This window comes from Dipteris shenzhenensis, chromosome 20 (genome assembly GCF_047967505.1).
Source record: "Dipteris shenzhenensis isolate YYH24624 ecotype China chromosome 20, Dip_SZ_1.0, whole genome shotgun sequence".
Classification (NCBI taxonomy): domain Eukaryota; kingdom Viridiplantae; phylum Streptophyta; class Polypodiopsida; order Gleicheniales; family Dipteridaceae; genus Dipteris; species Dipteris shenzhenensis.
The window spans coordinates 37042964-37115052 of record NC_141615.1 but is presented as its reverse complement, the minus strand read 5'-3'; the positions used below and the strand labels follow the sequence as shown (position 1 = coordinate 37115052).

Sequence of the window (72089 nt, the reverse complement as noted above, 5' to 3'; positions counted from 1 at the left end):
TCCAAGTTACAAATTGTGCGTGTACAATTATGCTTCTCCATAATTGATGTCATTTTATAGACGGTGATGGGCTTGATTATTTGTTTGCATTCTTTTGAAAATAAAACTGCACATCATCAACAAGAGCGCCAAGATGCAATAGCTTGGAAAAGTGGCCATTGACACTCTTTGAAGAGAAGTCTCCCATAATTATGTTTATGTTTTATGTGCGAGTCAGGTTCTCTGCTTGGATTTCCCTTAAATGATTGTAACACCTTGAGCAAAGGGGGTTTTTTTTTAGGTTAGTCTTTCATTTTTGTGCAGACAAACTGTCGTTTGGAGTTGAAGTCTCTTTGTGAGAATCCCCTCTCTTTGTGTTTGTGAGGGAGATCTCTTTTGTGAGAACTCATACTCTTAAATTGGGCTTTTACACCAACTTTGTTTTGTGAAGCTCTTTTTGTTTTGAGCATTCACTATTTTGTCAGGGATAAAGCTATTTGGACAGTACATCAGTTTATGTTGAAGAAGAAAGGCAAGGCAAATCTGGTTGAAGAAAGAACTCCATCAGCAAATGAAGAAACAAATCTTGTGGTAGAAAAGGAAAGATCCAACATCTTTGAAATGTTATCACCAGTTGATCAATTTTTAGGTTCTCTGCCTGGAGTAGTACTCCAAAAAGAATGTTATGTGTTTTGTCTTTTGTAAATCACCTCTGGTCACCATATGATGTAGGCCATGTGATATGGTACCTCTTGCAGACATGAGAAAGTAGGTCCACACAAAGGCCTAAGATTAATCCTTGTACATGCAAGGGAGATAACCATGTAAACCTTGACCCTTGGGCACCTTTGTTAGCATGAGGATCCTAGCCATAGATTTATCCTTGGCCACCACGAGATGGCTTGTGAAACTATGTGACTAGATGTATCCTTAACATAGCAAGAGGCAAACCCTTGAGGGGGGATATGTTGGGAATTGTGTGATCAAGGGCTTGTCCTATGATCATGTATGTGTACACAATAAGTGCTATGATGTGTCATAGTCTATGGCATAAGTGATGATGTAATGCAAAGGCCCCCACATAGGGAGATGCCTTTGATTTAGGAGTCCCTATGATATAGGGATTGATTTCCTTTGATGTAGGAGAGGTGCCTATGATTTAGGCCACCCTCTCTCTCTTTCTATAAAATGAGAGGCTTTCCTCTCAAATGAATAGAACGCACAATCTTTTGCATTCAGTCAGTTCTCTTCATCTCTCCAGCTATGTTTATCTACGAGCCACCATAGCTTCCTATTCCAACACAAGTGTGGGGTAAATGATAGTTTCTGGAACAGATGGAAGAAGGCAGAGTTTGAGATACTGCCCGAATAGAGGTAGTGGGGGCATAGCAGTTTTGGTGCAAACATCCTTGAGGTCCTTTGAAATTTTCAGAGATAAGGCAAGTAATATGGTTGATGTAGGTGTCGAGGTGGATGGTGCCCAATTTAGTGTGGCATCTGTGTACAATCCTAATTCCACTCATGATCGAGCGATGTGCTAGATGCCAAGCTTACTAATCCATGTTGGATTTTAGCAGGAGAGTGGAACTTTACTTAGGTGACTTTGATAGAATGCATGCTAATGTTTCTCAATCAATGGAAGAAAGGAATGCCTGGGATGATTAACAGAGACCTAGTGGAGTGCATTGAGTTTGATTGAAAGGGGTTAGTTGGGTTTACATGGTGCACCTGTAGGGTGGGGGAAGACTTTTGCGTAGCGATGCTGGATCAACTCTATCTGCCCGATGGAGGCCGGTGGGTGAGAGGCCTGTTTAAGGGTGCGGGTGTAGTGAACTCTAGAGCATCTCAAAACACTATCTAGTGTTGTGGAGCTTTGGGATCCTGATGGTTTGCCATAGATCAGTAGACATCCTTTACAAGTTTAACAAGTGGATGCTCAACTCTAAGAGCATAAATTGTGCTGAAATCAGCTAGTTATAGAGGACGGCGGGGGTAGGCATAGATGATTCGTGTGTAAAATAGGACATGACAGTAAGGAGATTTCACTCCAAATTGAAGGAGATTGACCGTGACCACAGAGCAGATAAGAGGGAAGCCATGTTGATGCTAGCTCAGATTAAAAGGTTTGTTCCGAGCGGCTCTTGAAGTCTCCCCGCAAGATCCTTATGCAGCTACCTTGATGGGCGAGGTGGACTAGGCTCTGCAGATCATTGAGCTCAAGAAAGTTGAGCTAGCCAAGATAAAGTCCAGGCAGTTACATGGCTAAAGGTGGGTGGCTGCCCTTCGCATGTCTTGTTTCAATCACTAAAGAAAAAATATGATAGGGAATTTAGTGATGATTGAGTGATGGATTCGTATGGGAATATGGTCCAAGGCTACTAGCATGTAGCTAACGTTTTCCTAAAAGAGATTAGTGCTATCGCGGGAGAGGGGCGTGCACAAGATGAGGAGTGGAAAGGTAGTCTAAAGATGCTTTTGGATGGGTTGGAGGCCAGGGTATTGGACTACAACAGATTGCATTTGGGCAGACATTTCACGAAAAAGGAATTTGAGGAGGCTTTAGAAACTCTTGTTGAAGACAAGGTTGGATGGTCTAACTGCTGAATTTTTCAAAATGTTTTGGACTGAAATCGGGGATTATCTGACAAATAAGGCAAATGCCTCTGTGGTGGCGAATGGTTCCCTCTCGATGGATGTTAATGCTGGAGATTGGAGATTTTTCCAAAAAGGACCAGTAGAGTTAAAGTTGGAGATTGGAAACCGATCTCCATGATCAATCTCATATAAGCTAATCGTGAAATCACATCAATGACCTCTTCTCTAAGGTGGTGGACAGAGAACAATGTAGTTTTATCAAGGGGTAGGATATTTTTTATAATATCCTCAATGACACAACAGGGTTGGGGATCATGCTTATGCTCAAGGAAGAAGATTCTCTTACTGGGGTTGATTTGGATAAGGCTTATGATCGCATTCGTTGGGATTATTTGGTGGCAGTATGATAAAATATGAAGAGGGGAGAGGAGAAGAGTGGAGATGAGGAGAGAGGGCACAGTTAGAGAGCACACCACAAATGACTAACTGTACACTAGATTTAGTTGAAAAAATAGAATATATACAAACCCTTTTAGGGTTAGGGTTAGGGGATCTAACCCTTTCCTTTATAGCACTCTATAAAGTTAGTGCTATGCACATATGATCACGTGATGGTGCTATGCACACATGATCACATGATGTTGAGCGTGAACTCTCAACACCTTCCCTCAAGATCAACATCATGAAGTAGGCCTTCCCTCAAGATGATGATTCTGGGGAATCGAAGAAGGACTGAGCATTACATTCCATCACACCCCTTTAATGGGAATTTCCTTCCTCTACGTCAAACCAAGAGCTAGTCGGTGTTTCTCGAATAGCTCTTTACCGAGTGGTTTGGTAAAGATGTCTGCAACATTTTCTTTGCTATCACAATGCTGCAGTGTGATGTCACCAAGTAACACTCTTTCTCTGATGAAGTGCTCTCTGACATCAATGTGCTTTGTCCTAGAGTGATATACTGGATTTTTGGCCAATGCTTGAGCCAATTGATTATCACAGTATATTGTTGTTGGCTTTGACTCATCAAAGTAATCTGTTTCTGACAATAGTCTTCTGAGCCATATAGCCTCACATGCACCTGTAGTGAGTGCCCTATATTCTGCTTCAATCGAAGACAAAGAAATAGTTGGCTGTTTGTTTGACAACCATGATATAGCACCTTGACCAAGGAAAAATGCATATCCCTGTGTCGATCTCCTAGTCTCATGATCTCCGGCATAGTCACTGTCACAGTATCCATGCAACTGTGGATGACTTCCTCTGTATTCTATCCCAAACTGTCTTGTACCTCTTATGTATCTCAAGACTCTTTTGGCTGCATTCCAGTGAGACTGTTTTGGATTTGCCATAAACTGTGCTAGTGAGCTTACTGCATAACAAATATCTGGCCATGTGATTGTCAGATATATGAGAGATCCAATGAGCTGCCGTAGTATCTGTCATTGACTGTAGGCTTTTCTGAATCTTTAGTAAGTTTCAAACTCTGTTCCATGGGAGTGGCTGCAATCTTGCAATCTGCCATATGAAACTTCTTCAGGAGACTATCAACATACTTGAGCTGACTCATGAATGTGCTATTTGAATCTCTCCAGAACTCAATTCCAAGACAATAGTGCAGAAGTCCAAGATCTTTCATGTCGAACTCTGCAGATAAGTCTTGTTTTAATTTTCTGATGAAGCGATCCTTGCTTCCTGTCACAATCAGATCATCTACGTACAAAAGTGCAATAGTAATGTCTTCCCCTTGAACTTTGTAGTAGAGAGTATGATCTGCATTGGACTTCATGTATCCCAGATCAGCAAAATACTTGTCAATTCTGCTGTACCAACTTCTGGGGGCTTGCTTTAAGCCGTAGAAACTTTTCTTGAGATGGCAAACCTTTTTCTCCTGTCCTGGTTCAACATAACCTGCGGGTTGTTGCATGTAGACTTCCTCGTCTAGATAACCATTGAGAAATGCATTCTTGACATCGAGCTGATACACATTCCATTTGCTGAGTGTCGCTAGTGATATCAAGAACCATATGGAATCCATCTTTGCTACTGGAGCATAAGCCTCATCATAATCTTGACCATATTGTTGTGCAAATCCTTTTGCAGCTAATCTGGCTTTGTATCTCTGAATACTGCCATCTGGATTGTACTTCACTTTGTATACCCATTTGTTGGCTATGGCCTTCTTTCCTGGTGGAAGGTCGCATAATTCCCAAGTGTTATTTTTATACAAAGCATCCATTTCTTCATTCATAGCAGTTTGCCATTCTGGCTTGTCTACTGCATCCTCGAAGTACACTGGCTCTTCTGTAGCCATGATGGTAGTCATAAGAGCATAGTTGGTGGTTTCCACCTGAATTGCTTTGCCTTTCTGAGCATATGTCAATCTGGCTGATGGTCTGCTTTCCCTAGTAGACCGTCTGAGCTGCTGTGGCTCTGCTTGGGGTGTTGCTGGCAATTCTTGCTCTTCTTCATCAACCTGTGCTGTAGATGACTGTGAAGTCGATGCTTCTATCTCCTGTGTAGGTGAGGTTTTCCATTCTGATTCCTCATCAAAGATTACATCTCTGGAGATAATGACTTTGCAGTTGATGGGATCATACAATTTGTATGCTTTGCTTTCTTCACTATAGCCAACCATGATGCATTTGCATGACTTCGCATCCAATTTCCTGCGATGATCATCATGTATGTGGGCATATGCTATGCAACCAAATATGCGGAGATGCCCAATGCGTGGCTTGTGTCCAGTGAATGCTTCATAAGGAGTCATACCTTGTATCGGTTTGGTAGGAAGCCGATTAAGCAAGTAGTTAGCTGTAGCTATTGCTTCTGCCCAATACTGATTTGGAAGATGCTTTTCACTAAGCATTGCTCTAGCATTGTCTGCTAAAGTACCATTCTTCCTTTCAGCTCTTGCATTTTGCTGAGGAGTATTTGCACATGTGAACTGTCTTCGAATGCCGTGATTTTTGCAAAAGTTCATGAATGCTGAAGACATGTATTCACCTCCTCTGTCTGATCTCATGACCTTGATCTTTTTGCCTGTTTGGTTTTCTACCATGGCTTTGAATTCTTGAAATCTGGAAAACACTTCAAATTTCTCTTTCAGAAAGTAGACCCAACAATATCTGCTGCAGTCGTCGACGATGAAGGTCAAGTAGTAAAAGAAACCATTGATGCTGCGGGTCTGGGCATAACCCCATACATCTGTATGAATCAAATCAAGAATACCTCGTGCACGAGAGGTAATTCTGACAAAGTTGGTTCGCTTTTGTTTGCCGAAGCAGCATGCTTCACAAACTTTTCCAAGAAACTGTAGCTTCGGAATCCCAATTGCCATATTCTGATTCCTGAGATCTAACAAGTACTTGAAGTTGACATGACCATATCTCTTGTGCCATTCTGCAGATAGTGGCATTTGTTGCATTTGAGCTGACATGGCATGCTTATCTGGTACTGTAGCTAGCATTCTGTATAAGTGTCCTTCCTTGACACCTTTTGCTACTAGCTGACATCTTTTGGATTTGTCTCTGATAGTGCATTCATCACCGTCGAAGATGACTTTGTAGTTGTGTTCTGTCATTTGACATACTGACAAAAGGTTCTTGCTGAGCTTCGGAACATAGAGCACATCTTTGACTAATCCTTTTGTACCAGTGAAATTGTTCATAGGGATAACACCTGTCCCTTGAACCGGATTTGGTGTATTGTCTACTGTGTAGATGACATTCTTTTGACCTTCTAATGGCTTCATTTCTGTGAACCATTCCTGATGATTTGTCATATGAGATGATGCACCGCTGTCGATGTACCAAGGATCCTATTCCACTTGGTCGACTTGATAGCTGAAATCCTCTTTGGGATTGAAATCAGTGTCTAGGTGCATTGTCTAGGTGCATTGTATCAGTCCGATGCAATTCTTCACTTGCAAGAAACATATTTCCATGTTCATTTGCAAAATGACTGTGACTAGAATGTCCACCATGATGATTTCCTCTTCCTCGAGAATTCCCTCGATTACTGTTGGATTGACCGCCTTGGTCGTACTGCTTCTTGCAGCAATCTCTTTCATAGTGTCCAAACTTGTGATAGTAGTTGCATTGAATGTTTGACACATTGGTGGATGCATTCCCTCGTCCTTGAAATCTTCCTCGGTTGGAATGATTTCCTCTTTGCTAATTCTGATGTTGCTGAGGATGATGCTGATGCTGATTCTGACTTTGATTTTGTTGATGATGACCACTTTTCTGATATGATCTACCTCTATTTCTGCCTTTGCCTCTGCTTCTGTCTGAAGCTGTGAATGCCTGATCATGAGAATGACCTTTACGTGCTTGAATGGCCTGAGCCCTGAGTTCTTCACCAAGTAGAACTGACTGAAGTTCTTCCAGTGTTGGAATTTACCGTTGGATGGCAATACTCTGGACTAGATTCTCATATCCTTCTCCTAGTCCATTCAGGATTACTTGAACCATTTCTGCGGGATTCATAGTCTCTCCTGCTGCTGCAAGTTGATTGTTGTAGTCTTTGATGCGGAGTACATAAGCATGACCGGTTTCACTGCTGTTGCGGAAACTTTGGTTGATCTGGTTTCTCAGGATGAGAATCCTGGATGTGTTCTTGGACTCGTAGAGAGCTGCGAACATATCCCATGCTTCTTTTGATGTCTTGACTGTGTTGAGCTGTCCTAGTATGACATCTTTCACATTCTGCTTGATCAGGTGATAGGCATACTTGTCTTTCTTATCCCATTCTGCTTGAGCTCGAGCAATGGCAGGATCTGCTACTGGTGCGGAAACTGTTTGTGTAGATGTAGATCCCGATGTAGATCCCGTTGCTAGTGCTGTGACAACAGATGGAGTAGAGCTACTGGTGGCTAGATCGGCCAATGGTCTAGGTATAGATCCATCGACATACTCCCATTTGTCTTGAAGCACAAGAATGGTCTCCATTCGGTATTTCCATGTACCGTAATTGGAGTTGTCTAACTTAGCAGATGCCTCCAGATTGAGGTTGCTAGTCGACATGGTGCAAACAATGTACTCAAAAAAGTGTCATGAAAAACTCTGTATGAATCAACTGCAAATACACTGAAGATGCCGAGTGAAATCTCTGTACCGTCAGTGAAGATAGAAATTAACTAGACTAGATTGGTTGAGTTAACCAGTTTGGTTCAATCAGTGGCCAAGTTACAGACTAACTAGTCTGTCAATGAGACCAGACCAGAATAGGACTGATCTGGTTAGTGTAGCCAGCAGTTACCCATCTAGTTACTGTAAAAAAAAAAGACAGTTTTGCAGAAATTGTTTCTACTAGTAGTTTTAACCTACCAGAGAGAGTATTTACTATCAGAAAAAGTAGAAATCAGGGAAAATCGGAGATTTGCAAAAAAAGAGTATGCATGCCTTTGAGCAGTGAAAAGAGGGAAAAACATATGTTTTTTTGAAGTCATTTACAGCAGCCAGAAAAGGGACACACAGCTTCGAGTTTATGCCTTGAGTTGACAGCCTGGCACTGGCATAAGTTGTGAATGCAAGACACCTCTTGTTGAGGTAATTTTCTCTTTGAAAAGCAAAGGTTGCGTGCATCAATTGCATACAAAGTGTATCAGAAACTTGTAGATCTCAGACAAGTTGTACGAGAATGGCTCAATCACCTATCCAGTGGGATTCACAAGATAGGGATGCACATCCAAGATAGAGAACTGTGCAGCAAACTCAGCAAGAGTTTGAGCAGATGGTACGCATTCATATGCAGGAGATGGAAAATTTGAGAGGGGATCCAAGAGCTCAGCATTTGTTTCAAGTAGAAACTATACCTAATGCAGCTTATGATGTGCTAATGCTAGAGGCATACTCTCGTGTACTTCTCGAGAGAGGGATCTCATAGGGGATATTCTCATAGCAAGAAGAGATCAAGGCATCATCACCGATCTCCAAGCCCTTCATCGTCTACCTCGAGCTCAACTTCTGTATCTTCTTCTTCATCAAATAAACCATCCAAGAAAGGAAGGAAACACAAGAAGTCTAGTCTTCCAAGACTAAGGAATTCAAAGATGGAGGTAAATCTGTCAGGTTTATGACCTATAATGGACAGTATGGTCATCCAAACAAAGCACTGCAGTTCATTAGAAAGTTTGATGCTGCATTTGGTACAGAAAAATTTTCAGAATCCTCCAAGTTGAGAAATGGTCAGTTTGCACTTGACAGCGACAGCTAGTGCATGGTGGAGTGCACAGACCACAGATGGGTCAGTCCCAAAGAGGTGGAAGGGCTTCAAAAAATCCTTCTACCAACAATTCATGCTTAAACAGTTTAGAGATCATGTTCTTCAAGATTGGGACAGTTTGCATATGGATGCAGGAGATACAGTGGATGTGTACAACCAAAAGTTTTAGGATGCTTATTTGCAGGTTGCAACTTTCAAAAAGGTCTCCAAAAGAACCCAAATGAGAAAGTACAGAGCAAGTCTCAGTCCAAAAATTCAGGCAGTGGTGAATGCTTTGGGGACAAAGAACATTCAAGACATTATGCATTCAGCTTCAGTAGCTAGTCTCATGCCGTTACAAGATCCAGCGACAGTGCTGTCCTTGCATCCACGAGGTGCTGAAAGGAAGAAAACTGATTTTTCAAAATAAAAAAAGAAAGAGTATCCCAAGGTTGAAAAGAAAGGGTTTCAGCCTCAGAAGCCGAGGGGTTCTCAGCTTTCAAATTCATATAAAGGCAAATCCCCATTCACTCCTGAATAGATAGCTGAATTTCACAGAGATGGGAAATGCTTTAGATGTGGGAAAGAGGGGCATATGGCTGCCCAGTGCCCTGAGAAGCCTTCGGGTTCAAAAGCCACAAGTACCACCGAGACCAATGGCGGGAGCAATCCCGAAGGTTTTGGGTAGTACCTCAGACTCAAAAGAAAAAGAGCTTTTGCTATCATGGGGAAAGGTAAGAGATCAGCAAGCATTAATCCTATTTGAACCAGGGAATTTCATATCTGCAGATGTAGCCCTGAGATTGGGGATTAAAATTGAAGAGCTTAGCGGAGCTCTTGATGCTGATCAAATGTTCCAAGAGAATCCAATGCAAGTTACTCCTTTGATTGGAAAGCTTCGTGTCCATGTGCAAAGTTACGTAGATTAGGAGGACTTCTTAATTTCTCCTCTCAAGCAGTATGATGTCGTACTTGGTACACCATGGTTCCATCAAAAGGAAGTAATGATAGAATACCCTGAGAGAGTGCTGAGTTTTATCCATAGGGAAAAAAACCAATGTTTAGTTGCTAGGAATAAAGGGGAAACTATCCCCATTGTATCTGATGTTACTTGTGGTAAAGCAATAAAATCTGCGATTTCTCCGTACATGGTTTTTGTAAAAGAAAAAGAGAATGATATGCATGCTGAAATAAATGATGCAGACAAAGATAAATTTCAGTTTTTCATATGCTTTCCGAGGGATTTACCCCCAGAGAGACCAGAGGATCCTCGTTTGAGAGCTTCACGTCAACCTCCATAGGGGTGCCAACTGTCTTGCACTCAGCCATGCCAAATGCCTTCAATATCTCTCCAGCATACTTCAGCTATGAGATGAAGATCTATTTTAGCTCTTGTCAAACTTCAATCCCCAAACATAAATGCATCAGTCCGAGGTCTGTCATTTCAAACTCTCTTCCTAGCAAACTGCTTTGTCTATGAGATCTTTTCTTCATGGTTTCCTGTTATGACAAGGTTGTCCACATAAAGGACCACGATCATAAGCCTGCCTCCTTCCCTGTAGATATACAAATTTGCATCAGATGGACTCCTCCTGAACCCGTTTTGCAAAAAGTAGGCATCAATCTGCTGGTACCACGCTCGTGGGACCTGTTTCAGCCCGTAAAGTGTCTTCTTCAATTTACATACTTTACCTTCTGAACCGGAGATCACAAAACCTGGTGGTTGTTCCATGTATACCTCCTCCTTGAGATCGCCATTCAGAAAGGCGAATTTTACATCCATCTGAAATACGGGCTAACTTCCATGTGCTGCTAAAGACAAAACACTATGAATTGTGGTTAGTCGAGCTATGGGAGAAAAAGTATCTTGATAATCAAAACTATGTACCTGTGCGAATCCTTTTGCCACGAGCCGAGCCACGTGCCGTCGGACTTGTACTTGGTCTTGTACACCCACTTGGTGCATCCAGCTATTATTCATGGGCAGTGTATTAACCGCATCTGCAGCTAACAAGTCGGTGACATAAATGCACAACGGTCACCCTGGCATATCACGAGTTGAGCTCGATATCTAAACACTCCCCCTCGAGCTCAATCCCAATTCCTGTTCACTAAGGTCTCTGACCTTGCGTAGCTTGTCTACGCCCAATGCCTTTGTGAATATGTCAGCTACCTGATCCTCTATGCTGACATAAACTAGATCAATAAGACCTAGTAAAATCTTCTCCCGCACATAGTGATAATGCACCTCAATGTGCTTTGTTCTAGCATGATAGACTGGGTTATTTGCCAAGTGTATACTACTCATGTTATCACAATAAATGACAATTGGCCCATCTGTAGATGGATGCATATCATAAAGTAGCTTATGCAACCAAGCTACCTCACATGAAGCCATCGCTGCACCCCTGTACTCAGCCTCTGTGCTCGACAAGGTAACTGTAGGCTGTTTCTTGCTACTCCAAGCGACTACAACACTCCTAAAAGAGAACACATATCCACTAGAAGATCGTTTATCAGAAATACTACCAGCCCAATCAGCATCAGTGTATCCATGCAACTGTATCTGAACCATAAACTGACTTACCAATCCAACTGCATAGATCAAATCGGGCCTGGTAATAGTCATATAAATTAAACTTCCTACTATGCACCTGTACATAGTAGGGTCTTACAGAAGCTCACCTGTATCTGTGCTTAGCTTCACATTTTGCTCCAAAGGAGCTGAAATAGGCTTACAGCTTGTCATCCCATATTTGGACAGCATGTCCAATCCATACTGCCTCTGCAAGAGCTATATCCCACTTGGTGATCTAATCACCTCAATGCCCAAGAAATAACGCAGCTCTCCCAAATCCTTCATCTCAAACTTCTGCTTCAATAGCATTTTCACATGAAGGATATCTTCATCACTATCACCTGTGATGATCAAATCATCAACATAAATGACAAGCAGCATAATACCTTTCTTTGTTTTTCTCACATAAAGTAAGAAATCTGCCTTGGAAATCTGAAAGCCAATAGTGACAAGATATTGTCCTATCTTGTCAGACCATGCTCTAGGTGCTTGCTTCAAGCCATACAAGGCTTTCTTCAACCTGCAAACAAGATGAACAGCATGAACATAACCTAGTGGCTGCTCCATAAAGACGTCTTCTTGCAAAGCACCATGCAAGAGAAGGCATTCTTTACATCCATCTGATGTAAAGACCATCCCTTTGATGCAGCCATAGCAATGACTACTCTTATGGTTGCCATCCTTGCAACTGGACTAAATATTTCTTCATAATCAATGCCATATGTCTGTGCATACCCCTTGACGACTAATCCATCCTTGTATCTATTCACAGAACCATCTGCATTGTGCTTAACCTTATAAACCCACTTACAGCCAACTGCATTCTTGTCTTTAGGCAAAGGCACCAATTCCCATGTGGCATTTGCTTCCAAGGAATCCATTTCTTCATCCATCGCTTTCTCCCATTTTTCTTTTTCCATGGCTTGCTCAAAAGAAGTGGGTTCTGGTTCCTGTATCAATTTGACCATATAGGCATAGTAAATGGCTGTAAATCCATAATATTTCAGCCTATCCACCGGATATCTAGCTCTAGTAGACCTACGCAAAATAGGCTCAGTTCCAGGTGCTCTCAAAACATCCATGGTCTTCCTTATTCCAAGTGTAACAACAGAAGGAATACCCAACTCATCATCAATGCTCTGTTCTAAGCCACTGGATTCACCATCGACATAAGAGTGACCTGCATTCACATCAAACATGGGCTGATCTATCTTCTCTTTTCCTTTTGGTGATACCTGCATACCACTATCTGCGTTGCTTTGAGGAGATTCTCCTGATCTCAATCTGCCTGTCCATCATGAAGTATGTGAACCACTGCTAGAGGACACTGTAGGTCCACTAATATTTTGTGATTGCTGCTGTGAATTCTATGCAGCATTACCATTTTGTGCATCTGCATCATCAATCACATTTACTGGTTTATACTAGTTGCTCATCTCATCAAAAACATCTTTGCTCACTGTAAACTTACCAGTAGAAGGGTTATAGCATCTATACCCTTTCTGCTGCAGAGAATAACCAATAAAGATGCACTTCTCAGCTTTTGGATCCAACTTGGACCTCAACTCATCTGGCACATAAACATAGGCAATGCAACAAAAAATTTTCAAATGAGAAATATCTGGTGGGCCTACCAGTATACATCTCCTCTAGCGTCATGCCATATATTGCTGTAGTGGGAGTCCTGTTCATTATGTAAACTGCTGTAGCAACTGCTTCAGCCCAATAATAATCTGGTAGGTCTTTTTCATTTAGCATGGCCCGAGATACCTCTCCAATATGCCTGTTTTTCCTTTCTGCAAGTCCATTTTGCTGTGGGGTATGACTGCATGAATATTGCTGCTTTATGCCATGCTCCTGCAAGAACCTTGCAAACTCATTTGAGAGGTACTCTCCCTCTCCATCTGACCTTAGGCATTTTATTTGCAGGCCTGTTTCTTTTTCAACCATAGCTTTAAAAGCTTTGAAGTGCCCAAACACTTCACTTTTCTTTTTGCTGTAGTCATCAATAAAAGTGACAAAATAATGACAGCCTCCAATAGATGCAGCTTTAGTAGTCCACACATCAGAGTGGATTAATTCCAATGGCTTCTTACTCTCTTGAACATTCCTAGGAAATGGTTTCCTTGCCTATTTTTCAAATTAACAGGCTTCACATACCTTATACATTTCTGCAACCTTGAATTTATGCAATCTTGCAATAATGTTTTGGGCTTGCATTGATTTAAGTCGTTGTACATTAACATGACCAATGCGTTTATGCCAGATATCAATATATGCAACTACACCAGTTCCATGTGCAAACATTGTTGCACTCAATTCAGGCATGTCTACATCCAACGTAAACATCCTGCCCTTCTTCTTTCCTTTTGCTATCAAGCGATTGCTATTTTTCATATCCTCAACAAAGCATCTATGAGGATTAAATCAGACCTGCAAGCCCTGCTCAACCATTTGACCAACAGAAACTAGGTCTTGGTGATGTTCGAGACATGAAATACATCAGATAGGTATTTCTTTTTCCCATCCTGCATAGACAAAGGAATTTTACCAATCTGCACAATAGAATGTGCAGTATCATCACCAGTCTCCACAAATCTTGGTCTTTCCATTTTTCTTGCATCCTGCATCCATTCTGCATGACCTGTCATGTGGTTTGATGCACCTGAGTCAACATACCACAGATCATTGCTTTCTTCTGCACCTGTCACAGAATTGGTCCTGTGCTGCATCATAAATAGATGCTCATTTCTGTCATCACCCCGTCTACTAGAAGATGCATAATTCCCTTGCTGTAATTTTTCATTTATGATGTCATTCTGCTTTTTGTAGCAGTCTTTAGCTATATGACCCATTTTACCACAATAGTAGCATTCAACATTGCTGTTTGCATTTTGACCTCTCTGCCATCAACCACGGCCTCTTTGGCTCCCCCTGCCTCTAGAGTTACCATGTCCTCCTCCATAGGACTGGTTTTCTTGAGTTTGCTGCATATTCTGATTTCTACCACGGCCTCCAGATCGGCCTCCTCTACATCTGCCTCTGCCTCTGCCTCTGCCTCTGCCTCTGCCAGCATTTGAGTAGACAGTTTCTTTTGAAGTTCCTCCTGAAGAAGATGCACCACCATTTCTCTGCTCTTCAGAAATTAGAAGAGCAAACAACTCCTTAAAATCAGGAAATTTTTCACGGACGGCAATGTCCGAAACTGTGCATAATCCTTTCCTAGACCATTTAAGGTCACAGAAACTAAATCATCATCTTCCACTGGCGACCCAATGGAAGCAAGTGCATCTGTAATTTTCTTCACCTTCATGTGGTAGTCATTGATGCTCATATTTTCTCTCTGCACATTGTGCAACTCCTGCTTGAGCTGCATTTTCCAAGCTTGCATATTTGTGCTGTACATTTTTGCCAAAGTATCCCATGCCTCCTTTATCGTACTTGCATCCTGAATATGCACAATCATAGAATCCGAAATACTGATAGACAGCCAATACATAACTTTTCTGGCTCTCTCATGCCATCCTTTAAATGCTTGCATTTCTTGTTGATTGGGAACATTAGGAAGAACTGGTTCTTCTTCATTTCCTATAATGAACTCCCAATAGACTTTTTCCATAAGGAAATTCGTCATTCTAAACTTCCATGCTTGGAAGTTGTTCTTGTCAAGCTTTTCAGTGACAATCTATGAAAAAGAATCAGATGCCATTACAGAACACTGCAAAAAATTCTGTCACTGCAAAAACCACAGCTTCTGCCTCACACAGGCAAATCTGCAAAACTGACAAAAGTGGTATTTGACCACACAGTCACTTCCTAGTGATGATTTTGCATGAACAAGTAATAAGGATGATTCTGTAACTCCCAATATCTTTGCGCATAGGCATACAATGCAATTTCTACGGTAACTTTTCATCGACCTGTAGAGCAGTGGTCGCATAGAAAAAACAGGGCCTTTTTCTGAGTACCTGCGAAGAACTTCCATCTTCAAAACGGGCCTCGAAATGGCCTCGAATCAGAAAAATAAAGTCACAAAAGGCTTAGCCCTTTCCCGCAACATATACTGCCCTCTCGCCACACCATGAAGGGCGTCTCAATCTGAGACAATGCACTCTTGCACTTTCCGGCTGTGCTACCTGCAGAGATTTTCTCCCAAACTCAAAAAAGGAAAGCCACCCTGGTCCTCTTACCAGGACACTACGAACTTGGTTTGCTTTCTTGAGATCCTTACCACGAGCCAGGCTCTGATACCATGTGAAGATAGTGGGAGAGAAGGAAGGAGTCTCACTTGCAGCTTTCTCACATACACAATGGGGGAATACACACAAAGGTGGAGGCTGAAAATAGTTATTCTCTTCTTAGTTGTATAAGCCAAAAGAACTCTAGTACAAAGAAATAGAAGAACCCTATATGTGGGTCTCAACCAAACTCGGCTAACTAAGGTGGCATACTAACTGAGCCACGAAGTAGAGTACATAAGGATAGCTGTCATCCAGCTATTATTCATGGGTGGTGTACCAATCGCATCTGCAGCTAACAAGTCGGTGACATAAATGCACAACGGTCACCCTAGCATATCATGAGTGGAGCTCAATATCTCAACAGGTACACGGCGCAACAACATCTACGAATTCTTAGCTTTCAGTGCTCGAGTTGATGTGAGCAACACTAAGCTGTGGCATGAGAGGTTTGGTCATCTAAACCTTAGTTCTTTAAAGGAGATGCATAAAAGTGGAATGATTGTAGACCTATCAGAAAGACCTATCAGAAATTACAGATCTTCACGATGTATGTGAAGCTTGCATGATGGGCAAGCAGCATCAACAGTCCTTTTCTAAAAAGGCCAGCATGGCAAAGGCTCCTCTAGAGCTCGTTCACACGGACCTCTGCGGAAAGATGGAGATGGAAGCTTTGGGTGGTTCCTACTACTTTATGATGTTGATCGATGACTACAGTAGAAGGATATGGATATAATTTCTCAAGACTAAAGATGAGGCTTTTAGTAAGTTCAAAGAATGGCATGTAATGGTCGAGAAAGAAACTGGGATGAAGGTGAAGAAGTTGAGATCAGACAGAGGTGGTGAGTTCACATCAAGTGAATTTGAAAGTTATTGCAAAAGTCATAGGATCAAGAGGCACAAACCCCCGTCACATACACCACAACAAAATGGAGTAGCAGAGCACAAGATGCGCATCATCTGCGAAATGGACAAGAGTATGATGAAAGGGAAAGATTTGTCAAAGACTTTCTGGGCTAAAGCATGTAGCACAACAGTTTACATTCTGAATTGTAGCTACACGAAGGCTGTTAAACGGAATGACTCCACTGTAGGCCTTTTCTGGTAAGAAACCTTCAGCTACACATTTCAGAGTCTTTGGATGTGACTGTTTTGTGCATGTCCCTGATGCTAACAGGACCAAATGGGAACCGAAGAGCCGGAAGTGTATTTTCTTGGGCTACAGTGAAGAGGCAAAGGGTTACCATCTCTATAATTCTGTTACCAAGAAGGTAATAGTAAGTCGCGATGTGGTCTTCTCAGAACAGCTGCATCAATTGAAGGAGGATGCTTCCTTCCCAGACAACCAGGACCATGATATCCATCCAGTACAACCACCAACAGCAAATCGAGCTCCCCCAACGGTGCTTGGGAGGATTCAAGATAAAGAAGAGGAAGAAGAGTCTGTGGAACCACAACGACAATAGCCATTTCCAAATTGGGTAAAGCAGCCTTTGGATGGCAGAGAACCTCCAGCCATTGAGGAGGAACCATCCGAACACCGCCGGTCCAAGAGATTAGAGGAGCAAAGAAGGGTGCAGGAACACTTGGTCAACTATGCTTTGATGATAGAGATGATCCGTGCTGAAGAACCCAAGTGTCTTAAAGAGGCACATGGTGATGATAGGTGGATGGAGGCTATGCAGTCAGAGTATGGCTCCATAATGAAGAACACCACTTGGGACCTTGTGGATCGACCACCAAAATGCAAGGTAATCGAGGACCTTGTGGATCGACCACCAAAACGCAAGGTAATCAGCACCAAGTGGGTGTACAAGACCAAGTACAAGTCTGACGGCATGTTGAATAAGTAGAAGGCTCGACTCATGGCAAAAGGATTTGCACAGGCACATGGTTTTGATTATCAGGATACTTTTGCTCCCACAGCTCGACTAACCACAATTCGCAGTGTTTTGGCTTTAGCTGCCCAAGGAAGTTGGCCCGTGTTTCAGATGGATGTAAAATCTGCCTTTCTAAATGGAGATCTCAAGGAGGAGGTGTACATGGAACAACCTCTAGGCTTTGAGATCCCCGGTTCAGAAGGTAAAGTCTGTAAACTAAAGAAGGCACTTTACGGGTTGAAACAGACCCCACGAGCATAGTACCAGCGAATTGATGCCTACTTTCTGCAAAACAGATTCAGGAGGAGCCCATCTAATGTAAATTTGTATATCTTCAAAGGAGGCATGTGTATGATCGTGGTCCTTTATGTGGACAACCTTGTCATAACAGGGAACCATGAAGAGAAGATCTCGCAGACAAAGCATTTGCTAGGAAGAGAGTTTGAAATGACAGACCTCGGACTGATGCATTTCTGTTTGGGGATTGAAGTTTGGCAAGAGCTGAAACAGATCTTCATTTCAGTATGCTGGAGAGATACTCAAGGCATTTGGCATGGCTGAGTTCAAGACAGTTGGTACCCTTATGGAGGTTGATGTGAAGCTCTCAAATGAGGATTCATCACCACTGGTGCATGAAGCGAAGTACAAAAGGCTTGTGGATAGCTTGATTTACTTATGCAACACGCAGTTGGACATTAGTTTTGCGACTGGTGTACTAAGCAGGTTTTCTAATAAGCCCCGAGAGAACCATTGGAGGGCAAGGATGCAGGTTCTGAAATACATCAAAGGCACACTTGATTATGGCATCATCTATACCAAGGGCAACATCTTGACCAAATTCTGTGACTCGGATTGGGTAGGAGACGTGGACAGCAGGAGATCAGTGACAGGTTATTATTTCTCACTTGGATCTGGAGCTGTGTCATGGGTCAGCAAGAAGCAACCCACAGTTGCTCTTTCTTCTACCGAGGCCGAGTACAAATCAGCATGCTTTGCTTCTTGTGAGGCAGTGTGGTTGAGGAGGCTTTTAGGGGACATGGGTGCAGTGCAGAACAAGCCTACGTAGTGCACACATAATGTAATGCACTAATTACCCTCTCCCCCCCTCTCTGTCTCTCTAAAGCATGGAAGGCTAGCACAAAGCTTTGAAAGAACTACAAAAGTAAGATCATCTGCACAGGATGGGTAACAACATAAGAAAATGGTTCAGCAGATGGAAAGTGGAAGCATATTTGACCATGCCACTTGCAAAGGTCAACATGCAAGATTTTCAACTGTCTTTACTAAGCACTTTGCCGAATCACTCGCTGACAAGTGAAAAGAGGGTAAAGCTGGAATATTATCAAGACAACATAAATCCCACAATCTGCATACATGTCCATAGAGACACATGCTCAGCTTTATATTAGCACACCTATCTCCCTTCTATATCGCAGGAACATAGCCAGGTTCCATACCAGATCTCATACATTTGCCATTGAGCAGGGAGCTTGGATACACCAGCCTAAACATGCTAGAGTATGTACCCTTTATGACATGCAGACAACTGAGATGGAGGCATATGTAGCTCTACAGTGCCCCCGTTATGCACATATTAGGAAGGACTACCAACAGATACTGGAGGACTCCGCTCAGTTGACATCAGTTCTCTCCACTGCCTCTCCGGCACCTTTGGGATCTTTTGTCACTCATCTTTTTACTTGTCGTCAAGAACTCATAGACTCCTGACCCATCTCCTTGAGGAGACTCTAATAAATTGAGACGGGTCCCATGGGTCATTTTTGGCCCCCCCAGGATGCTAATAAATTCTACTTCTACTTCTACTTCTAAATTTTTGAACTTTCCCTTTCTGATTGTCCTCCTTGACCCATGCATATGGATGTCTACTTTCCCTTTGTGATTGTCTTTGGCATCATGCATATGGATGTCTACCCATTCTATTTCTGTGTGTGTGTGTGTAATCTAAAATATATAATATACTATGTATATATATATATATATATCATAGATAATATATTATATATTATATTCTCTCTCTATGTCTATGTCTCTCTTTCTCTCTCTACTCTCCCTCCTCTTCCTCTCTCTCTCTTTCTCTTCGTTCTCTTACATAATATAATAATATAATATATTTTAAATAATTCTCTCTCTCTCTCTCTCTCTCTCTCTCCCCCCACATTTGTGACTATGACACATGGCCAATTTTCATTCAAGATTGGCGGTGTGTCTCGTTGGGTGGCTTCACTCATTGCGTATCCATGTCGCATGGCCATGCGGGATGGTCGCATGTCACTAGCTTGAGCCTCGGAGTCCGAACCTATTGTAGTTAAGTTGTTAGTCTCCTTGGCCACCATCAGTTCTATGGACCACGTCATTGTGTGAGTCCTGCACAGTCTGGCATTGGCGGGTCTGACTGTCTGAGCCGTTGCCCATTGAATGCAATGGCTGGCAACACAAGGCCTACCCCTAGCTCATAATACAAAAGCACGCCACATTGGCAAGTCTTCTACTACACACACGCACGATACTACACACACGCACGATGGATCAGTCTGTGCCACGTGTCAGTGTTGCCCATGCATTAATCTTGCTAGTGCTTTTTTGTTGTGTGACACATGGCAATTGAGCCTCACAAGCTTCTAACCTCTCCTCCATGTGGCCGTCACATAATTTTTGCTGCCTCACATTTATTCGGGCGCCCACCTCACATTTACTCCTGCATGCTAGTGGTTGCTCTGACTCAGAGTCTTAGAGCCTTTGAGTCCTCTGATTGGATGCCCCACCTACGTGTGCTTCTTGCTTGGCTTCTCGTTCTGCCACTCCGCGATTGCCAATTGTCCACGTGTTGCCTCAGCTTGTTGTTAGGACCTACAGTATCCCTGTCTCTTCATGGTGATCTCACAGGATATACGCTCGCATTTCCAGGTGGTCTCTTCCAGCCTTCTTCTCTCTCCTTGAACCTTCCTCCGCCTCCCTCGAGCGTCCTCTATTCCCAAACCTCCCTCCTCCACCGAACCTCTAGAATTCATCCCCAAACCTCCACATACCTGCCACGTTGATAGCTCTGGTAATAGTCTCCTTAAAGAAGTATAAGATAAGATAAGAAGCAATGAGATGCTAAAGAAAACTTTAGGTTACCTTAATTTAAAAAGGCATACTTAATTTGCAAAGTAGAAGAGTGACTAGTTTCCCATACTTGATCATCATAATTACAACTTTGCCAGTTTCCACTTTCTTTGTATTTGCAAAGTTATATTAGGAAATTCAAAGGATTCTTAGAGTTGTCATTTTAAAAAAAATTTGGCCTGTGTAGTGTAAACATAAACTTTTCTTTAATAAAGTGAAAAATCCCACGAAGAAATTCATCATGATGTAAATTCAATCCTCTTAGTATTGAAATAATACAATAGATACTATTGCTTAGCATAGACATGCTTAATATATTGTAAATATCTAATTGGCTCATATTATGGAATTTAGCATATTACTTTTAAACTTATGCCTACATGCATCTGATTTGATGCAATGGTATATACAATAAGAAAAAGATATCTATGTTGAATGCACGTACATCTAGAATAAAAGATCTTCACATTTTTTACCTTTTTTAAGAAGCTAATAGGGCCCCCAGCGTCGTCTGGTTTCCTACCAGTATACATCTCCTCTGGCATCATGCCATGTATTGCTACAGTGGGAGTCCTGTTCATTATGTAAAGTGTTGTAGCAACTACTTCAACCCAATAATAATTTGGTAGGTCTTTTTCATTTAGCATGGCCCGAGATACCTCTCCAATATGCATGTTTTCCCTTTCTGCAAGTCCATTTTACTATGGGGTATGACTGCATGAATATTGCTGCTTTATGCCATGCTCCTGTAGGAACCTTGCAAACTCATTTGAGAGGTACTCTCCCCTCCATCTGACCTTAGGCATTTTATTTGCAGGCCTGTTTCTTTTTCAACCATAGCTTTAAAAGCTTTGAAATGCCCAAACACTTCACTTTTCTTTTTCATAAAATACACCAAACTTTTCTGCTGTAGTCATCAATAAAAGTGACAAAGTAATGACAGCCTCCGTGAAACGAACCTTTTCTATTTCTCTCTTGGTTTCATCAATCACGGGCGATGGCATCAGGTATATCCACCCAGCCTATTTCGTGGATCGCATGTTTCTTATGATATGTAATTTTATCTCTCATGCCTATCCACAAACCCACATCTCCCTAGATGGTTCCCTCTGCCACATGTCCTCATTTTAAACCTTTTTACTTGGTACACCAATTACCCCTCTCTTGGGACACAATTTAGAACATTTGCCCCTTGGCATTATTACACATTTAGGTGCACCTAGGCCTTAGCACTCATAATCACCTAGTCAATGCCATTACACCCTCACCTGGGACCTTGGCAGTTACTTCTCTTGACCATTTTATTTATGCACATTAAATATTACAAAAGTCGGTCATCTAAGAGAAAATGCCCACCGATCTTTTCGAGGTCATGCTATCTCAGCTAGAGCATAACATTCCTTCCCTCTTCAAGCATCAACGTCCTCGATGATGAAATCTGGGAACACTCTCCACAACTGGTATACGGATTCCCAGGTAGCTTCGGATAGAGGCTGACCATGCCATGCAACCAACACCGTGGGTATCTTCCGATTTCGTATTTGCATTGTTCCTCGGTCCAGGATTCTTGTTGGTTTGCGCCTCGCATTATCCTCTATCTCCTGAAACAAAACCACACCTTCGATTAGTGAATCACTAGTATATGCAAAAATTTCTTTAAACGAGAAACATGAAACACTGGGTGCACCTTACACCCCGGTGATAATTCTAATTTATAGGCTACCTTGCCTATTCTTTTTAGAATTAACCATGGCCCACAGTATCGAGGTGATAACTTAGCACACTCTCCTGAAGTCAACGACTTCGAGTGCAAATGAACTCTAAGAAAAACTTTTTCTCCTTCCTTAAATACTCTTATAGACCGGTTTTCATCCGCATACACCTTGGCTCCTATCCATAGCCTGGCGGATATTAGCTCTCGCAAGTGCTAGCATCTCCTGCATCTGAACCACAAAGTTCACGGCACTAGCCAGTCTCTGAGGTACTCCAACTATAGTTGGATTCACTGGTCTATAACCATAGTTTAGCTCAAACGGACTGAACCCGGTAGAGGAATGTTTTCTATCATTGTAGGAAAACTCCAATAATGGCAACCACTTGTCCCATGTATGTTGCCTCAATGACACATATGCCCTCAGCATATCCTCTAAAGTTTGGTTGACTCTCTCCGTTTGACCATCCGTCTCAAGATGATCCCCACTACTCATTCCCAACTCAATCCTTAGTGTCTCAAATACCACTGTCCAAAAATCACCGGTACATCTAACATCTCTATCTGACACTATGGATCTAGGCAATCCATGCAGATGAAATATATGTCTAATGAACAAATCTGCCACTTGCGGGGCACTGACAGACTCTCTAGTCGGAATGAAGTGAGCCATCTTGGTTAGATGATCAACCACCACAAGGATAGAATCATACCCTCCTTGTATTGTAGGCAACCCTACAATAAAGTCCATGGAAATGCTCTCCCACTTACTTAGTGGTATTTCCAAGGGCTGTAAAAGTCCGGGTGGCTTCACCCGCTCGGCCTTACTTACCTGACACGAGAAACACCGTGTCACATATTCATGAATATGCTTTTTCATCTTTGGCCAAAAGAAATCTCGCTTCACGAGATCATGTCTTCTCGACCCTTGGGTGTCCTACACACGGGCTATCATGGCACTGTCGAATGACTCTCTGCCTGAGATCATTCTGACTAGGTACTATAACCTTGCCATTTCTTTTCAGCATACCATCCCTTATGGTATATCTTGCATAAGTTTGGCCTTTTCTAGATGCCAGGTCATCCTTTTCATTTTCCCCAGGTCTAAACTCATGAGCTTTAGGCCATAAGCTCTGGACAAACTCATCCACCTTTTGAGTTTCTTTGATCTCGGTCATTAGAGCACTCTCTAATACCGTGAAACTCATATTGTGCATAATGAGAGACAACGCATCAGCAATCTTATTATCTTTTCCTCTTTCGTACCGAATCATTAAATTAAACTCCTGCATGAGCTCTGCCCACCTAGCTTGGCGGCCCCTCAAGTCAGGCTATCTATAAAAATGTTTCAGAGTATCATGATCCACATCCACATAAAACTCTGAACCATACAAATAATGCCTCCATGTTTTCAAAGCATGGATAACAGCATACAACTCCAATTCATGAGTTGGCCAATTCCTCTAAGAGGGAGAAAGCTTCTTGCTTTCAAAGGCTACTGGCCTTCCCTCTTGAAGGAGAACTGCTCCTACTGCAATGCCACTTGCATCGGTTTCCAAGAACAACGGTTTCTGGGGGTCAACTATTTTTAACACCGGTCCTGTGACCACAGCTTGTTTTATGGTGTTAAAACTTTCTTGTTGATTCTGTCCCCAAATAAAAGGTACTTTATCTAAGGTCAGATCAATCAATGGTGATACTATTTCGGAATATCCTTTGATATGCCTTCTATAAAATTGGACAAATCCCAACAATGATTGCAACGCTGTTAGACTACGCGGTTAGACTCTAAGGGATTGGCAAGTTAGTATCGCAGCCACTTTCTTCGGATCCATTTCTACCCCCTGTGGAGTAATTATGAACCCTAAATATTCAAGCCTAACCATACACAGTATAGTTTTCTTTTTATTTACATAAAGACTGGCTTTCCTCAAAGTACTAAACACTATTCTCAAGTGTTCACGATGCTCAGTAATACTTTTACTGAACACTAGAATATCGTCAATAAAATGTACTACAAACTTTCCAATATACGGACATAGTAAATCGTTCATAAGCATGACGAATGTCGCTGGAGCATTGGTAAGTCCAAAGGGCATTACCAAAAACTCATAATGACCAAACCTGCTTCTAAAAGCGGTTTTATGCACATCCTCGACTCTAATCCGGATTTGATGGTAGCCACACTTAAGATCTATCTTGCTAAAAATCACGGCTCCATGTAATGCATCTAGCAAATCATCAATCTGAGCCATCGGATACCTGTGCTTAACAGTGATATTATTCAATGCTCTGTAATCTATACAGAGACGAAACGTCTCATCCGCTCTGGAGGTAACCCATAAGGTAGTTTATCCCTAAAACATTCAGAGAACTTCTCTGATATTTCTTTAGCCAACTTGGCCATTTTCCCATCTTGGGTAGCCTCAGTGCTAGTCGATGCATCATCAATGGACTCTACCGATGCTATACACAGACACAGAAACTCTTTCGGAGTCTTCCGAATTTCCATGGCTGAAATCAATGGTCCTCGAGATAAATCCTTTTCACCTCGCAAAACATATTCTACCCCGTTCATCTTGAACTGGTAAATATGATTTTTCCAATCAATGGCTAGATTTTTCCAAAAATGCCAAGCCTTGCCTAGGGCTATATCTGCGTGAGCAAGTCTGGTCAGTTCAAAGTCTAGCTTCTTAACATAGTCCTGAATTCGAAGTTCCAACTGGGTAACCCTTTGGTCCCATACTTCAGTTGAACTTCCGTCCGCCATCCTGACCGTATAGGCATAATCAGATGGACTAGTTTTCAACTTGAGCCTCTTAATAAGCTTCGAGTTGATTACATTATGTGTTGACGCTGAGTCAAACAACACAATCACATCATGACGAGCTACTTGCCCTTTCATTTTAATCAACTCGGGCTCATCGAAAACCGTATACCACGTTGCTATGGGTTTTCAAAGGATGTTATCAGGTGCACCGCTTACTAACTTAGTAACAGACACACTTGACAAGACACGTACTAACCTCTGAGAAGGTGCTGCCAATTGCATCTGCATATGTTCCGCATTGGGACTCTCTTGCATTTCCGTGTCGCATTCAGATATTATCATATTGGCCGTGTGACGGTGGACAATCTTTCCACTGATGTCGCTGAAGGCAGACAAAGCACAATCCTTCTTTTCTAGCTTTCTCTTTTTGTTCAGGGATCAATGAGGACTTTGACCAAGCCCGGGCTGCCATTAAAATTATTTTCCTTTTCACCCCAATGGTGGTACTTGTTTTTGCTGGTCCCTCAACCGGCTTCACCTGCTTGGTTTGGCCACTAGGCTGGGAGACACTTGTCTTTGAAGTCCATTTCCTCTGAAATCCTCCTTTTCTCGATTACTCATACTGAGTCCTTGCCTGCACAAATCCACTAGATCTGCCTCTGGCATCCTCATAGTTCAGGGCTACTGCAATAGATTCATCTAATGTAGTTACATATTTAGCCCGAACTTCCATTTTAATTTTGTCGTTCAGTCCATAGATAGTCTTTCAACTGAACCGACATAGGGAGAGGGTCTGTTATCTTCATAACACATTCCCTGAACTTGTTAGTATACTCTGCCACCGACAAATTCCTCTGACGAAGGTTTCTATAAGCATCCCAAGCTTGGGACTCTTCGTCAGGTGGAAGAAAGTGTTCTTAAATTCAGCTTTAAACCCTTTCTAGGTGGTAGGGGCAACTTGATCTTTCTGTTGCTTTATCCACCATCTATCCACTGCCTCAATAAACAGGTGAGATCAGATCTGATTTCACAAATGGCGAAGGCTTCTTCCCACTTGTGTAACCAAACCTCGATCACATCAGAACTGCGCTCGGTCATCCGACCAGCATACTTCTCCGGTCTATAGTTGGCAATATTAGGCACCTTGACCTTCGCATGCTCTGATGAGTGTATACTGCTCTAGCTCTACTGGAGCTTTGCCCTTATCAATTCTAGATGGCCTAGCCGACAAGGCTTGCACCATCTCCCTAATCTCATTCTGACCAGTGTTCACTTGAAGCTGCTGGTTCATGATTTGCTATAAAGCATCTTCTAATACGGAAATCCTACCCACCAGAGTAGGTGTTGTGTGATGGGACATTTGTTGTGTAGACCTTTGCTCTAGATTCACTAGGATTCACCCTGGAATCTTGTCCCTCTACCTCCATAGTTTCAAAAGGAAAAATAGTTTTTTTTTTCAGATTTCCCTTTTGTTATACAGGAATAATAAACTGCAGCCTCTGCTGTACAGGAATAAATCACCTGCAGCTGGAAACTAAAACTTGATATGGAAGAAAAGAAATTTTGCTCCCTGGAGTAATTCGTCGAGGACGGCGCTGAGACCCAAAAATCCCTCGTCACTCCTCCTGTTGAACCCTGTTACGCTGGTTTTGGACCATAGGTACAAGTCACGATGCTTCAAGGTCCTCCGGCTTGTGTAAAATGAAAATATCTATTTTTTGTTCTACTGTTACGCAGGTTTATCACCCCGCTCCACCTATCGCTTCACTCCACGTGGGTGGACGTTGCTGTTCAGCAAAGCCGCACGTTGTCGGACCACCAGGGAGGTCCAGGCCCTGCAACTCGTTCACTTGCAGAATACCTGTAAGCTTAGCTTCTGGCATCAACCACTACCATGCAAAGCTTGTCCGTCAAAGGTGCGCCATGCCATCGTAGCACATCGCCAGCCTTCTTCGCTCCTTTCCCCCTAATCAAACCTGCACTCCAAGCCTGTCATTCGCTATCAAGTGAATGCTCATCAAAGACCTCCCGCACAACAAACTCAGCCACCATGCTGTCATCAGGCTTTGCTGTTCGTCATCACGGGCAACCAAATTATCACGCTCTCTTCTCATCCCATTCATCCAGCCTTTGATCTCTACCATGTGCTCTGATACCAAAATGAAATGAACCTTTTCTATTTCTCTCTCTTGGTTTCATCAATCACGGGCGATGGCATCAGGTATATCCACCCAGCCTATTTTGTGGATCGCATGTTTCTTATGATACGTAATTTTATCTCTCATGCCTATCCACAAACCCACATCTCCCTAGATGGTTCCCTCTGCCACATGTCCTCATTTTAGACCTTTTTACTTGGTACACCAATTACCCCTCTCTTGGGGCACAATTTAGAACATTTGCCCCTTGGCATTATTACACATTTAGGTGCACCTAGGCCTTAGCACTCAGAACCACCTAGTCAATGCCATTACACCCTCACCTAGGACCTTGGCAGTTACTTCTTTTGACCATTTTATTTACGCACATTAAATATTACAGAAGGCGGTCATCTAAGAGAAAATGCCCACCGATCTTTCCGAGGTCATGCTATCTCGGCTAGAGCATAACACTCCAATATAGATGCAGCTTTAGTAGTCCACACATCAGAGTGGATTAATTCCAATGGCTTCTTACTCTCTTAAACATGTGTAGGAAATGGTTTCCTTGCCTGTTTTCCAAATTGACAAGCTTCACATACCATATGCATTTTTGCAACCTTGAATTTAGGCAATCCTGCAACAATGTTTTGGGCATGCATTGATTTAAGTCATTGTACATTAACATGACCAATGCGTTTATGCCAAATATCAATATCTGCAACTACACTGGTCCCATATGCAAACATTGTTGCACTCAATTCAGGCATGTCCACATCTAGCGTAAACATCCTGCCCTTCTTCTTTCCTTTTGCTATCAAGCGACCATTATTTTTCATATCCTCAACAAAGCATCCATGAGGATTAAATCTGACCTGCAAGCCCTTCTCAACCATTTGACCAACAGAAACTAGGTTCTTGGTGATATTCGGGACATGAAATACATCAGACATGTATTCCTTTTTCCCATCCTACATAGACGAAGGAATTTTACCAATCTGCACAATAGAATGTGCAGTATCATCACCAGTCTCCACAAATCCTAGTCTTTCTATTTTCCTTGCATCCTGCATCCATTCTACATGACCTATCATGTGGTTTGATGCACCTGAGTCAACATACCACACATCATTTCTTTCTTCTACACTTGCCACAGAATTGGTCATGTGTTGCACCATAAATAGATGCTCATTTCTGTCATCACCCTGTCTACTAGAGATGCATAATTGCCTTGCTGCAATTTTTCACTCATAATGTCATTCTACTTTTTGTAGCAGTCTTTAGCCATCTTTAGCCATATGACCCATTTTACCACAGTAGTAGCATTCAACATTGTTTGCATTTTGACCTCTCTGCCATCCACCACGACCTCTTTGGCCCCACCTGCCTCTAGAGTTACCACGTCCTCCTCCATAGGACTGGTTTTCTTGAGTTTGTTGCATATTTTGATTTCTACCACGGCCTCTAGATCGGCCTGCTCTACCTCTGCCTCTACCTCTTCCAGCATTTGAGTGAGTAGAAGACAGTTTCTTTTGAAGTTCCTCCTAAAGAAGATGCACCACCATTTCTCTGCTCTTCATAAGTTAGAAGAGCAAACTCCTCCTCAAAGTCAGGAAATTTTTCACGGACGGCAATGGATGTCCGGAACTGTTCATAATCCTTTCCTAGACCATTCAAGGTCACAGAAACTAGATCACCATCTTCCACTGGCGACCCAATGGAAGCAAGTACATCTACAATTTTCTTCACCTTCATGTGGTAGTCATTGATGCTCATATTTTCTCTCTGCACATTGTGCAACTCCGGTTTGAGCTGCATTTTCCAAGCTTGCGTATTTGTGATATACATTTTTGCCAAAGTATCACATGCCTCCTTTGGCGTACTTGCATCCTGAATATGCACAATCATAGAATCTGAAATACTGATAGACAGCCAGCACATAACTTTTCTGGCTCTCTCATGCCATCCTTTAAATGCCTGCATTTCCTGTTGATTGGGAACATTAGGAAGAACTGGTTCTTCTTCATTTCCTACAATGAACCCCCAATAGCCTTTTCCCATAAGGAAATTCATCATTCTAAACTTCCATGCTTGGAAGTTGTTCTTGTCAAGCTTTTCAGTGACAATCTGTGAAAGAGAATCAGACGCCATTACAGAACACTGCAAAATATTCTATCACTGCAAAAAACACAGCTTCTGCCTCACAAGGGCAAATCTGCAAAACTGATGAAAGTGGTATTTGACCACACAGTCACTTCCTAGTGACGATTTTGCATCAACAGGCAGTAAGGATGATTCTGTAACTTCCAATATCTCTACGCACAGGCACACGATGCAATTTTTGCGATAACTTTTCACCGACCTGCGGAGTAGTGATCGCACAGCAAAAACAGGACCTTTTTCTCAGTGCTTCGGAGAACTTTCGCCTCCAAAACAAGCCCCGAAATGGCCTCGAATCAAAAAAATAAAGTCACCCATAGCATATATTATCCTCCCGCCACACCGTGAAGGGTGTCTCAATCTGAGACAATGCACTCTTGCACTTTTCGGCTGTGCTACCTGCAGAGATTTGCTCCCAAACTCGAAAAAGGAAAGCAACACTGGTCCTCTTACTAGGACACCGTGAACTTGATTTGCTTTCTTGAGCTCCTTACCATGAACCAGGCTCTGATACCATGTGAAGATAGTGGGAGGGAAGGAATAAGTCTCTATTACGGCTTTCTCACATACACAATGGGGGAATACATACAAAGGTGGAGGCTAAAAACAGTTTTCCTTTTCTTAGTTGTGAAAGCCAAAAGAACTCTCGTACAAAGAAATAGAAGAACCCTATATGTGAGTCTCAAACCAAACTTAGCTAACTAAGGTGGCATACTAACTGAGCCACGAACTAGAGTACATAAGGATAGCTGTCATCCAGCTATTATTCATGGACGGTGTACCAACCGCATCTGCAGCTAACAAGTAGATGACATAAATGCACAATGGTCACCCTAGCATATCACGAGTGGAGCTCGATATCTCAAAAAAGGGGGCACGAGGGAGGGAGGGAGGGAGGAGAAGGGAAAGGGGCTGAAGGAGAAGAGTGGGGCTGAGGGGGGAGATAGAGAGACTAAAGGAAGCCAAGGAGGTAGTGAAGGAGGAAGGAGGATAGCAAATTGACCATACAAGTCACCCGTGAGATTAGATAAGGATTACAAAACTAAGAACTATAGGGTTATTAATGCATCTAGATTAGGTTAATTGGCGAATGCGGGGAAGGGTAGATTAATTTATAGATTTTAATGGTAGGAGCGATTAGGAGCTCAACATTCACCACGTCCTTCCCTCCTCTGCTCCAACGTGGTAGATTTTATCTTTTTTAAGAAGCTAAATAAAGAATCCATCTTACACTACATTTTGAAGTTCTCCCTAATAGCAATTGAAAAAGTTAGGGCATTCTTTCATCTTATTTAAATTTGAGAACTTAATTTTTCTTTGTTCGAACTCACTTTTAAGGGCCATTAAGGTTACTAACCCAAATCCCCATTGCAATCAAATTTTAAGGTACATACATAAGCTCCTAGTGTCTTGTTGATAGTCCTCATAAATTTAACCTCACTTAATGACTTCTGAAGAAAACCATGTCAAAATAAAAGGGGGGGAGGGGAAGCTTAAATGCAAGCATTGCATAATGGAAATACTATCCCACATAAATCCTTCTTGATAAAATTTTGGTGCCAAAATCGACTTCAAATTACAAGGAATGGATCCTAATTTAAAAGCCCTTGAAATATTGATTGTAAATGTAAAGATCTATAATCTTTAATTAAACCATTTACATAAAAAGAGATTTAGAACCAAATACCATTTGTTCCACAGAATCCCAATGCAAGTTTAGAAATTCCTTATTATGCTATTCGACTCTACAAGTTGTGTTGAGCTCATTTATATACCTCCAAGTAATACAGGCCCTAAAACATGGAAATTGGGTAGGAAGCTATTAACCTCAATTGATAACACTTTCTTTTTAAGAATCAGACACCTAGTGATCGATTCTTTGACCTATTCCATGTACAATGGGGTCTTTTCATACATATAGAGCTATGGAATACCTTATCCCTTGGCTTGCACTAACCTTACTTCATTCAGTTGTTCTTCAACTAACGAGAAAAATCTTTCCCCCACGTTTGTCTTTTTTTGATTCTTCAATAGCAACTTTGAAATCCTCCAAGGGAAATTTTTTTCCTCCAAGTGGTGTGATTACCTTTTGTTGTAGCAATTTCATTACCTCTGCAGACACGTGAGCTAGCCTTTCTTTTCTAGCAATGTATGTTCGAAGTAGCCAAAAGCTTACTTCCACTCCTCTGATTAGGTCTAACGAGCTTAACATGACATCCCAACCTGAGAGCGCTCCATAAATAAGAACTCTTCCACCATCTTGTACACTTGCAGCCACAGTCTGCCATAAGAGCATGTAGTTATAATTTCTCTACACATTCTATTAGCTAAGTAAACCAATAGCATCAATGTGCATGCATTTATCTAAAGAATGTAAATTGGGAATACATGAGGCTGCGCTTTAAATGAAACTTCTATGCAGCAAGGATTTACAAGAGAGACAAAATACTAGTTTGATGGAGTAGGGGAGACAACTGGTCTGCTTTTTCATATCCTCGACCAATGCACTATTTAAAAATGTGCATTCAAGGTCTTATATTTAAACTCCTACTTACATATCGATCCTATATTCCTTTCCTCTTATAACATTGTTAATTTATGATTCGTGTGAATCAAAAGACCTATTATCTATGTACATTTCTATGGACTTGTTGGATTAAAAGGGTTCTTATGTTGAACCACACCATATGGTTACATATTTTTAGCTATACCCCTAAGCTTCGTATCTCTAAGGTACATAATGCTAAATGGAGTGCAAGACATTGGCTGCACTCCTAGTTTTGCCAAAAAAAATCAACAAGGAAGAAGAGCTGAAGGAAGAGCTGAAAGAAGGGGGGGGGGGGAGGGAGAGATTAGCTCAAGAAGGGACGAGGGTTGAAGAGTTGGGGCTCACAAGTAGTTGTAGGGAGGCAACAAGTTCAAATAGGGAGGGATATGATTCAAGTTTTTAAAATTAATAGTTCCCCCTTACCACTTTAATCAACTTATCCCACACTAATGCTAGGAGTAGCTACTACTAAATGATGGAAAAACACGTTTTCGATTATTCGATAACTAGGGGCATACTACTACTGAAAGGATGAAAAACACGAATCCATAACATAAAAGCAGGGAAACACACACACACACACAACGCACTTTGGTGAGTGAACCGCCAACAGCATCCACAGCTGCATAAGCCAGTTTTCCGCCGGTAATTTCTTTGACTCGTTGAACTATGTCTGCACGACATATCAGCCTGTTAGTATATGTCAGTGATTATAAGTAATTTCTCTCGTTTTACAAGTGTTGTCTGGAAAAATCAGATCACACGTCACGTGCCTTGATTGTCATTTGTGAGACTGACCTTCCGTTTCAGAGTTGATCACGTCATCTGCGCCAAGCGTCTGTAGCTCGTTCTTCCATTTGTCTGCTCGAACGACATTGATTGTCTTTATGCCCCAATGTTTGGCTAGTTGAATAAGTTGCCTGCACATTTGTACACACAAGGAATTGAGGATCGTGCCTTGCAACCTCCGTATAACATCGTCGCCTAGCGGATATACCTGCCGAGGGCGGAACTTGCAGCTGTCTGGAGAACGTATTCTCCTTTAGGAATGGCAAGGTCATTAAGAAGTCCGTACACCGTCCAAGGGTTGATCACAAATTGCGCAGCTGTCTCATCATCAAGGCTATCTGGTGCCGCAACAACATGCTCTTCCCGCAGAGCAACGTAATCTTGCCAGGAGCCTTGTCCACTGGTAAGGTACTCGGCATAAATGAGCGGGATGACTCGCTGGCCGGGCTTGAATTTGGTGACACCCTCGCCGATCTGCAGGACCCAAGAAACCAAAAGGGCGTGAAATGAGAAAAAGTGAGCAGTCGATGGCCAGGTTTGATTAACTGGGTGACACCGTAGCTGATCTGGAGGAGCCATGAAACCAAAAGGGCTGAGGATAATCCTCATCCTGCTCACTTTGTCTTTTGTGGGAGCAGCGCTTGCATGGGTCCCTCCTTCCGTCAACGGGCCTGGAGCCTAACGGAGTTTTCCAAACGGAAGGGCATTTATCTGAGGTGAATTACGGGGAAGGTTAACCTTCCCCAACGAGGTAAGCATTTATCCCCTGCTGCACTCCATCTCCCCTGCTGCTGCTCCATCGCCCCTGCTGCTACGCTCCATCCCGCTCCATCCCTGCTGCGCTCCATCCTTGCTGCGCTCCATCACGTGGAAGACCAACTCCCTTATCCAAAGCTCCCTTATCCAACGCCCCTCCATCGCTGGCCATATTGGTGGAATACTCTGTTAACACTGGCCTTATCCATTGCTCCCACTCCCTACTCCTTCGCAACTCCAGCCTGAGGCCTCCCGTTTGAGGTGTGCTCCAAGGTTCGCTCCCACCCTCACCTGCAAAGTTTGCTGGCTGTACCCGCTCCAACGTTCGCCCTTCCTTTGCTCCAAGGATCCACAAAGCAATAGCCTCTAAGGCTCGCTGCCCCGACGTCAAGCCTCAGGCCCTCCAAGCAAGACACCTCATACTCAGTAAGCAACATTCTACTAACCCGTTTGTTTAGTCTAAGGCAAACTAATAGTCATGAATGTAATCACGCACTCTGTGAATATAATCTCACTATCTCTGGTTTTTTTTTTGTAACGCCGAAATTTTTAAAATCCCCAATCTCTTTTTCCTTTTGTTGGCCAATCTCTCCATGTTGAATGTAATAGCATGATGTGTGAATATAATTTTTGCATTAAGAACATTTTTTTTTGGTAATGTAAACCTTCATAACCAATCACACACCCATGTGAATTTGGTGTGGAGGTGTGTAGGAGCTTATCTTAGCCACCAAGAACGTCACAAACCATGGCCGGTAAAAATTTCAAGCGCGGAGTGGAGGATGAAGGGCACTATTGGTTTGTTTGCTTGGTCAAAAAATGCCCGCTTCAACGCAAGAAGTTCACAACTCTAAGGACATTTAACAACCACAGGCGAATTATACACAACATGTCTCCTATTCCACACTTGAAGCGCGGTCCGAAGATAAAGCGAGTATGCAAAGATAAGAAAAGTGAGGATGCATCATGTGCTTCTCGCCACCTACAACGATCGATAAAGCGCTCGTTCTCGGTCGAAGAGAGGTATGCCAATTGTAGGGCTCAGGCAAAATACAGGGCAAAGCTTAGTGCCAAAAAATTATGGAAAACCTTGCCTTGCAAAGAAGGGATAGATGAAGCACAGTGGATTGAGGAGCATGTTCAAGGTTTCATGGCTACCTGGGACGCTCCAGCTCGTAAGGAGAAGCGTTTGTCCCGAACTTCCGAGAAGGTTCTCGGAAAGAAGCAAGCCCGTCAAGCCTCCATGGCTACATCCCTCGTCCCTGAGTCAAAGTGTGATAATCCTTTTGTTGATGATTCCTCGGAGGAGGACTAAGGACCTATTTGCATCTTGTGCTTTGTATTCAAAATGCAACTATTGTAATCTCTATTTGGAAATGACATTGTAAGCCTTATTTATTGTGAGTCATAATACAAGGAGGACTAAGGACCTATTTGCATCTTGTGCTTTGTATTCAAAATGCAACTATTGTAATCTCTATTTGGAAATGACATTGTAAGCCTTATTTATCCATGTTAATCTTTTCATTCATATTAGTCTCCACTCTTTATTATGTTTCCTCCAAGTTTAATATTGCTATGTAATCTCAATGAGTTTAAAGCTAAGAGAGAGAGAGAGAGAGAGAGAGAGTTTCTACCTACATGATCATATGACTTTGTGCATTATGAAGGATCCACCCATTTTTAAAGCAAATTAGAAGGCTAGAGACACAATTACAACATTTGTATACAGTCATCTCAAAATATGCAAAAAATAATCCATAATTGATGACATGTTCCTAGGTAGACATTCAATTCAATGTTTCAAGATTAACAATAACATCAATGATTAGGTTGTCTTGATGTAGCTTGCTTGTCTAGTTTTTTTTGCATCGTTACAGGAGCCTTCTTCTTGGGCCTTTGGAAAGGCTTTGCACTCTCATGTGGTGTTCTTCGCCTAGCAAGACTTCGTTCCACAAATGGCTTCTTTCGAACAATGCTGTTATCATAACCATCTTCCACAACCTGAAACTGAAGTACACAATCTGTCGCCTCGCTAGCATCTTTTACATCACAAAATTTATGCTTCATTCGCCTCATTAGGGACGCTAGATGTTGAAGTAGTCTCATGTCATCACCTGCATGAGGAAAATTTCAAAATTAGAGGCTCACCGTTTTCTTAAAAAACAAATAGAGACTCTCCAAATTTTTACGGCAACACTGACATACAAATGAACTTCGATTGCCTACTCACCTATACTCTCCATTTCCCAAGCGGATCGTTCCGTTTTGCAAGAAGCATAGGAAGTGCTCTGGAATATTTTGCCTAATATGAGATTCAATCCAGTGACTGTTCTCACTTCCATACAATACAAAACATGCTACTTGAATCTTTCCTAAAAGCAGCCATAGGAGCAAATGTCCCAAATTTTGGGGTGGCCTAATACGAAAGTCACATTCAAACCAAAAAGCCCATCTGGTATGAGGATCACTTGGCATGTATGTCAATGGGAAACCATACATCCATGGCACTTTTTCATCTGCCTTGTCAAATATTATTTTTCGCACGTGCCTGGGAATGCTTAGAGCCATGCCATCAATGAAATCTTGCAAATTCGTCTCTAACTCTGCCAAAATAGGGTTGCCTTAGCCACACGTTGTATACAAGAGGTAAGCCTATTCCATGAGATAGACACACAATGATTTATTACAAGCTTCTCTTGGACATTATACCTGGACTTTCGGGATCCCCTGGCATGGCAATGCGCAATCTTCTTTGTGGTGCCAGCATAGGAATCTTGACATGACCATGTCCCATATGTCCTATGCCATTTTGAGCAAAGCAGAGGAATCTGTCGGGTATGTGTGGTCTCACTTGCTGCTCTATCCATGGTCCCTCACCATTTGTTTCCAAACAAAAACAAATTACTTGTATTTTGCCTAGAACTATCCACATAAGCAAAGGTCCCATATTTTGGATGGGATAAAATTGAAACTTCTTTTCCAAGATGTAAACCCACCTCGTATACAAAGATGTGGGCATGTAGTATAATGGAAGACCACACTCCCAATTTGATTGGGCTTGCACAAGCCCATATATTTTTGTTTTGATGCTAGAGGGTAACTTTCCCATGTAGTGCTTGAAGATAGAAATTTCAATAGGGTCGATTGCTATGTGTTCCTCAGCTTCCCCTTCTGAAGTCGATTCCATATCTGCTACAAGTACATAAAAGCAACCAAGTAAACACATTTGCATGTATTTTTCTACACATTGCCACACCTTGGCTCTGACCCTACCAAAGAATACCTAGTGCATGAACCGGAAAATTATGCAATCACCTCTAAGTCCATCGGGACTTAATGCCATATCAATGTCATGTGACTCCTTTGATGACATGGTAGGAAAATATTTTGTCTTTTCCTTGAAGGTGGAAATCCAAGCACAGGCTTTTGCTATATCTAATCTTGGTGCCCCCTTGAAGACCATGTCTGCTACAAGTATGCACAAATTCATTAAAAGAATGTTCTTTGGTCTCACCCTTCCCTATGAATGAAAACTCCTTTGAGCAATGACACACATGCATGCAGTGGAAGAAAAAATCACCTGCGATCTCGACTGCTTCATCCAAGTCTGACATAATTGACTTCAATAACATTTCTCGATTGTGTGGGTCCTGGTACGAAGTATCTGCATGAAATTCTAGCCAATCACATGTGTGGGCATGAAGTGTAGGTGTTGGACCAAGCGTACATCTCATTGCAAAATAAAATGACATAATTTCATGAGTTTATTATGTGTACCTTTACCTGAACGTTCATGTGGATGTAGTGTCGAGTCATGTACATGCACTCTTGTTGTTGGAGCATGTGATGAAGAGGAAGCACCAATCTTGTCCTGGTACAAGTTGTGGCACTTGCGAACGATCGTGTGCACCTCTAAGCCCTGAAGAAGCATAACTTTGATTTGATGCTTGCACACATTCCCTTTCTTGGACCAGTTACAATTGCAGCAGGCCCATTCAGAGATGGCATTGTACACGGTGTAATAATGTTCGCGTTTGCTTTCACTCAGAACTGATGCAGTGCGTCCATCCCTTGAAAATGTAACAGATGCATCGCTAATATTGAGGGCTCTTGTGACAGAATGCTCTATTAGCCGTTCGATGTTAAAGTTATGCTTAAAGCCCTTCTCTTTAAGAACATCCATATACCAGTAGTAGGGTAAGCAGGCTGATGTAAGCTTATGTACCAGCCAATCTAGACGTCGCCCATATATTTTTTTCTTCTCACATAAAAAGCGAGACTTCAGAGTTGCGTGGTATGACTCGATTGCCCCGTTCGTGTCTTGATTTGCATGTGGGAGAGTACGTGCTGCTCGAACCCACATAGCTGTAGCACAACTAAGCAAGAGAGAGGTTACGCACGATTTGTAGACCCAATAGACAAGTCAGCATATAGAGAAGTAACACCACCTTGAGTATGGATATGTCCGAACTTACGTAAGCGATGGGCCCATCGATCTTGAAAATACTCTAGGAACTTCGATTCCTCGACAAAGTCTTCTATGAATTGGTCAATCTCCATCTCAACCTCAACCATCAATTGCTTGTCAGACCATGATTTATCACGTCCCATATGCATGATTAATCCCAACCTCTTAAAAATCTCGGCACGTTTGGGCCAATCGTTGACCTTTTTAATGACATGCTTTAACCAGCACCGTCGAACATGCCAAAGGCATAAATATATAGGTACATTGAAGACACGTCTACATGCATTCAAAAAAAGAGTAAGTAAGCTATTAGGAGGTCTTAAATTAGCAGAGACTGAGAACACACAAATGACAATATGCATTATCCAATAAGTATGTGTACCTCAAAGCTTGGATTTCTGCAGCTGCATCATCTACCATAAAGGCATTGATATCCCACGACTTGTTGAAGTCAAGGACACGATTGCGTAACACTCTCAACCAATATTCGGCCACATCCGTAGTGGAACTCGAGGTGATCACCCAAGCAACCGGAACTCCATTACGATGTGGATCAAAAACCAACATAGTGTACAATTGAAACTACAAGGTAGCCAAAGTGTAGCTATCATTATATTACTAGAACATGAAAGAAATATAGGATGAGAATGAGAATGAAAAATGCAGTTATAATAAGGTGTAGAGAAATATAAACTCTTACCTTATACACATTTGTTCCAAATGTTGAGTCTAATGCAACCAAGTTATCATTTCCAAACTCACTCATCTTCTGTAGTTGCCAAGGCGTTTGGATACCAAGGATGAAGTCATGGTGATTGTCTTGTTCTTGATATACGAAGACATGGTCTCTATTCTCAATCATCCACATTCGTATGCTTTGGGCATCATTGGAGTGTAGTTCATACGTACTCGAAGCTAAACGCTTTGCAATATTAAGTACATCCCTAATGGAAACAAAATCGTCTCTTTGATAAACACAATCCGGGCTTAACTGTTGCCTCTGATGCACCATTGCAATGTGCTTGTCCAAAACTTGTGAGGGAGTGAACCCCTTACACAACATATTGAATATCCATTGTTTCCTGTCTAAGGATAGCCATGGGGCAAAAGCAAGGTTGGGATCACTTATAATATCCATAGAATTTCCATGGCAAATAGTGTCATCCAAGTTAGTGTGATGCATGTGAATGTATGAAATGCATGCTACGTCAACCCAATGATACAACTGCTTTACCACAAAATGGCATTGGCAGCCTACTGCATTCCGCCCATGCATTGCATGAGGCCTAGATCCTTTTCCTAACTTTGGAACTTTGTTGGGATCCACAGGGAGTAGTAGAGCATTTTTGGCATCCAAGGGACCGAAGGAGCACCAATACCTACACCACACCCATATTGCAATGAGGGAGGACCTATTAACAACAAAGGATCGAACTCAACATAAATTTGGCATCCAAGGGACCGAAGGAGCACCAATACCTACACCACACCCATATTGCAATGAGGGAGGACCTATTAACAACAAAGGATCGAACTCAACATAAATTGATAAGAGCTTACGTTTTTTTAAGTAACCAAGAATTGTCTTTTGACTTTTTGAGGCACCCATCCTTTTTATGTTCTGTCTTTTGGATGCGAAAGCTTGTAGGGAACATCGAGTTTTGGCTCTCTCCCTCAATGAAGTCGTCAACACGATCCATGTTGATGTATGCTATGCGACAGACCTTGTATCGAGATCCAAGGTCTTCAACAAGATCCCAATGCAGGTTGCTTGCATTAAATAACCCAATGGGAGGTGTCTGCAATTTGCTGATATGGTATCCAGAATAAGTTTGTTTCAAGCAAATTGCTTTTTTCTCAATGTCTTGAAGCCTGTCATCGAAGAAGTTTAGAAATAGGTAAAAAGGATTTAAAAAAAACACAACCACCATGATTGAATAGAAAGGCACAACGTACGCAGTCACTGGGAGGGAAGCCATGGGGTCGACGGTGGATGGTAATCTTCACAGAGATGCTTTTGTAATTCTTGCAGATGCCCACGTGTTGGCCTCCCGAACCTATAGAACAAGCGAGGGCCAAGAAGACGTAAATAACTATGAGGAAGAAGGAGATCCAAAGGGGGGATTAATGGAGGGAGTAACGTTTGGGGAGTAAGGGGACACATGTAGTATTGGTGGAAGGGGACACATGGAGTATCGGTGGAAGGACAGATGGAATATTGGTGGAAGGGGACACATGGAAGGGGACACGCGTCGACTTTGTGGCTGGAGCAATCGACCCATGAAAGCGCTGCAGGTGAAGGTGGGAGCAAACCTTGGAGCACACCTCGAACGGGAGGCCTCAGGCTGGAGTTGCGAAGGAGTAGGGAGTGGGAGCAATGGATAAGGCCAGTGTTAACAGAGTATTCCACCAATATGGCCAGCGATGGAGGGGCGTTGGATAAGGGAGCTTTGGATAAGGGAGTTGGTCTTCCACGTGATGGAGCGCAGCAAGGATGGAGCGCAGCAGGGATGGAGCGGGATGGAGCGTAGCAGCAGGGGCGATGGAGCAGCAGCAGGGGAGATGGAGTGCAGCAGGGGATAAATGCTTACCTCGTTGGGGAAGGTTAACCTTCCCCGTAATTCACCTCAGATAAATGCCCTTCCGTTTGGAAAACTCCGTTAGGCTCCAGGCCCGTTGACGGAAGGAGGGACCCATGCAAGCGCTGCTCCCACAAAAGACAAAGTGAGCAGGATGAGGATTATCCTCAGCCAACCAAAAGGGGGTGACATGAGAAAAAGTAAGCAGATGAGGAGGGAGGAACCTCGTCCACAATGCCGAAGCCCTCGCTACCGATGACAGGAGGGAGGAGGGGGGGGGGAAGGCTGAGGAGTTGGTCTCTGCGGATGATCATGAGATCGGTGGGGTTGATGGGGCGGGTGGTAATGCGGACGAGGACGTGACCGGGGGACGCAGACGGTTTATGGGGGCGATGAATAAGCTGCAGAGCTTCATGGGGCTCCCCTTGCTTGAGCTGGGCGATTGCACGAGCCATATTTGAGAAATGGAGAGAGAAAACTATCGCTTTGTTTTCATCTCATTCCATGACTGACTTATACTCCAATTGTGCTCTCCTACCCACCACATCCATTCCATCACACCACACTAAAGCATCACGTCTCTTTCTAACTCTAGATGCACAATTAGAACAGACCTCCTCCACCACATGACAACTACTAGAATGCTTGGCTAGCTCGGATGTGCACATGCTCACTTGAATATATAGACCATGGTGAAAAACCATGTAGGAACATGTGGTCCAATGAGAGACCAACTTTTATTTTCATGGCACTATGTTGCCTGCCTAAAATTTAAAGTACATCTAGTTTGCAAACTACCCCCTCTCACATGAACATTAAGCTCCTAATCAAACTTTTGGGGGGTGCACTACCCACAAGAAACCCTTTGTATCACGTGCGTTCAAGGGGTATTTTGAAAATCCATCAACTAAAATTTCCCCCTCAATAAAACCACCCCTCTTTACTTATGGTATCACAGGGTTTTTTTTAAAAGTTGAATTAAAACCCCCTCTTGTTATTGTAATCCTGTTAAAAATTTCCAAAAAGTTGAATTAAAATACCCCTCCTTTTGAATGCACGTGGGACACTAAATGTTTTTTAGGTCAAATTGTGCCTCTTTGACTACCACATCCATTGCATGTGGACACCCATGCTTATGTCTATTGGAGACTTTTAGTCAAATTATGCCTCTCCTACCTCTACATCCATTACACATGCTTATGTCTATTGGAGACTTTTAGTCAAATTATGCCACCACATCCATGCTTATGTCTATTGGAGACTTCTAACTCTTAATGCAAAATTAAAAGAACATGTGTACCACATAGAAACAATGAAGGATCCTCACCTTGTTATCTGATGAAGGTATTTTTACTCAATTGCACATTGAAGAAAAAGTTCACCATCAACGTTTAGAATGCCATGTGGTAAAACTAAAGAGGTATTGAGAATGGTGTAAATTTTACCATAGGGTTAACCCTAACAGCTTGATGCATGATCGAGTATAGCCAATCGCGAAACTATTTTTGGAGCAATTTAGGGGCTGCGGCACAATACAGTGGTGGTTGATATTTTGAATTTGGGGTGTTGAACCGTGGTCTCGCCAATATTTTTCCTAACGTAATGATTACCTTATTGGCATAATAATAAGACACAATCTATCAAGACTTGCTTACATCGCAGAGCTCAACACATGTCACTACACGAGCAATTCTGCTCTCCTTTGCATAGTCTCTATGCTGCATCTTTGTACATTAGACTATCCATAGTTTATCCAGTCATCTACATGCTACTCACCACATGTTATCTACCCCCACAACTCACCATTTGTCATCTACCCACAGCTCACCATTTGTCATCTCTCCACCTGTGATCTATGCATAGCTCTCCCGTTGTCATCTACCCACAGCTCACCATTTATCATCTCTCCACCTGTGATCTATGCATAGCTCTCCTGCTGTAATCTAGATTTGTAACCACTGCGCTAATGTTATCTTGGTACGACAACCATGCTAGTTCTTGGAGGTGGTTATAGTAGCTACTAACCAAAAAACATGTATTCACATTAACTGGTTGGGTCATGTGAGTCTAATCCTAAATGAAGAAAACTGTATTTCCTTGTGCAAGCACCATGTTGGTTCTATTTTAGTGCGGTTTGTTAATTAATCCTAAACAAACAAAAATTGTATTTCATTACAACCACCGTGTTGGTTCTTGGAGCTATTTAGTGATGCTTATAGTTAGTTCTCCTAAAACCAAGAAAAAAGTGTTTCCTTGTGCACCAATTGCTTGTGTAATGATCACAATCAGCAACAAATGCTACCAGCAATGACTGCTACCAGCAACGACTACTACCAGTAAACGACTATGATAATAGTATTATTTATATTAAAGTTAAATCTTAAAAGAGATTACATTGGGCATACAAATACAATTTATAACAACTCATCAATTGTTGAGAGCCTCATCAAGAAAAAAATAAACAAAAGAGATTACATCTTCATCTAAAGACTATTTATAAAACCTTCAACACAGCAATTACTAAGAGCCTTAGAGTCCAAAAGATTACATCATTGAGAAAAAAATCAACAAAAGAGATTAAATCTACATCTAAGATAGTTTAGAAAAACTAATAGCCCAGCAATTGATGAGACCCTCTTGGAGCAAAAATGGAATACCATCAGCAAAAATGAAACAAAAGAGATTACATTTTTTAAAACTAAGCAATTGCTAAGAATCGTAGAGCCCAAAAGAGATTACATTTTTAAAAACTTGGGAATTGCTGAGACTCTTAGAGCCCAAAAGATTACATCTGGCTGGGATAATCACTTAGTCATTGCTAAGTGGTTATGACTCTTGTTGAGAAAAAGTTGCAAAGAGGATATTTGTACAACTCAATATTGTCAATTACTAATAGACCACTATACATTCTCGCATTTAGAGGATAGCCCAACTTGCTGTGTCCAAATTTTGGAGAAGCTGATGGAGGATATGGAGAGATTGAAGACCATGCACAAAAGCAAGACTCAGAATTCAAACCCCCCAACAACACAAGAAAACTGTGCTCTGAAAATCCCTAGCCCTTCCTCAACATCTCTAGGGAATCCACACAGCACATGCATAAAGAGGCCAACTGTGTGCATGCCATTCAAGGTGGTGACATGGAGATGTTGGGAAAATTGATGAAGATCATGAAGACATTCTAGAAGAGCATGCATTTCAAGTCTTGGTGAGTGCAACACAATGACCTTGTATGAGAAAGTAGATAAGATTAAGATCACATTATATCAAGGGGAGGTAGTAATGGTGGCTATGTTTCCTATAGATCCTAGCATGGTGAAAAAAGTGGGATGAGCAGGGGAGCAGATGAGCAAACGAGAGCTAGAGGAGGGAGCGTTGCGCAAGGTAGCTTATCAAAGGAAGATGAGATATAGAGGAGGGAGTGTGGAGCAAGGTAGAAAAGAAGGGGCGGATGAGAGAAAAGTAGCCAAATCATATTCGGGGCCTTGGATAAATAGTAACAGTGGCACTCTATATTAATGAGCCATCTTAAATTAATTAAAATTGGAGCCACCATGGTGGTGATTGGAGACCTGGTGGTGCTATCCAAATAATCATGAACCATCTCAATAAGCCACCTTAAACTAATAAAAATTTGAGCCAACGTGGTAACTAGAGGCCTGTTGGTAATCATAAGCCATCTTAAATTAATAAAAATCCAAGCCAACACGGTGACTAGAGGCCCAATGATGCCATCTAAATAATCATGATCCATCTTCAATTAAGCGAAATTTGAGCCGCCATCATTAAAGGGGAAGGCACCATGGTGGCTGGGACTAGATTGCTTATTCTATCCCAAAACTAATGCTGGCATGCAAGTCCGTCCAATTATAGAATCATAAGTTGCTATTTAATCTCATGCCATCAGAGTGATTGGTAATTTAAACTACACTAAAAATATTTTTGCCCCAAAAATAATCGCATGCAAGTCTGGCATGAAATCACATGCCAATCACCATCGGGACATCCAAACTTATCATGCGTCATGCCAGTACTGGTAATTAAATCGAATGCATGTCACACTAAATTGCTATATTGCCCCAAAAATAATCACTGGCATGCAAGCCCATCCAATTATAGAATCATAAGACGCTATTTAATCTCATGCCACCATGGCGACTGGTAATTTTAACTGCACTAAAAAATTATTTTTCATGCAAGTTCGGCATGCAATCACATGCCATTGAGGTGGTTGGTAATTAACATCGGGACATCCAAATAATCATGAAGGAGCTGCCATGCCGATGACAGGTGGTAATTAAATTGCATGCATGCCAGACTAAATTGCTTGTTTTGCCCCAAAAATAATCACCAGCATGCAAGATGGTCCCATATTATAGAACCATATGCCACTATTTAATCTCATGCCAGTATGGTGACAGGTAATTTTAACTACACTAAAAATAGTTTTGCCCCAAAAATAATCGCATGCAATCACATGCCACCACAGTGGTTGGTAATCAACATTGAGACGTCCATTTAATCAGGAAGGAGCTACCATGCTGGTAACTAGTGGTAATTAAAATGCATGCATGTTGTTGCACTGTATTGATGGGCAAGATTACCCACATCAGGTGATGCCATCCAAAAAATCATGAAGGAGCCACATGTTGAGAGTTCATGCTCAACATCATGTGATCATGTGTGCATAGCACCATCACGTGATCATATGTGCATAGCACTAACCTTATAGAGTGCTATAAAGGAAAGGGTTAGATCCCCTAACCCTAACCCTAAATGGGTTTGTATATATTCTATTTTTTCAACTAAATCTAGTGTATAGTTAGTCATTTGTGGTGTGTTCTCTAGCTGTGCCCTCTCTCCTCATCTCCACTCTTCTCCTCTCCCCTCTTCATATTTTGTCATGGTAATAGACCATGGTTCTTCCCTCTGTTGAGGAATTGTGATCCTTGAGAGAGTGAGAGAGATTGAGGGATTGAGAGCTTCTCAAGTATTCTTGTGAGAGTTCACTTCCGTAGAGAAAAGTTTCCATTCATTCCTCATTCATTCCATTGAAAGAAAATTTCTGTCATTGTTCTTGAGATATTTTCGTCCATTTTGAAAGATAATTTCTATTCATCTCTTTCGAGAGAGATTCACTCTGAGAGATTGTGTGAAAGAGAGAGAGATTCATGTTCATGCCTCTCATTGAGAGATTTGTTTGTGCTGAATAGAGAGAACTCTCTGTGAGAGAGAATAAAGAGATTGGCTTCCTTCTTGACAAGCCTCAAACCTACTCCTGCCATCGACTAGGGCTGAATAGAGAGAACTCTCTATGAGAGAGAATAGAGAGATTGGCTTCCTTCTTAACAAGCCTCAAACCCACTTCTACCATCGACTAGGAGACGAGGATGCTTGTTTATAGCTCGTAGAGGCTTGTGGACTTGAAGGAGTTGAGATCTCCTTAGGTCTCTCCTTAGTGGGGAAGTGGCTCCAATGACTTCCTCCTCAAGTGCATGCGACGGTTTCCATTGCACGACTTATGGGTCTTGTCAGCCTCCCAAAACGGTTTCTCCAAAGGTGGCTCCTCCAAGTGAGGTCTCCAATGACCTAAACAACCAACCTCCCATGGCCGACCTACAGACTCGAGTACTTTTAATGACATACTATGACCTAGTAACTGCCTCTCCATCAACAGATGGCTCTACAGCACCCCAACTCCAACTAAGGCAATGCGGGAGACTATCTCTCCAACCGATAGCCTCCATATAGCTTCAAACTGATAGCACCAAAGACCAGTGCCTTCCAATCTCCACGGGCAAGACAGCTCCAGCAGACAGCGACTTAGAGCCACAGCGCCCAATGCCTCGTATGCCAACCGACTCCTTCGCGGCTCATGGTCAGCCCTTCTACAACACCTGCTTTCATTTCACTATCTGTAACTTCCACAGCCACCCCACATGCCCTCCCTGGCTCCATCACCGAGGCATCGAACAAGCTTCTACGAACCTCCTTGAAGGTCCTACTAGAAAGGCTCTATCTCCTCTACCAAAGCAACGCCATAGGGACCGACTACCACAGCTAATCGATGGCCTAGTACCTCCAAGGCTTCAGCACCTATCCTCAATGGCGACCTCTACGCTATGTTGAACAACGTTGTGCAACTAGTTCATCCTCAATCAGCCAGCTCCATAGTTGACGCAACGGATGACTCTGCAAGGCACCATCCATTTTGCCTCGCAATGCTCCAGCAGCAAGCTTGCATGTCGCCAACACCAAACAACACAAGGGCTCCACCTGTGCAGTGCTTAAGGTCCAACCAACGTGCCTCCAAGCCAGGCACCGATGAACCTACAAGAAATTCGATGACAGAATCTTCATAGATTCTATTGATTCTCAAAAGATTATGTGCGAATCTTCTTGTGACATGTGGTAGTAGCCTTATCCTAAGGTCATCATCACTCAACCTTGGATGGTCAAGACACTGCCACATGGTAGTCTTATCCATAGTGCCATGTAGGCAAGGCCACATAAGCACACATTATCTCCAGTGCCACATCAGCCCTATCTGCCATATCATCACTACCAACTCAACTGCCACATCAGCAGTCTCTCGCGCTTGCCACATCAGCTTATCTTCCACGTGTCACCTTATCTACCATGTCATCACTACCACGTAAGTAGGCCATGTCATCTACCACGTCACATGTGCCATGTCATTTGCCACATCATCACTACCACATCATCTTCCACGTCATCTATTGACATCATCATTTGTGCCACCTCAGTAGTGCCACCTCAATTGTCCAGTCAGCACTTATCTCTGTAGGCACACACAATGCTCCACAGTCACTTCATGTGACCACTCCTGCCACCTCAGCATAGGGCTCCATTGGTACACCTCTTACTAGGCACAATACCACATCATCACTGCATGGAATCCACAGTGACACATCATCATTGAGCACCATTTGCAATCCTTTTGCCCCTCCACCTAGATCAACTTGTATCTCTTGATCCAGGAAGAATTTGAGGGCGCTCCAAAAAGGAAAGTTGCTCGATTTTTTGTGCTCTACATGCTCGTCACATCAAATGCACATTTTGGAGAAAGTTACACTCACATTTGAGCTTCACCAACAAAACCACTTCCTTCATGCACATTCGCCTCTACATCGATGCATCTGACCCAACACTTAAAAAGAACAAAAGAAAAGGAATAATTTGTTGTTATTTCATCGCTCAATAGTTGGTATAGATCTAGATTAGAGTAGACTAGATCGCCATAGAGGGGATGGTTTGAATTTCCCCAAGTTGCCAATCTAAGCCATGCCCAAAATTCCCGACTAGTACCTACTCGGAGTCAGTCCATATGCTCATATACGGTTTTACATAATTACATTACCTGAACCTTATGTTCATCAATTCAGTGAGCAGACTTCAGAGAGTATAGAGGCATTGCAGATTGTTTCAGTGGGCAGATAGCACTTGATTTCACACACATGCCACCATTGTAACGTCTATTCAGCTATCTCATGGCATCGTGCACATCATTTCAGCCTTGTAAAGCCTCTTGGCTATTCCTGGCATCATTGCCACAAGCCTTGTAATACAAATCAGATTTTATATATTGCAGTTCTTCACTGAAAGTTCAGATTTCACTTGGTACAGTCACTGTATTTGCAGTTGATTCATACAGAGATTTTCACGACACTTTTGAGTACATTCCTTACACCAAGTCTACGACTAGCAACCTCAATCTGGAGGCATCTTCTAAGTTAGACAACTCCAATTACGGTACATGGAAATATCGAATGGAGACCATTCTTGTACTTTAGGACAAATGGGAGTATGTCGATGGGTCTACACCTAGACCATTGGCTGATCCAGCCACAAGTAGCTCTACTCCATCTGTTGTCACAACACCAACAATGGGATCTACAGCTACACAAATAGTTTTCGCACCTGTAGCAGATCCTGCCATTGCCTGAGCTCAGGCAGAATGGGATAAGAAAGACAAGTACGCCTATCATCTGATCAAGTAGAATGTGCACGATGTCATGCTAGGACAACTCAACATAGTCAAGACATTGAAAAGGGCATGGGATATGTTTGCAGCTCTCTACGAGTCCAAGAACACATTTAGGATTCTCACACTGAGAAACCAGATCAACCAGAGTTTCTGCAATAGCAGCAAAACTGGTCATGCTTTTGTACTCTGCATAAAAGACTACAACAATCAACTTGCAGCAGCATGAGAGACTATGAACCCCACAGAAATGGTTCAAGTCATCCTGAATGGACTAGGAGAGGGATACAAGAATCTAGTCCAGAGCATTGCCATCCAACGACAAATTCTGACATTGAAAGAACTTTAGTCACAGTCCTACTTGGTGAAGAACCCAGAACTCAGGCAATTCAAGCACGTAAAGGTCATTCTAATGATCAAGCATTCACAGCTTTAGACAGAAGTAGAGGCAGAGGCAAAGGCAGAGGTAGATCATATCAAAAAATTGGTCATCATCAACAAAATCAAAGTCAGCATCATCATTAGCATCAACATCATCCTCAGCAGCATCAGAATCAGCAAAGAGGAAATCATTCCAACCGAGGAAGATTTAAAGGACGAGGGAATGCATCCACCAATGTGTCAAACATCCAGTGCAACTACTGTCACAAGTTTGGACACTATGAAAGAGATTGCCGCAAGAAGCAGTATGACCAAGGCGATCAATCTAGCAGTAATCGAGGGAATTCTTGAGGCAGAGGAAATCATCATGGTGGACATTCTAGTCACAGTCATTCTGCAAATGAACATGGAAATATGTTTCTTGCAAGCGAGGAAATGCATCAGACTGATACAGTGTACCTAGACTTTGATTTCAATCCCAAAGAGGACTTGAGCTATCAAGTTGACCAAGTGGAACAGGATCCTTAGTATATTGACAACAATGCATCATCTCACATGACAAATCATCAAGAATGGTTCACAAAAATGAAGCCATTAGAAGGTCAGAAAAATGTAATATACACAGTACACAATACACCGAATCCAGTTCAAGGGACAGGTGTTATCCCTATGAACAATTTCACTGGTATGAAAGGATTAGTGAAATATGTGCTCTATGTTCTTAAGCTCAGCAAGAACCTCTTGTCAGTAGGTCAAATGACGGAACACAACTACAAAGTCATCTTCGACGGTGATGAATGCACTATCAGAGACAAATCCAAAAGATGCCAGCTAGTAGCAAAAGGTGTCAAGGAAGGACGCTTATACAGAATGCTAGCTACAGCACCAGATAAGCATGCCATGTCAGCTCAACAACAATAGATGCCACTATCTAGAAAATGGCACAAGAGATATGGTCATGTCAACTTCAAGTACTTGTTAGATCTCAAGAATCAGAATATGGCAATTGGGATTCTGAAGCTACAGTTTCTTGGAAAAGTTTGTGAAGCATGCTGCTTCGGCAAACAAAAGCGAACCAACTTTGTCAGAAGTACCTCTCGTGCATGAGGTATTCTTGATTTGATACATACAGATGTATGGGGTTATGCCCAGACCCGCAGCATCAATGGTTCACTTTATTACTTGACTTTCATCGATGACTACATCAGATATTGTTGGGTCTACTTTCTAAAAGAGAAATTTGAAGTGTTTTCCAGATTTCAAGAATTCAAAGCTATGGTAGAAAACCAAACAGGCAAAAAGATCAAAGTAATGAGATCAGATAGAGGAGGTGAATACATGTCTTCAGCATTAATGAACTTTTGTAGAAGTCACGGCATATGAAGACAATTCACATGTGCAGATACTCCTCGGCAGAATGCAAGAGCTGAAAGGAAGAATGGGACTTTAGCAGGCAGTGCTAGAGCAATGCTTAGTGAAAAGCATCTTCTGAATCAGTATTGGGCAGAAGCAGTAGCCACTGCAAACTATTTGCTTAATGAGCTTCCTACCGAACCGTAGGGTATGACTCCTTATGAAGCATTCACTGGACACAAGCCACACATTGGGCATCTCTGCATATTTGGTTGCATAGAATATGCCCACATACATAATGATCATCGCAGGAAATTGGATGCGAAGTCATGCAAATGCATCATGGTTGGCTACAGTGAAGAAAGCAAAGCATACAAATTGTATGATCCCATCAACCGCAAGGTCATTATCTCCAGAGATGTAATCTTTGATGAGGAATCATAATGGAAAACCTCACCTACACAGGAGATAGAAGCATTAAATTCACAGTCATCTACAGAACAGGTTGATGAAGAAGAGCAAGAATTGCCAGCAACACCCCAAGCAGAGCCACAGCAGCTCAGACGGTCTACTAGGGAAAGTAGACCTCTAGCCAGATTGACATATGCTCAGAAAGGCCAAGCAATTCAGGTGGAAACCACCAACTATGCTCTTATGACTACCATCATGGCTACAGAAGAGCCAGTGTACTTCGAAGACGTAGTAGACAAGCCAGAATGGCAAACTGCTATGAATGAAGAAATGGATGCTTTGTATAAGAATAATACTTGGGAATTATGCGACCTTCCGCCAAGAAAGAATGCCATAGCAAACAGATGGGTATACAAAGTGAAGTACAATCTAGATAAAAGTATTCAAAGATACAAAGCCAGACTAGTTGCAAAAGGATTTGCACAACAATATGGTCAGGACTATGATGAGACTTATGCTCAAGTAGCAAAGATGGATTCCATAAGGTTCTTGATATCACTAGCGACACTCAGCAGATGGAATGTGTATCAACTCGATGTAAAAAATCCATTTCTTAATGGTTATCTAGATGAGGAAGTCTACATGCAACAACCAACAGGTTATGTTGAACTAGGAAAGGAGAATAAGGTTTTCCATCTCAAGAAAAGTCTCTATGGCTTAAAGCAAGCACCCAGAAGTTAGTACAGCAGAATTGATAAGTATTTTGCTAATCTGGGATACATCAAATCCAATGCGGATCATACTCTCTACTACAAAGTTCAAGGGGAAGACATTACTATTGCACTTTTGTACGTAGATGATCTGATTGTGACAGGAAGCAAGGATAACTTCATTAGAAAACTGAAACAAGACTTATCTACAGAGTTCGACATGAAAGATCTTGGACTTATGTACCATTGTCTTGGAATTGAGTTCTGGAGAGATTCCGATAGCACATTCATGATGTAAGAAAACAATACAACGTTTGTGCTCAACAGATAACAGGATCTCATACGCAAGAGAGAAAAGCAGATAGTATGGAGAATCAAAAATTTGATTACTGTAGAACTGATACAATAGATGGCGCTGCCTCCCAGCCATGTGCTCGTGTGAAAGAAGCTTCGATGGCGAGTTGGAAACAGTAGAAGACGGAGGCTGGATGCTAAGGAATTAGGGTTGCTGTAGCCAGTGATGGAATGGGCTTCACGGGCTTGCTCTTATATAGCCACCACAAGTAGTCGGTTAGAGCCAATTAGGTGACCGACCCAATCTGCCCAAAACGGCGGACTGGGGGTCGGTCCCAAAATAGGCCACCAACCACAACGATAGAACCAATGCACAAAATAGAGCAATTAACCTACGGTGTCCCTTTGGCCCAGAGCCCATCTGAGATCATCTGAGGCTCCAAACGGGCCCCGCAACCCGAGAGTGGGCTGCCCCAGGAAATGCTTCGTGTACCCTCAGTGCGATCAGTCATGAGATGCCTTCCCGCACTTGCATGTAGCCTAGTTGGTGGTGTGCCAACTATATCTGAAGCCGTCCAGCCATCAGGCCACACATGGCCCCCATCTGGTGTCCAAACCAGGACCTACCAGATAACTGAGCTACTCAAATGCCTTCTCCTCATATGGGGGGCTTACAAGTAGAGTTAGCTGGTTCCCGCATAGCTACACGAGAGTGGAGCATTGATATCTAACACCCCCCCTCAATGTCCACCTGCAAGTGAACTTACTTTTTCGGTCCAATGCCAAGTCGATGAAGATGCCTCTCCAGCAAGTCTCTTCCAAGAGCCTTCGTGAAGATGTCCGTAGCATTCTTTGTAGTCGAACAGTACACCAAGTCGACCTCTCCATCCATGATGAGCTCACGTACAAAGTGATATTGAATCTTAATGTGTTTTGTGTGAGCATGGAACACAGGGTTCTTTGCAATCACCATGCAACTCTGATTGTCACATGATAACTGCATAGGCTTGTTCTACACTGCACCCATGTCCCCTAAAATCCTCCTCAACCACACTGCCTCACAAGAAGCAAAGCATGCTGATTTGTACTTGGCCTCGGTAGAAGAAAGAGCAACTGTGGGTTGCTTCTTGCTGACCCATGACACAACTCCAGATCCAAGTGAGAAATAGTAACCTGTCACTGATCTCCTGCTGTCCACGTCTCCTACCCAATCTAAGTCACAGAATCCGGTCAAGATAATCCGGTCAAGATGTTGCCTTGGTATAGGTGATGCCATAATCAAGTGTGCCTTTGATGTATTTCAGCACCCGCATCCCTGCCCTCCAATGGTTCTCCCGGGGCTTATTGGAAAACCTGCTTAGTACACTAGTCGCAAAGCTGATGTCCGACTGCGTGTTGCACAAGTAAATCAAGCTACCCACAAGCCTTCTGTACTTCGCTTCGTCCACCAGTGGTGATGAATCCTCATTTGAGAGCTTCACATCAACCTCCATAGGGGTACCAACTGTCTTGCACTCAGCCATGCCAAATGCCTTCAGTATCTCTCCAGCATACTTCAGCTGTGAATGAAGATCTGTTTCGGCTCTTGCCAAACTTCAATCCCCAAACAGAAATGCATCAGTCCGAGGTCTGTCATTTCAAACTCTCTTCCTAGCAAATGCTTTGTCTATGAGATCTTCTCTTCATGGTTCCCTGTTATGACAAGGTCGTCCACATAAAGGACCACGATCATACACTTGCCTCCTTCTCTAAAGATATACAAATTTGCATCAGATGGGCTCCTCTTGAACCCATTTTGGAGAAAGTAGGCATCAATTCACTGGTACTACGCTCGTGGGGCCTGTTTCAGCCCGTAAAGTGCCTTCTTCTGTTTACAGACTTTACCTTCTGAACCGGGGATCTCAAAACCTGGTGGTTGTTCCATGTATACCTCCTTGAGATCTCCATTCAAAAAGGCAGATTTTACATCCATCTGAAACATGGGCCAACTTCCCTGGGCAGCTAAAGCCACAACACTACAAATTGTGGTTAGTCGAGCTATGGGAGCAAAAGTATCTTGATAATCAAAACCATGTACCTGTGTGAATCCTTTTGCCATGAGCCAAGCCTTGTACTTATCCAACGTGCCGTCGGACTTGTACTTGGTCTTGTACACCCACTTGGTGCTGATTACCTTGCATTTTGGTGGTCGATCCACAAGGTCCCAAGTGTTGTTCTTCATTATGGAGCCATACTCCGACTGCATAGCCTCCATCCACCTATCATCACCCTATGCCTCTTCAAGACACTTGGATTCTTTAGCACAGATCACCACTGTCATCAAAGCGTAGTTCTCGGGGGGGGGGGGTCACTCATCATATGTAACCCTATCATGTGAGTTCAACAGAAGGATATTTTTTATTTCTAAAATTTACAGAAATAAATATACATAAGGGACTATTTAAAATAGTTTTGGGAAAAATTTACAGATTTGTATGGAAAAGGGGTACATTTTATTAATGAAAAATTTACAGATAAGGGATTTTAGAAATAGGCCTTGAATGCATGTGGTATAGAGGGTTTATACATAGTGACCCCCCCGAGGCATAGTTGACCAAGTGTTCCTGCGCCCTTCTTTTCTCCTCTAATCTCTTGGACCGGTGGTGTTCGGATGGTTCCTCCTCAATGGCTGGAGGTTCTCTGCCATCCAAATGCTGCTTTACCCCGGGAATGGCCATTGCCGTTATGGTTTTGTAGGTTGTTCTTCCTCTTCTTTATCTTGAATCCTCCCAAGCACCGTTGGGGGAGTTCGGTCTACTATTGGTGGTTGTACTGGATGGATATCCTGGTCCTGGTTGTCTGGGAAGGAAGCATCCTCCTCCAATTGATGCGGCTGTTTTGAGAAGACCACATCGCGACTTATAATTACCTTCTTGGTAACAGGGTTATAGAGACAGTAACCCTTCGCCTCTTCACTGTAGCCCAAGAAAATACACTTCCGACTCTTTGGTTCCCATTTGGTCCTGTTAGCATCAGGGACATGCACAAAACAATCACATCCAAAAACTCTAAAATCTAAGCTGAAGGTTTCTTAATAGAAAAGGCCTACAGTGTAGTCATCCCATTCACAGCCTTCGTGTAGCTACGATTCAGAATGTAAACTGCAGTGTTACATGCCTTAGCCCAGAAAGTCTTTGGCAAATCTTTCCCTTTCATCATACTCCTACCCATTTTGCAGATGACGCGCATCTTGCACTGTGCTACTCCATTTTGCTATGATGTATGTGGCAGGGGTTTCTGCCTCTTGATCCTGTGAATTTTGCAGTAACTTTCAAATTCAGTTGAAGTGAACTCTCCACCTCTGTCTGAACTCAACTTTTTCACCTTCCTCCCCGATTCTTTCTCGACCATTACATGCCATTCCTTGAACTTACTAAATGCCTCATCTTTAGTCTTCAGGAAGTATATCCATATCCTTCTACTGTAGTCATCGATCAGCGTCATGAAGTAGTAGGAACCACCCAAAGCTTCCATCTCCATCTTTCCATAGAGGTCTGTGTGAATGAGCTCTAGAGGAGCCTTTGCCCTGCTGGCCTCTTTAGGAAAGGGATTCCGATGCTGCTGGACATTTTGCATCATTACCGACTGCTACCAGGATGTCATTCCCTACCGGCTGTAGAGGTATACCAATCCTTCCAACTAGTCATGTGGCGCGATACACCACTGTTAATAATCCACAGTTCATCTGCAGGTACATGAATTGCCTCCGTGTAAATCTCCTCAATTGCTACAAACAGCTCTACTGGTACTGCCTGCGCGCTGTTGCTGGACTCTTTCTTTACTCCGTTCTTCTCATCTGTAATCTTCTTTCAGCACTCATTCTACTTGTGCCCTGCCTTGTTGTAATAGAAGCACTTGATCTTCTTCTTTCTCTTTTTATCATCAGAAGAAGATGGGTTACCAAAGTCCTTACCCTTACGTTTCTTTGATCCAGCATAGAAAGCCGAATCTTCTCCAGTCCTTGTCTTTTGATGCATCTCCTCCTCCAGAAGCATCGCGCTGAAATCCTCAAAGTTGAGGGGTGGATTTCTGTTCTGTGTATTTAGCACTGTAACAAGACCGTCGTACTTTGGTGGGAGAATCTGTATGCACCTTCGGGCTAGATTCTCGATGGTGATGCCAATCGTAGTCATCTGATCGCGCAAATTCTTCACCCTGGTGATGAACTTCTCTGCTGTTTCAGACTCAGACAGTTTCTCGTTTGCAAGTTGAGTCTCTAGATTCTGAATCCACGTTTGATTCATGGTCTCGTACTAATTTTTCAAGACCGTCCATGCCTCCTCCGCTGTGGTCACATGTTGAATTAATGCCATGACGGAATCACTTACACTGCAGACAATAGAACACAATGCAACTACGTTTCTTCTTGTCCATGCAAGAATCTCATCCGTAGTTGGTACTATTTGTTGTGCTGCATTGGCCGGATTCGGTCTCGGCTTCATGTCCACCCAAGTAGCAGTGTCCCAAAGCTCATATGCACTTAGGATGGTCTTCATCTTGAACTTCCAGAGTGGGTAGTTAGTGCCGTCCAACTTTTTGCTTTCACTGAACGATGGGATTCGCAGTCTTGCAGGCTGGGCCATCTCACAATCTGCTCGCAAACAGAAACACACTACCAAATCTTCTTGCTAGAGTCCAAGCTCTGATACTAAGAAAACAATACAACGTCTATGCTCAACAGATAACAGGATCTCATACACAACAGTGAAAAGCAGATAGTATGGAGAATCAAAAATTTGATAATTGTAGAACTGATACAATAGATGGCGTTGCCTCTCAGTCGTGCGCTCCTGTGAAAGAAGCTTTGATAGCGAGCTAGAAACAGTAGAATACGGAGGTTGGATGGTAAGGAATAAGGGTTGCTGTAGCCAGATGAAATGGGCTTCACGGGCTTGCTCTTATATAGCCACCACAAGTAGTCAGTTAGAGCCAATTAGGTGACCCACCCAGTCCGCCCAAAATGGTCGACTGGGGGTCAGTCCCAAAATAGGCCACCGATCACATGATAGAACTGGTGCACAAAATAGAGCCCATCCGGGATCATCTGAGGCTCCAAACGGGCCCCGCAACCCGAGAGTGGGCTGCCCCGAGAAATGCTCCATGTACCCTCGATGCGATCAGTCATGAGATGCCTTCCCGCACTTGCATGTAGCCTAGTTGGTGGTGTGCCAACTCTATCTGAAGCCGTCCAGCCATCAGGCTAGACATGGCCCCCATTTGGTGTCCAAACCAGGACCTACCAGATAATCGAGCTACTCAAATGCCTTCTCCTCATATGGGGGGCTTACAAGTAGAGTTAGCTAGTTCCCGTGTAGTTACACCGTGTAGTTACACGAGGGTGGAGCATTGATATCTAACACATGAGTCAACTCAAGTATGTTGATAGTCTCTTGAAGAAGTTTCATATGGCAGATTGCAAGATTGTAGCCACTCCCATGGAATAGACTTTGAAACTTACTAAAGATTCATAAAAGCCTACAGTCAATGACAGATACTACAAGTAGCTCATCAGATCTCTTATATATCACTCGGCCAGATATTTGTTATGCAGTAAGCTCACTAGCACAGTTTATGGAAAATCCAAAACAGTCTCACTGGAATGCAGCCAAAAGAGTCTTGAGATACATAAGAGGTACAAGACAGTTTGGGATAGAATACAGAGAAAGTCATCCATAGTTGCATGGATACTATGACAGTGACTATGCCAGAGATCATGAGACCAGGAGATCGACACACAGGGATATGCATTTTTCCTTGGTCAAGGTGCTATATCATGGTTGTCAAACAAACAACCAACTGCTTCTTGGTCTTTGACTGAAGCAGAATATAGAGCACTCACTACAAGTGCATGTGAGGCTATATGGCTCAGAAGACTATTGTCTAAAATAGACTACTTTGATGAGTCCAAGCCTGAGTCCAAGCCAACAACAATATATTGTGATAATCAATCGGCTTAAGCATTGGCCAAGAATCCAGTATATCACTCCAGAACAAAGCACATTGATGTCAAAGAGCACTTCATCAGAGAAAGAGTGTTACTTAGTGACATCACACTGCAGCATTGTGATAGCAAAGAGAATGTTGCAAACATCTTTACCAAACTACTCGATAAAGAGCTATTTGAGAAACATCGACTAGCTCTTGGTTTGACACAGAGGAAGGACATTCCCATTAAAGGGGTGTGATGGAATGTAATGTTCAGTCCTTCTTCGATTCCCTAGAATCATCATCTTGAGGGAAGGCCTACTTCATGATGTTGATCTTGAGGGAAGGCGAATAGAGTTCATGCTCAACATCATGTGATCATGTGTGCATAGCACCATCACGTGATCATATGTGCATAGCACTAACCTTATAGAGTGCTATAAAGGAAAGGGTTAGATCCCCTAACCCTAACCCTAAATGGGTTTGTATATATTCTATTTCAACTAAATCTAGTGTACAGTGTGTCATTTGTGGTGTGCTCTTTAGCTGTGCCCTCTCTCCTCATCTCCACTCTTCTCCTCTCCCCTTTTCATATTTTGTCACCACCATGCCAGTTGATTTGTTAACTAATTGGCAATTAAATCACATGCAACTGATTAAAATTGGAGCCACTAATTATTCACGTACCACTCATCCAAATAATCATCAAGGAGCCACCGCTATGGCTACTAATTAACTACACTCTACCTATTTTGTGGAAAAATACATGGTTTAGCCATGTTAAACAACCACCATTACATGAGCCAGACCAGTATGGAGGCCTTTACTCTACTTAAGGCTTTGCCATTTCATTTCATTCACCATTTCTGTCTCCTTTGACTATTTTGTCTAATTACTCCTTCCAACTATGGCTCCTGTCAAATCAGTAGTTGCATGAAAATCTACCATGATATTAGAGCTGGCCTTAAACTTTTCTGCTCCAAAACCCAAGTAGGGAGGTCTTTCACTCAAAAGAACCAATTCTCTAGCTCCCCACCTATCATAAACACCTTCAAGGTTGTGAGGTCATTGTAGACTCCTCCTTATTTGGTTGATACTATCTCCAAGCCTTAAGGGTATAGCTTGACATATACCTATCAGTCCAGTAGTATTTTTGTATGTTGTGAGAGGAACGAGCAGAAAAACTACCTTAGCTGCTCCTCATTCACCCTAGATATTTGGTTGTGCCTCTCTCCATTAGAAGCATTCCTATCTTCACAATGATGGATTCTTTGTCCATCAACCTAGCCGATCTTCTATCTTCATATCTTCCTCGACACAATCCTTCTGGAATGACAGCTGAGTACTGTCAAAGGTATTCTCATCGCTCTCTAAGTTGGTCTTCACATTCATTCTTGATACTCAACTGAGGAGATGGCCATCCATTCAAAATCCAAAATCTCTATAGATGGGTGCTTGGATTTTATTTGCCACAACAGACCTTCATCTTCCAATCTTTTATTAGGATGCCTTGGCCCAACACCATCGTTTTGATCTTTTAGCTCTGAATAGTAGTCACATTCCACCCCTAGGGTAGTGTAGCCGAGTCTCTTTCTCACACTTGTTGCTCATGTTGGACAATTCCTTCTACTAGCCTCCTTCAGGCATTGAACTCTAGCTTTGAGGCTACTCCACTTCTCATAGTTATATGTAACCCACTGCCTTTGGCTCTTCATGTTTGGACGTGTCTCTTCTTCATCTCTCTGAGCATGTGTCATCCATTCCTTAAGGCAGAAAGTAGTTGAATAGCTATCCGATTACTTTCTATGTTCCACACTGGTGTTCAAAGCACACTACCAATTGATGCCACTCATTTGGAGCTACTTGAATAAATTTTTTGTATATCCCATGATTCCTAGTAGCCATCGGTTAACATGAAAACTCTTTTTATTCTACTGACACTAAATGTACCAACTTGACTCTCTAAATATTCTATCTTGATAGCTCAGCAACTCAAAATTCACTTGACCCTTCCCCAGCAGAATCGCCAAAATGTTGACGCTCCGATTTCCTCACCCGACTAACTCAGAAGTTCTCAGTTCATAACCTAACCCAATGTTGTTCTCGATGAAGATGCTTTCTCTTACAGTCCTAAGTGGATGCGCTCGGGTGCAAAACAGGTGCCACCATATAAATCCCTTAGGCAATCGAGGTTAGCTATCAAAGAAGAACCGTGTGATGATGGGAGAGTACCGAGTCATGAACACAATTAAACACCTAGACCGTGGAGTGTACACAATAAAATTGAACAAAATAGGCAGTCCATTGATTTACTTCTATTGAATCAAACTCTCTTGATATAACCAAGCTATCTTGGCTTGCAATGAACACTCCCTATCCTAGCAAACTCAAGCCAAAGGAAGAGAACTCAGGACACCGCTCTCTTGTTCTCTCCTCTCCTTCTAAGGAACCACCCTCCAAAAGAGTGGATGCTTGGTGTGCCAACCTACATCTATTGATTGGCTCAGAGCTTACTTGGATGTCGTTGCTATTGCTAGCCTCTGACACCTTTACTTGATGCATGAAAAAATTACGCTTGCTCTTACCAACAATGTTGTCTTTGTGGACATTGGGCCTTCCTCTATGCAATGTGCTATTGTAGAGTTTGATGAGTTCACATGTTCCAGTCGAGATCAAGATGCAATGGTGTGTGGCATGTAGAGGCAGTGCAATGCACAAGTGAGGAGCATGAAAGGAGATGCGCTCATGGCCATCAATAGAAAGACGTCTTTTGTGGACAATCTTTTAGGCAAGGTTCATTCAAGGCAGCGGTCGATGTGATGCAACAAAGATTCCAGCCCACCTAGTCGCTATTATAGTTCATTCGAGTTAGCCCAACTACGGAGTTTAATATGCTATCTTGTGTAGAGTCATGTTGTGCAGAGCAGTTTGGGCAACATATCGTGAGTGCAGATATGCAAGTGTTTGCAGAAGACATCATGCGACTCTGGTATCCTTTGCTAAAGAATTGCACACACTATGTTTAGGATGGCTAGAGGGGGTAGGGGGGAGAGGGGGGAAGGCCGGTGCATGCTGAGCCAATTATCTAAGGGTTACATATTCCATTGTGCATCCAAGAATCTTGCAATTGCACCTGGAAATGTGCTACCAACCATACGAGGAACATCTTGGAAGCCAGCAGGGGGCATCTAGAACATGATTAGCAAACTGTGTGGTGCTGATGCTATGCGGACCACACACTTTGATGGCAGTCTCTCACAACTAAGAATTGAAAGAGAGCTACATTGCTCATCAAGTTTGTTGCTGCTGGTCATTTCATGAGCAAGGAGCATGGCAAGAGAGAGATGAAAAGTTGCAGTCCAGTGGGCTAGTTTTCTTCATGCTTTTGTAGAAGCTTGTTGTTTGTATTGTTGTACCCTATTCCGTTACTTGTAGGATTGCAATCCAAGGGTTTTTCTTCAATTAATCTCCAAGGGAAAGCTAGGACATGGATGAAGTCAATGACGTGATGAGAGCGACATGCTGACTCAAAGATAGATCAGATGGAGCACCTACCTCAAGAGTTTACTTCATTTGCACAAAAGGTGATTCTACAAAGATGTGGTTGAAAATAATCTTTATTTTTAGCTTGATGCACATGCTATCATGCAAAGTTGTGGGGAAATCTACATTGATATTTGCTATATGAAGTTTTTTCAAGTGTGAAGCATTCCATGCTATTTTGTAACAAATTTTTATCACTTATGCACTCACAAGGTTCTCTACCCCGGCTATACCTAAAAGGATGGTATTCTTTTGTATCTACACATGCACATATGGCATCTAGCTTTTACTCATGCACATTGTGGATTGGCATAGTTCACCATGAGTGCCAGATGTTAAGGCATAAACACACTGGTTTATCCTTAAGTGGTGATGCCAAGGGGTGTGTGGGTGTGTGCTACACTGAGGGCTACATTGTGGGTGCTATGAAGGTTTATTCAGCTCTCTATATATGGGTTTTACATGAAATACAAGTGGTTATCACTCTTCTTCTCTTCCTTGTCTAGTTTATCTTCTTCATTGCTGCATTGATAGTCGTACGTGTTCTTCCCCTATTGGGGTTATGGCCCCAACAACCAAAGAAGAGAGACTAGTCCAACTTGCAATCATTTGACTTGGACCATATTTTGTAACCGCATTAGTCACTCAAGACACACCTCTATCATTTTAACTCATGTCAGACATGCTCATGCAGGAGCAATAGAGATAAGGTCTTAGAATAAATTTGAAGAATCATGACACCACCTTCACAGTAAGAGGATGTGGAAAAGGGTTGTATAGAGGAAGAGGAAATAATTTCAAATGATATGGCAACCAAGGCAAAGGTCACAGTATCAAGGCAGACAGTCTCCATCTTCATTGGCTCAAAATCATGGTCCTCCCACCAGAGGGGGACATGGAATTCCAAAGGCAAAAAATTTTTAGAAGGGGAGGAAAACTGGGAAGTACTCCAAGATGAGAGAGAGACTACAACTATTGTGGCATCCCTCGCCATTGGGAACCAAAATGTAGGAGAGATTTAGCCAATGCAGGCCAGTCAAACAAGTCTCACAACTCTCAGATGCAACAATCATCAATGGCAATCTACCCGCTATGCCTATGATGAAAACAGCTCTCAGGACTATCAACACGAAGTTCTCATATCACAGTATGCTCAATCTAATAAGTCCACAACTTAGAAACAAAAGGATGAGGACACATGGTGGTTTGACTCTAGTGTGAGCAATCACATGACACTTGAGAAAGAATGGTTCTCCTATCTCCATCCCAATTGGACGTGGTGATGGGGGATGACAAACCCCACAAAATTGAAGGGATCACTAGCATACCATTGCACAATAATGCATGCATTGTAGGGAGTATTAGAGATGTGTTCTATGTACCCACAATGGCACACAATCTTCTCTTTGCTGGGATAGGTAAGACTGAGAGTAATATAGAAGTTGTCTTCAACAAGTATGGATGCACTGTCAGGGAGCTCAAGAGTCTCGGTGGATCCATCATTGCTCAGGGTGTCAAGATTGGAAGAATGTTCAATCTTTCTTTTCCATTCTAATCTAGAGAGCCCTAGTAGCTCATCATTAGACTCATGATGCCTATTTTAGTATGTTGTGGCACAAGAGGTATGGTCACCTCAACTTCAGAAGATTTGTATCCCTCAAAAAGACAAACATGGTATAGGGGATTCCACAGTTGCACTTGCAAAAATATGTATGTGAGCCTTGTTGCATGGGTGGGTAGCATAGATAGCCCTTTCCAACATCTTCAACTCAAAGTAATGATGTACTTCAAATCATGCAATCTAATTTATGGGGTATGACTTCTATATAGTCTCTTGGCAAGGCTTGTACTTCATCACCTTCATAGATAGTTTCTCATAGAAGACTTGGATCTACTACTTTCTGAAATAGAAATTTGATGCATTCAACACTTTTAAAGACTTCAAAGCCTTGGTAGAAAAGCAAACTGGCAAGTACCTAAAGGTCCTCCATTCTGAAAATGGAGGTGAATACAAGTCCACCGAGTTCAGTGCCTCTTCTAGACATTATGGCATTACAAATAAGTTCACATGCAGATAAAATCCTTAGCAAATGGATTTGTTTAACAAAATAACAGGGTGATTATAGAGTCATCTAGATGCATTCTTGATGAGAATAATGTTCCGAGATAGTATTGGGCCGAAGCATGTGACACAGCTATGTGCTTGATGAACAAAAGCCCCACTACTTCATTGCAAAAAATGACACCAAAAGAGGAATTCACAGGAACTAAGCCCTATATTGGGCACTTGGGAGTATTTGGCTCTCTTTCTTATGCTCATGTTCCCAATGCACTTAGGACTAAACTTGATGTCAAGTCAATCAAGTGCATTTTTCTTGGATATATTGTAGGGTTGAAGGCATACCGACTCTATGCAAATGGGTTTACAAAGTCAAAGTCAAACTCAACTCAAATGGAGAGAGACAAGTCTAGATTGGTAGCCAAGGGCTATGCCCAAGAGCATCGTATGGAGTATGAGGGGATCTTTGCACCAATTTCAAACCCGACCACCGTCAGGATAGCCATAGCTCTTGCAACCCACTTTGATTGGCCCATCCACCAGATGTGTGAAGAATGCCTTCCTCAGTGGTTTTTTGGATGAGGAAATCTATATGATACAACCTCCAAGATATGCTATTATCAAGATGAAACACAAGGTTTGCAAGTTGCAAAAATCACTCTATGGTTTTACACAAGCTCCTCATGCATGGAATGCAAGGATTCATCATCAATTTCTAGCATCTAGTTTTTAGCCATCAAATTTATACCCATCCCTCTACATCAAGAAGACTACAAAAGGAATCCTTCTTATAATGCTTTATGTTGATAACTTCATCATCACTGAATCTAATGCTCATCTAATGGATATCTCATCTTAGAAGCAAAAAGGTAGCTCACATCAGAGTTTGACATGAAGGATATGGGAGAGCTCTAGGATTTCCTTACGATAGAAATATGGAGAGATGACACTGGTACCACACATTCATAGGGCAAGTACACTCAAAAGGTACTTAAGCACTTTCATGTAGTAAGCCATTGCTAAATAAATAACTTCACAATCTCCACCCAGGGATACCTGCACTTGAACAAACGAGGCAACCATTTGCTTGAGATTGCAATATTCCTCAATCTGATGTCTAGAAGGCAAGCTATTCCACGATGCAATTTAGGAGCCTTTAACGGCTCCCACAAAATCATATTCATTCTCCTCCTGTTCCCTTCTTCCATTGTCTAGGGCATTGGAGGGTGCATGTGGACCACTGGAGCAACAAGTGGCACAGCTCTGCCGTGAAGAGAATGTAGCTTGGTTCGAGCAAGTACAACGCCTATAAACCAAAAAGCCGCAATTCGAGTTGGGAGCCTAGAGGATCTCAACACACGGTTGCGACAAGAGGCCCATGATGCACATGCAGCACTGATCAGAGGTGTTAGCGTGGAGGTGCATGTTGACATCCATCTTCTCAACCATATATTGTGCAACCCTTCCCTCTTTTTCAGTCATCCCCCCTTCCATCGCTCCCATCATCTACCTCCCCACCACCTCCACTTTCTCCATCCATCCCCCATCTCCCCCACTCAAGGGAACCTTCCTTTCCCCTCCGTCATCTCTCTACCTCTCTCTACACCCCCATCACCCTCCACTCCACCATCTCTCTACCTCTCTCTACACCCCCATCTCCCCTTTTCTCCCCACCTCCCCTTCCCCCTCCACCTCCCTTTCCTCCCTCTCCCCCTCTTCAATCTCCATCCCCCCCCTTCCCTCCAGCACCACCTTCCACCCCCCTCCACCACCCCCCACCTTCCACCTCCCCCCCCCCTTTCCCCCACCTCCACCCCCCCCCTCCCTTCCACCTCCATCAACACACCCATCGCCCTCCACTCCACCATCTCTCTACCTATCTCTACACCCCCATCTCCCCTTTTCCCCCTCCACCTCCCCTTCCTACCCTCCGCCTCCACCATCAACCCCTCCACCACCACCTCTCACCCCCACTTTTCCCTCCACCATCACCTCCCAACCCCCCCCCCCCCCTTTTCCCTCCACCACCACCACCTCCCCTCCCCCCCCTCTACCAGCATCTCCCATCCCCCCCCATCTCCCCCTTTTCCCTCCACCACCACCACCATCACCATCACCTCCCATCCCCCCCTTTTCCCTCCACAACATCCCAGCCCCCCCTTCCCTCCCCCCCCCCCTTTTCCCTCCACCAGCACCACCTCCCACCCCCCCTTCCCTCCCCCCCCACCCCCCGCCCCCCCCTTCCCTCAACCACCACCACCTCCCAACCCCCCCCATCGCCATGCATTGCATCGTGGGTGCCTCGGGTGTCACGCACTAGTCGGGCACTGTCCACCTCGACCTCGGGTGCCACATGCCACTTAGGAATTGCATGCCTCCAAGGCACCAAGTGCCTTGACCTCGAGCATTGCACGCCTGTGTGCTATGCACCTTCGAGCGCAGTGTGTCTCGGGCATCGAACCACCTTGGGCACCTCGCATGCAAAACCCCGCCATGCCTTGGGCGCCTCACTTGCAGAACCCCATCGTGTCTTGGGCATCAAACTGCCTCAAGCATCGCATATATAGAACCCTACCACCTTGGGTGCCACACCACCGCACTACTGCCACCGAGCCTTGATCGTCGTGCGCCCTCCGTGCATCGTGCCATGATTGCATGCCTAGGCTGCCTCAGGCACTACGAGACCTTCAGGCATTGCGTACCATCGATTACACAACTCGAGAAGCGATTACTTCACATCAGGCATTGCACCACGCACGCGGCCACCACCGAGCAGCACTGCACTACACATGCGGGTACCATCGGGCACCGTGCCTAGCCTTGGGCAGTGCGTCCGCTACCTAGGTCCCAAAAAAAAAAGAGGTAAAAAAGAGAACCACTGACCTAGCCCTTACCCTAACTTTATCCCTCACTAACCCTAGTTAGACTAGTTAGGTTAGGTTAGGTTACTATAGTTAGTACAACTAACTACAATTAGTTGGGCCCATGGTTAGGTTAGAGTACCCAAATTTTAATTAGTTGACTAAACTATTCGGTTAGGTTCGTATCTAACTAATAGTTACACTAACTAGACTAGTTTAGTCAAATCAATTGGGTTGGTTCCATTAGTCTCATTTAGTTAGAGTGTAAATCCATTCACACCCAATTGGGACTCAAGACACCTGCCCCCCCCCCCAAAAAAAAGGCTAAAATTGACTCACTGGACTTGGATTCATCAGCCACGGTTTCACACACAAAAACATCATGCTACTGGGAAATTTTCCATCCCATTCCACACCATTTAGACATCCATAACAGTTGTCAATTTGCACCCCCATGTGGGTCCATTTTTTGCACTATAAGATTCCACCATGACCTCTGATTGACAATCCGTCTACACCGGCACATTTCCCTACTCACGTGGTACAATCCTAGGAACATTTTTAGCACGATGGTCCCTACTACACTAATGCATCTCTAACCCCCTAACATTTTTACCCCTTCTTTGGGGGGTCGTATCTTGATCGTTTGAAGGCCAAATCGCACCTAGTCTGACATTACAATTCACGCAGCAAAGTCCAATCTCAAATGATAATTTTCAAGTCTTTTGACCATCATTTTCCATCTTGGTAGTTGCCATTACGTAGGCACCAATTTCAACACGTCAATTGCATATTTTTTGCCATTATCAGGTTACGAAGGTCAAAATCAAATGTGGATTTGAAAGTCAAATGCACTCACTTGAAAGATATAATTAAGCATTGTATATGCACCTTAGATCTGGATGAAGACTAGCACTTGCATACTTTCACGAGCTTTCTTCGAGACCCTCGACACTCTCCAAGAATTCAACCTCTCACCATCGACAATCAATATGGAGGACCTAAGGGTTGAAGAAGAAATAGGTAATGATGATCTGCATCCTGCAGATTACTTTGGTGAACAATGCAACTACAACCACAACAACAATGGTAGATGAAACTTTGGTAGATTGGAATTGCCAAAGTACAATGGATGAGGGGATCCCCCCAGGTTCCTTCAACTCTTCGATGCAGCATGTTGTGCTAGAGGCAATCATTCAAATGAAATGCTAGAGGTAATCAGTCAAAGCCACCTAGTTCTCGATGGCCCTAACCAATGAGGCTTCAGAATGGTACCTTGATCTTCTCGTAGAGGAAAGAGCTGCATGGGCACTGCTATCTGAGAAATTCGGAAGTAGATTCTAAACAAAAAGGCTGCAAGATGACCCTACATTACAACTAGGCAATATAGGAAGACTGAAAATATTAATTAAAAAGTGTGATTCTTGGTCCGGATGACAAGTGCCTCATAGCATGGTTTATCTCTCTCCTAAAAAATTCCATTTGTAAGGACATGAAAAAAGTCAGCAGAGCTATGCACATTTTAGCGACATTCATGAAGCTGCAATTGACATTGAGGATGGCATGACTGATTTTGATAGCAATAGTTATGTCTATAAATGGAGTCATCGTGACATTGAGGATGGCATGACTGATTCTGATAGCGGCAGTGATGGTTATAAATCAAGTCATCACGACAATAAATCTTCGAAGAAGGGAAGCACTTCCAACAAAGATCGGACCATCGAAGACAGAGTGGAAGCCATGGCCCTAAGAGTAAAAGATGAAATGATGCTGGCCATTGAGCAAAATATGCATGTCTCTCAGCCACCACAATACCCATGGAGAGAAAATGTTTGGTGCCCACACTATATGGCCAACCATACAGCCAATGAATGCCCAATCCTGAGGAATAGACTCAACCCACCAGAAGTGGCTCAGTCCCATGGTTATGGTGTCCCATTTCCAATGTTGCAAGGCATGACGTAAATACCTGTTTCTTTAATATGACAGTAGCACAACCCTAGCCTCAATAACACCAAAACAATCGCCAATGCCAGTGTACAGACAACTGGCATTGGCACCTAATGCACAAGTGCCACGTCTCACCCACTCCCGGTGAGAACACAAGTGCCTCAACTAATGAGGAATCCCAATTCTTCGCAATATTCTCGAGCTCCCAATCTTGCTCGAGTAGTTCCGATTCTTGAAGAGCTAGAACCTCACTACTATGAGTATGAAGTAGAATATCCTATGTACTACATGGATGATGGCAAAGGACTCATCCCGGTGTATGCTAATCAAGTAAGGACCACCACCTATCAAACACCCATCAAAAGTGTTTCGGTTGTGGAGAAACCACCTCATAGTAGAATGCCCACACAAGGGTAACCCCATTACATTCCAACCTGTGTGTAGGGAATGCAGAGTTGGGCATGCCTGCATGGACTACGCATTAAGAACAAAGCCTCAACCAACCATGAAAGTAAAACCCGATGTACCCTTGGGGGTGATAAGTGTGTAAAATCATAGTGTGGCAACACAAAGTGTGGCATCACAACCAACCTTGATCATAACAAGACAATAGAATGAAGCGCAATGGCAAAAACTCCTTTTCACTCAAAAAAGCAAAGAGCCCTCTGGCAAAACAAGCCATGCCAATCCCACAACTCAGTGAGACCATGCCTAGCACATCCACGGAAAATGCCACCCAAGGAGCCAAGGAAGCATACCCCAATGCTGAAACTGAGAAAGCTCATTACCAAGCCTTGAAGAAATGGGTATAACAGGACTCAAGAGCAAGAAATTTTTGAGACAGACAGAATGGAAACAGCAGAGGTCAGAGCACCATCATCACTGACATAGTGATTGATCCCAACAACTTCCGACGGGTAATAGAGCAACATGAAAAACATCCCCAATTGGATGGCACCACACTAGCAAGCTTGATAAGCTGCCCCATCATCACGATGTCAATTGGGACCTTACTAAAAAATTCCCTACAATGTGGAAGAGTTTCAAGGGATGGATTGAATCTTCACAATACTTCCCCCCACCTGAAGAAGAGGAAAATGTAATTTCAGTAAAATTTGGTGCTAGGGATGACATAAAAAATGTAACCATCCCGCTGGAGCATAAAGCAATCCCCTACAATAGTGGACGATAGAGCCGTAGTAAACATTCTAACAAGAGAGCTATATGAAGAATGGGGCCTACCTCTAATGCATAAGGCCACATTCAACATCCGCCTAGCCGACCACACTAAAATGAAGCCATTGGGTATCGTTGACAGTGTGTCAACAAAAATTGTTGGAGTCAGGTTCACTCTCTAGCTTACTATCTTAGATCTTCCCAAGGAAGCCACAACATACCAGATATTGTTGGGAAGTCCTTGGCTTCGGGAAGCATTGATACTCCATGATTGGGGCACTGATAGAATAACGATCCAAAATAGAGAAACTGCTATCAAGATAAATTTGAGAACATGGGAAATGAAACCCACTATTCCTAGAAATGTTGAAGACACTTCCTTTGCTCTACAACCACTAGTCATGCATCCCTTGTACCTACCAATGTACTAAAACCCATACAAGGGGATACACAAAGTGACATCAATAATTGGATACAAGCGTTGGCTACAATAGATAAGTGTAAAACAACACATCCAATGTTGCCAGATGTGGATGTCCAAATAATACAACTAGAAGCACCAATCTAGGATGATGAATCAGAAGTAGTGGAAATGCTAGTCTTCATGGCAAGTATCGAGTGGGACAGTGACCCTAAAGAGGACATAATAGAAGGCTACGGTGCATACATTGATGGGGATATAGAAACAGAGGATGGTAATGCAACCTTGGAAGGACAAGCATTTGAAAATGACTTGGCAATCCTATAGGCCCCTCCAGCACTAGCAAATAGCAATCGGTCCAAGAAAAAGGAGGGTGTACAATGCCAAAAGGCCAAGATAGAGCACTTCAACCAATTTGCAATAATGCAGACCAGAGTGGTGGAATTGTACTTGACTAAGCCCACAAAAGCACTTAAGTCCCCAAATTTGAATGGGATCCTAAAGGGCTTGAAGGTGTTTGTATGGCCGAAGAACCACTTGGGAGTGTGACTCCTATTGAAAACCCATCACTAGTCTCACAAAGAAAAAAGCTTAGAAAGTTCAAACCCAATGTGGGAATGAAAAGTGAAATGGTGAATAGTAACAAAAAAGAAGAACAAGGGAACACAAGTGAATTGGACCAAATATCTTCTTGTGGAGCTAGCAGCCAAGCAAGCACCTCAAAGTGCCACAAAGGCCTAAGGGAAGTTCCCGATTACTTCAAAAACTACACTAGGGGAGAAGCAACAATAGTAATGCCTAGGCCAGTCAGGGAATCAGAGCTCATAGAAATAGAGAATATTGAGGATAACCCAGTTTATGAAGGACCAACCAAGACAAGGAAACTGAAGCTTGCCTTGGACGGAGAAGAAGAAAAGCCTGTATACATTGGCAAAGAGCTCACTCTAGAAGAAGAAAAAGAACTAAAAGCACTGCTGATGGAATATAGAGATTGCATGGCTTGGTCCTACAAATACATGAAAGGGATTTCCCCTAAAGTTGCACTACATACCATACTAATAAGGGAAGGATCCAAACCAAAGTTATGCGGACCTTACAAGACAAATCCCAAGTATGGCATCCATGTGTATGAAGAACTAGAAAAATTACTAGATGCTGGTTCCATTTATGCCATTTGGCTTATGCAATGCCCCATCTACTTTTCAAAGGGGCATGTACACCGCCTTCAAGGAATTTCTCAACAAGTTCCTACAAATCGACGACTTCTTGTGCATACACTCAGGAAAAAATGATCACTTGAAATGCCTTGAAGAAGTGCTTAAAGAATGTAGGGAGTATGTAATCTCTTTGAATCCTCTAAAATTCCAATTCTTGATCACACATGGAGTAGTAGTCTTGGGACACATAGTCTCTCAACATGGGATTGCAATTGACATGGACAAAATAAAGATCATCATGGAACTCCCCCCCCCCCACTAAATGCCAAGGGAGTCCAAGTCTTCATGCGCCATGTTGGATACTATAGAAGGTTCATACTGAGGTATGCCATGATTGCAAGACTCCTATATAAGCTCCTAGTCAACTAGAAAAGATCCAATCATACTTGCAAAATCAGGATCTAGAGAGAGAGAGAGAGACTAAAAACCTACACTTTTTGAGTTCTCCCCACTTTGTGTAGAGACCCAAAAGGTCCCCCCCAAAAGTGGACTCTTGTCCAAAAGGTCTCCTACAAAAGAGATCCCATCATGGAGGTACCTATGCATTGTGTAGAGACCAACATGTATAAATATCTCTCAATGGAATGAAGCTCCCACTCTTTGGGGTTCAGTGTCCAAGCTCAGCAGTTGTTTATGGTGCAGCACATGACCAATTCTGTGACAAGTGCAGAAGAAAGCAATGATGTGTGGTATGTTGACTCAGGTGCATCAAACCACATGACAGGTCATGCAGAATGGATGCAAGAAGCAAGGAAAATGGAAAGATCAGGACTTGTGGAGACTGGTGATGATATTGCACATCCTATTGTGCAGATTGGTAAAATTCCTTTGTCTATGCAGGATGGGAAAAACAAATACCTGTTTGATGTATTTCATGTCCTGAATATCACCAAGAACCTAGTTTTTGTTGGTCAAATGGTTGAGTAGGGCTTGCAGGTCAGGTTTAATCCTCATGGATGCTTTATTGAGGATATGAAAAATAAAGGTTGCTTGATAGCAAAAGGGAAGAAGAAGGGCACGATGTTTACGTTGGATGCGAACATGCTTGAATTGAGTGCAGCAATGTTGCACATGGGACCGGTGTAGTTGCAAATATTGATATTTCGCATAAACGCATTGGTCATGTTAATGTACAGTGACTTAAATTAATGCAGGCCCAAAATATTGTTGCAGGTTTGCCTAAGTTCAAGGTTGCAGAAATGCATAAGGTATGTGAAGC

The 72089-nt window shown here is 42.8% G+C and overlaps 2 protein-coding genes across 2 annotated transcripts; both read right to left on the bottom strand.

The window, feature by feature from the left end:
- Positions 1–31075: 31075 nt before the first annotated feature.
- LOC147889608 (uncharacterized) lies at positions 31076–40988 on the bottom strand. The gene is made up of 5 exons (XM_087391839.1): positions 40747–40988; positions 32925–33190; positions 32726–32847; positions 32518–32600; positions 31076–31660 (listed from the first exon to the last, which is right to left on the bottom strand). The coding sequence occupies exons 1-5, from the start codon at positions 40975–40977 to the stop codon at positions 31358–31360; spliced, it is 1005 nt and encodes a 334-aa protein (XP_087247965.1). The 5' UTR covers positions 40978–40988; the 3' UTR covers positions 31076–31357.
- Positions 35294–38955, bottom strand: LOC147889609 (uncharacterized). The gene is made up of 7 exons (XM_087391974.1): positions 38644–38955; positions 38326–38525; positions 37951–38219; positions 37259–37840; positions 37056–37139; positions 36791–36940; positions 35294–35589 (listed from the first exon to the last, which is right to left on the bottom strand). Exons 1-7 carry the CDS (start codon positions 38953–38955, stop codon positions 35294–35296), a joined length of 1893 nt encoding a protein of 630 aa, XP_087248100.1.
- Positions 40989–72089: the final 31101 nt, after the last annotated feature.

Excerpts from the sequence above, each read along its gene's own strand:
- LOC147889609 (XM_087391974.1), bottom strand. The coding sequence starts at position 38,955 with ATGGTGCATCAGAGGCAACAGTTAAGCCCGGATTGTGTTTATCAAAGA. Across the intron at positions 38,526-38,643 it reads TTGGAACAAATGTGTATAAG|TTTCAATTGTACACTATGTT; the intron begins GTAAGAGTTTAT and ends GCTACCTTGTAG. Across the intron at positions 36,941-37,055 it reads TGAAGCAGTCGAGATCGCAG|ACATGGTCTTCAAGGGGGCA; the intron begins GTGATTTTTTCT and ends TACTTGTAGCAG.
- LOC147889608 (XM_087391839.1), bottom strand. The coding sequence starts at position 40,977 with ATGGCTCGTGCAATCGCCCAGCTCAAGCAAGGGGAGCCCCATGAAGCT. Across the intron at positions 33,191-40,746 it reads GCTTCGGCATTGTGGACGAG|ATCGGCGAGGGTGTCACCAA; the intron begins GTTCCTCCCTCC and ends TGGGTCCTGCAG. Across the intron at positions 31,661-32,517 it reads TTGGCGGTTCACTCACCAAA|ACTGTGGCTGCAAGTGTACA; the intron begins GTGCGTTGTGTG and ends CTCTTATGGCAG.